Raw genomic sequence first — 72,089 nt, 5'->3', positions numbered from 1 at the left:
CAATTTTATTTATTGCAGGTTACGTGAGTCCGGTCTACTGACTCTGGGCTGTCTTGTCGAGGGTGGGCTTGTTCAGCTCGACCGATCCCTCCTGACGGCGCTCGTTGACAGATGGAGGCCGGAGACAGACACGTTCCACCTCCCATGTGGGGATATGACTCCTACGCTACAAGACGTGGCCTACCTCCTCGGCCTCCCTATCGTCGGGGAGGCTGTAGGTCCGCGTGTGGTGGCAGCCTCGTGGAAAGATGACCTGGAGGCCCGTTTTGCCCTGGTTGACCGCGTGGAAGAAGCAGGTCCGATCAACCCGCACCCACGAGTAGCAGGTCCTTCGAAAATCTGGTTCCTACAGTTTATAGTACGTATTCATTGCATATTTAAGTTTAATTGTTACAATTCACATGTTGCATTGTCAGTTGAAATCATTAATCTTAATTGTTTATGCAGCATACCCTGTTGCCTGCGGATGCCGACGAGTATAGTGTGACCAGATCGCTGGAGGCGTACCTGCTTTGGTTGTTTGGTTACATCATGTTCAACAACACTCATGGCAACTCGGTCGATAGGATTCTCCTTCCGTATGCACGGGAGATTGCGGATGGGGACGAGGACGTACCGCCCTACAGCTGGGGTGAGGCGGTACTTGCAGCCACTTACCGTGGACTCTGTGACGGCTGCAGGAAGACACATGGGAACGCTATCCTGGCGGGGTGCCCACTACTGCTGCAACTTTGGTCGTACAAGAGGCTAGCCGTTGGTCGGCCCATCGTCAGCCACGAGCCTTACCACGAGGCCATGTACGGCGACGAGGAGGACGACAGGCCTACTATGGGAACTCTCTGGATCTGGCATCAGGTACGTTCACAACAAATCTAATTTTGTTATTCATTATTACACGATGCATTAGCGCACTTTTAATTTTACTTATTTAGACTGCAGAGAGCCTGGGCGCATGCGCAGGTTAGACGCGCATATCCTGAGTTTGTTTCGGAGCTCGACATGCTGACGCCCGAGGACGTTGTCTGGGAGCCTTACAGCCTAGAGGCTGTGGCTACCCGAGCACCACCAGGCCTGTCTTCGCACTGCTCCGCGAATGCGAGCCGGTGGCTTACTACAACCGTCCTGGTTTACGACATCGCGGTTGAGGCATATTGCCCCTGGATAGTTAGGAGACAGTTTGGGCAGCGCCAGGAGTTTCTGGTGCCCACCGCGTTGGAGCGTATCAGTCGCAAGGACCACAGGTAATTATGAATGAACTTGGTTCATACATTCGTGTCGAATCTAACGATTCTTCGTGGTCCACTTTTGTAGGTTGTAAAGGAGTGGCTTGCCGTGCTCAGCTGATTGGCTCACCAAGATGCAGCCGTGGGTGGACCAATGGGAACAGTCAGACGAGCACTTGGTCCATCCAATAGGACCACACACAGACAGCTCCTTTAGGGCTTACCTCACCTGGTACTTACCCCGGACTCGGGCTCGTCTGGTTTATGTTGACACTCACCCGCAGGCACACCAGGCGAGGCCTCAGGATGGCTATGCCCGGCACCACGTGGAGGCAATAGCTGGCGCGGTGAGTCTCTTGATCATATTAGCATATATATTAATATTCATAAGATAATTCATGCATTACTAACTGTTCCTTTACTCAATGGATGCAGTTTCGCCTATGCAACATGATGGAGACGGACTGCTCGACTTACCTGACGAGGGTACGTGCCGGATCCCCAATGACCCAGTTTGAGCAGACAGAGGCACGGTCGAGGCAGCGTGACCAGTTGCGTTCAGTACTGCACAACTTGGGAAGCCGCGTGCAGTATGAAGACAGCCACGGGTCGTCCCAGGCCTCGTCGTCGTTCCCATGTCCGGCGATCGCGCACCAGCCGACGTCTCAGTACTACACAACTGCAGGTAACGTAGATATCTCTTTAAAATTAGATCAAGTGTTACTACATATTTACTAATATGACAAACATGATACAATCCAGCTACTACGTTCGGCCATACTGGAATGTTTAGAGGGGCACCACCAGTTGGCGGACCGTATCCAGGGATGGTACCGGGGCCATAGATACCGGCCTACACAAGTTTGTTTCTATTTCGTATTTCGGTTTCTACATGTCATGACGAAAAACACGAGCGTACGCTAACATCCGCATTTTATGCGTAGGATTCTACCCGATGCGGACGCCGGGCCTTCTTCCTCCTTTCGACCTGGTACAAAACACTCTCTCAATACACTCACTAATTTACCACGCAACATATGTTGGTTTACGTTTATATGTTACGCAGGGTTTGTTTCGAGTACGTTCGTTCCAGATAACGAGGGCGTCACCTTAGACGAACTCGACAGCTTGACTCCAGACTCACCTGGCACGCACGGTGACCCCGATGTCTTGGGGTATTCACAGCTAGGAGGAGCACCACTTGGGATCTCTCAGCAGCATACACCGCAGCCCCTTTTGCATCCTGAGCGATAGGTGAGGTCTCCGGATCGTCACACCTACTCCGAGGGCCATGTCCATGCCCAGCAGAGGGCTAAAAGGATCAGACGCCCTAGGGGTGGTTAGATATATCCGATGTTTGTATCTCTGATGTTTATTTGTAATGAGATAGCTATGGACCGCTTATTTGTACACTTCAACGTTCGCCTCTGATCACTCTCGTATTTTCCATTACTTACGATAGATGGTATGTTTATACTTCGATGCTCCATTAGGATTAACTACAATTCAAACTCGACATTATGTACATGTCCAGTGAATGCAAGTTAGGTACGAGACATACATACAAGCATAATACAACATTAACAATACTAAATGTGAATACATCTTAAACCGATGAACATCTTATGTTATAGATCATGGCATGAAAATATCTAGGTCGTCATCCCAGTTGACAGATGGTGGTGCTGCAGGTGGTGTAGTATGGCTCGACGAACCTCTTGCCTTTCCCTTTCTCTCTTTTCTGGATCTAGGTTCATGTACAGGGGGAGGAACATCATGTGTTGGAGGCCATGGTTTGGGGGGCATAAAGTCATCCATGTCGTCATCCCAGTTAACAGATGGTGGTGCTTGAGGTGCTGCAGCATGACTTGACGAATCTCTTCCCTTTCCCTTTCTCTCTTTCCTGGATCTAGGTTAATGTACAGGGGGGAACATCATGTGTTGGAGGCCATGGTTTGGGGGCCATGAAGTCATCCATGTCGTCATCCCAGTTAATATAACTTGGTGCTTGAGGTGCTGCAGCATGACTTGACGAACCTCTGGTCATCTGTTCTTGTGGAGGCCAAGTACTATCACCCGAAAATCTTCTCCACCTCCTTCGCCTAGTTTGCTGCATAAGTCCATCGAAAATACATACCAATTTACGGAAATTTGGTATCGATTTGTTAATCAACTCTGTGTCCTTGGGGTAATCCTAGCATATAATTCAACAACAATTTTACTATTTTATAAATATAGATTCCAAATGACGGACGGAATTAGAACTGAATGAGAGTTACCTTAATGTGCATCTCATACACCTCTGGCCGCATCCATATCTTACAAGAACTTTGTAAGAATCCAATGACATTAGGATGATTCGCTAGTTCACATACTCTCAAGTATATATTCCGACGTTCTAGCAGGTGTCCCTTTACATCTTTCGTTGTAATACCTCGAAACATTGTGAAATCTTTAAATTCTACTATTTTGGACAACACCATCTCTATCGTACCATCCACTAATGGATCCAACTTTTTACTTATTAAAAGATGTGTCATGATATCAAGTATTATACTAGATTTTTCTTCGGTCCACAAAAATCCTCCAGAATTGGAGGCAACCATAGCCTTATGCTGTAATATCAATAAGGTATTGTCATTATAAATTTACAATTCTATATTTCACTATCCAAAAATTAATTCTACCATCGAACTCATACTTAAATTGTTCTACTATAGCACTAATTATATTAAATTGCTATACAATATCAATAGATTCAAATATATTTACCTGCTGATCACAAGTGCGTAATCCGGCAGGGCTTCGCCGCTTCCCGTTTCCTCACCCCTCTCTTTTTTTCAGTATTTTTGGTGGAAGTTCCACTCTTTTTTTCTGGATTTTTGGTGGAATTTTTTGGCTCAAATGAGGAGAGAATAGGGGTGGGGGGCTTATATAGAGGGGGGACCCTGTCGCCCGAGGGGCGGCGACAGGCCCCCCGTCGCCCGTTGGGGGGGCGACCGCCCCCCCCCTCCCCCCGCCGAGCCCCCACGCGGACCCTGTCGCCCGAGGGGGGGGGGGCGACCGCCCCCCAGCGCCGCGCTGACCGATGACCGGATTGTAAAAAAAAATTTACAAAAAAAGGCCTGTCGCCCCCTGCCTGGGCGACAGGGGGCCTGTCGCCCTCCCCATGGGCGACAGGGGCCCATTTTTGAATTTTTTTGGAACGGCCATATATTTTTGAAATTTTAATTTTTTTTTAAATATAAAAATGAAAAAAAAGCCTCTGGCCGAGCCGTGGAAATGGCCGAGTTGGGCCCGGGCCACGCAGGGAATGGTCGACTGTCTCTACATTTTCGTTGGAAGGAAGGGTTTATTTTATTGTGGCGCACGCTAATTTACGGTTGTTCGTATGGAAGTCTTTTCTCTTTCTGATTTCTATTGCGGACCTAGTCCAAAATGTGGCCTTGTACGAGAGTCCCCATAAAAAACCGAAAAATCACACAGGAACGAATAAGAAACAATAGCATTTGGGAACAAAATTTAAGAAAAAAAGGAATCGGGAAACTTAAGTTAGATACAAAATTTTGACGTTAGCAAACAATTTTTCAAAAAAATCGGAACAAATTCGGGTGGGGGAATTTTTTTGAAGTAAAATAAATATGAACAAAAGTTTATTAGAAAAAATTGAAGATCTTCATAGCAAAGTTTTTTGAATTTTTGCAAAAAACAAAATTCAAACACAATCTTTTAAGAAAACTTAGGAAAAAATTTCAAAAAAAGTTATGCGCAAAAAAATGGTCACAGAAAATTTTGAAGAAAAAGTAATGTTACTTAGAAATCTCTAAAAAAGGAGAAAGAAAACTTGCTTGCCGAGCCACTAAAGGGAACCGCGCGCCGCCGGGGGCTGCTTGCCGCTGCTATCGGGGTCGTTCCCATCAGTTTCTGTGGAAGGAGAGTGCGGCCGCGGTGGCCTCTCCAGCGGAGGCAAGCCCCATTGCCGCTGCTCCTCCATGCTTGCAGGTGACGCTCGCCGGATACGGCAGAGGTCAATCGTAGCCACCATTTTCGCGCCTCATCGATGGTGGCAAGCTGCACGAACATCACTGCTTCGCGCCTTTCCCAACAAAGGGCTAGCTGCGTTGTAGCCTCGAAAATGCCAGCGGAGGTCCCTTCCAGCCATGAAGTGGGAGAGGAAGGACTCAGATTCAGTGACACCGGGTAGCAATGTCACAATGGAATATTGGGCAGATCTGAGCTCTCCAAATCCAATTGCATGGCTCCCTGTGTTGGGTCCGCATGCAGGGAAAAAATCCTACATATGGGCTAAGGCTATCCGCACCGCTCCAATGCTAAATCAACCTGTAAAGGAGGTATGGCCCATATGTCAGGTGGATGTACATATCGGTAAAGAAGGAAACGCTGCCCCCGTTGGCCTGTATATGCATCCCCAAATCAATAGCGAGCGGGGCGGCAGCTTGCAGTGGCGAGGTGCGGCCCATATGGCAGCGGGGTGCAGCGGGGATAGCGTTCCATCTGGCCGCCGCTAGGATTGGAGGTGCACTGTAGCGAACGGAGCCTTTAGGGTGCGGATACAGGTGCGTGGTGCAGCAGTTCCACCGCGGTATTTCTAGTTCAGGCGCAGATACAGGGTTGCGGTGCGGATAGCCTAACAGCGGGAGACTGGAAGGACACCAGAGGCGGAGATGGAGCGGACGGCGCCCAAATCCAATTCTCGCTCGCGTAGATGGAGCAGACGGTGCGCCCCTCACCAGGGTTGGCTCATGGTTTTCAAGGGCCCCAGGGTGACCAGACATTATTGTATTGATTTAGGCTCTCCATAATATTGTAGTGATTAGAGAAAAAAAATCATGAAGTGAGTGAATAGACACCAAACTTCCAAAGCTACAGCGTATAGATGAATGGGCATCAAGCTATCGAATATGCTTGGAACCCACATCAAATAAAATAGTATTGCTTTTAGTTGTTCTTTTCCCAGACCTGAGACAAGTTGTGAGCGGCAGTTGACGAGGAGAGTTGACAAGGACAATGAAATAATTTTTAATGGAATTGGCACTGGCACAAGTTCTTGCCCTGCTCTACATTTTCTTGGCATCACTTGAAATAACCATCACCTTCCACATTATATAGAGTAACGCCCCCAATCCTCTCTCTCTCTTTTTAGCATCATTCAAGCCTCACATTATGGAGGATCTTAGGCCAACTATTTTTCATTTAAGACCGTAATTAAAAAGAAAATAGAAATTTCTATGCAACTTGCTGCGTTTCTAGATGCCTGCTAGTATACTCCTAGTTGAGCTAAGTACTAGTACTACCTAGTACATACTAGATCTTTGGCCCCCCTACTCAGTGGCTGCCCTCCCCTCTGAGACGGCCCTGCCCCTCGTGTCACCACGCAATCCTGTGCCGGCTAGGAGGCGCTTCTTGGCCACATGGCCGCCGCCGCGCCGCCCCTACGGGAGGCCGCGATTGTAGCGCATCTAGGCCGATAGATGCTAATGGTAAGTTTCGGTGATTTATGACAACCGTATATGACTAACGTGTGTTTTAAAGGAAAGCTCAATAACTGGATTAGTCTCATATGAAATATGAAAGGAGACCCCTCATTCGAAACAATCATGCGTACCAAGGACTCAATTTCAAAAGATAAAGGACCTTTCTAGTCTCAAGTGTCATAAGGAGGTACCAAGGACTCAATTTCAAAAGATAAAGGACCTTTCTAGTCTCAAGTGTCATAAGGAGATGAAGGACATTTGATTTAGTTAGGTTTTATAGTTTCTAGTTCTTGATCGTACTATTAAGAGGGGTTCATGAGTTAGTAGCTTGATCAAACTTGAGTTGGCCTTAGAAATCTTGCACACTCACTCAAAAACAGCAAAAGATGGTCAATAGAAGTCAACACAACTCTTGGAAGAAGAAACAATCAAAGTCACATTCGAATCCAAGTCAAAACAGCTAAAAACAAAGAAAATCAACAGCACCGGTTGAACCGGTGCCCCAGCATCGGAGCATCCGATGCGTGGCGGAAGGACCGGTGCCCTGTCGGTCTATCTTCTCTGGATGAAGGCAGAAATCAAGTGTGGCACCGGTTGAACCGATGGTCAAAAGATAAGCACCGGTGAAATGGAAGTTCCTTGTTCCAGAGAGCATGTTTTGGTGGACTTCAACCTCTCTTCAGCACCGGTTGAACCGACACTTCGGAATCAAAGCACCGGTGCATCAGAAGTTCTTTGTTCCAGAGAGCATGTTTTGGTTGACTTCAACTTCTCTTCAGCACCGGTTGAACCGACGCTTCAGAATCAAAGCACCGGTGCATTGGATGTACTTTGTTCCAGAACGCTTGTTTGAGTTGATCAGTGAACCTCTTCAGCACCGGTTGATCCGATGCCCCTACGGAGCATGCACCGGTGCAATAACGCAAGCGTGGATACTGTGTCAGAACTCCAACGGCTACTTCTTTGACACAGAGAGACCGGTTGAACCGATGCCCATATTTTCTATACCGTCGGTTCTTCCGGTGGTCACGGTTTTTCTGCAGAAAACTTCCAACGGCTATGTGACCTCCTCCACTCTATATAAGGGTACCCCCTGGCTCATTTCAGTTGCCTTTGACACCTTGAAAACCTGAGGCCACCCTTGAGAAGTAGAGAAAGAGCTTTGAGCAAAAGGGAGAAGATCTAGTGCTTAGTTTTGTGCTTCAACTTTGAAGAACTCATCCTTTGCAAGTGTAGCAAGTGTGCTTGAGCTAGGGCCAACTGAGTGTAGGTCAAGTGAAGGCTTAGGAGCTTGTTACTCTTGGTGTTTGGCAGCACCTAGACGATCTTGGTGATCGAAGTGTTTCTCGCGGAGCTTGCCAAGGATTGTGGGAGCCTGGAGAAGAAGATTGTACGTGGCTTGAGCTCCACCACGCCGGGATGGTGAACGGAGACTCTTAGTGAGCGCCCAAGTCTCGGTGACATGGGAGGTGACAAGACTCTTAGTGAGTGTCACAACGTGGATTAGGGGTGTGTGCCAACACATCGACACAACGGGAAAAAATCCGGTTGTCTCTTGCACTCTCTTTCATTTCAAGCACTTACTTTCATGCATTCTTTCATGTGCTTGACCTTAGAGATCATAGCTTAGCTCTACCTTGCTTAGTTTCATTTCTTTGATAGCTTGTGTAGTTTGCTTTGTTTAGCCGGTTGGTGAATTGAGCCTTACTAGCATTGCATAGGTTAAGGTTGTTTTATCTCTCTTAGAAATTTGAAAAGGCCCAATTCACCCCCCCTCTTGGTCCATCGATCCTTACAATTGGTATCAGAGCCTCGTTGCTCATTTGGATCATTAGGCTTCACCGCCTAGAGCTATGGCCAAGATTGGAGGTTCGCCGCCTCACTTCGAGGGCAAGAACTTTGCCTATTGGAAAGTTCGTATGGCCGCATACCTTGATGCGATTGCCCCCGAAGTGTGGATGGCAACAAAGACCGGATTCACCGGAACTCCCACCTCGGAGCAATTAAAATGGAACGCTAAGGCTAGAAATGCAATTTTCGAAGCCATTAGTGAGGAAGTCTTTGCTAGAGTAAATGGCATGGACTTAGCAAGTGAGATATGGAAAGAGCTAATTGAAATTCACGAAGGCTCCACAAAAGTCCGTGAACAAAAATATCACTTGTTTAGAGCAAAGTATGATTCTTTTAAGATGCTTGCTCATGAAAATTGCAATGATATGTATTCTCGCTTGAATGTCATTGTCAAGGACATTAATGCTCTTGAAGTTTCTAAAATTGACAGTGCCTCCATCAACCGCAAGATTCTCATGCTCCTTCCGAAGCCCAAGTACAACATTATCAATGCTATGCTTGAAAAAGAGAATCTTGATGCAATGGAAGTGGGAGAGCTTGTGGGCGAAATTCGCGCTCATGAAATGGGTATCCTTGGTATGTCCGAAGAGCCAACAACAAGCAAATCAATTGCTCTCAAAACCAAGGCTAACAAATCCCGCAAGCTCAAGGTGGTCAAGCAAGAATCAAGCTCAAGCAATGAAGAAGAGGATCATCATGAGAGCTCATCCGATGAAGAAGATGATGGAGAACTTGCTCTCATGATGAGAAAGTTCACACGCTTGAATGACAAGATCAACAAGAAGGGTTTCAACTTTGACCCCAAAAGAAGAATGTTCCGGCCATGGGGAGATGTCAAGAACAAAACTTGCTATAATTGTGGAGAAAAAGGTCACATCTCTCCCGATTGCCCCAAGCCGGACAAAAGAAAGAAGGACAACAAAGGCAAACATCGCCATGATTCAAGTGATGATGAAGAAGATGAGAAGAAGAACAAGAACAAGAAGCTTGGGAAGAAGAAGAGCCATGATAAGAAGACCAAGCTCTTCCCAAAGAAGAAAGGGCACACCAAGAGAAGCTTCTTGGTGGAAAAACAAGAATGGGTGACCGATGTCTCATCAAGCGAAGATTCAAGTGATGAAGAAGACATCGTCACCATCGCCCTCACCAATGAAGAAGGACCACTACCTCCGCCCCCTATGTGCCTCATGGCAAAAGGTAACACCAAGGTATGTGAGGTAGATAGTGAAGATGAAAGTGATGAAGAGCTTGATCCTTATGAATTCACTAATCTCATTAATGAGTACACATCCGTCATCAAGAGGGAAAAGGGCAAAGTCAAGATTCTTGAGAGCACTTATGCCAAGTTAAAGCTTGCCCACTCCGACTTGCTTGGCAAGTACAATGACTTGCTCAAAAAGCACAATGAGTCACTTGTACTTGCTAAGCAAGTTGAAGAGAGCCACAAAAAGCTCAAACAAGAGCATAGGGAGTTGGCTCACAAATATCAAGAACTTGAATTTGCCTATGAAGCAATTGACCCAAGTCTTGAGAACTTTGCTCATGAAACTATTGAGAAGGTCAATGCTTCTACTTCATGTGATGACCTACTCATTAATGCAAATGCCACTAATGCTTTGCCCAAGCTTGTACCTTCTAGGGAGAAGGAATTGATGGATCAAGTGGCAAGCCTCAAGAGTAGTGTGGAGAAGCTCTCAAGAGGAGAATACATCCACAAGGAAATTCTCTTCAACAATGCACGTGACTATGGCAAGAGAGGTCTTGGTTCATTTCCGGAGCCAAATCAAGGCACTACTCCTTCTCCGGAGATCAAGATTAGCTTCATCAAGGAAGTTGGATCATATTGCCAACATTGCCAAGTCACCGGGCACCACACTAGGGAGTGCACTTTACCATCATGTCCTCTTCCTAATTTACCCAAGAATTACTCTTCAATGTTTCAAAATAACCATTTTCTCTTGAGTAAAGTGAAGGGCAAGGTGAAGGCCAAGTTCATTGGCAAACTCACTAAGGAGTCAAAGAAAAAGCTCCCCAAGTAACTTTGGGTCCCAAAAGCTCTTGTCACACATGTGCAAGGCCCAAAGCTTGTTTGGGTTCCTAAAACTCAAAAGTGAATTCTCATGTGTGTAGGTGAACTACAAAGCCGGTGGAAAACATTGGGTACTTGATAGCGGTTGCTCTCAACACATGACCAGCAATGATAGCATGTTCACCTCTCTTGAAGACCCCGGCGATCATGAACATGTCACCTATGGTGATAACTCAAGGGGGAAAGTCTTAGGTTTGGGTAGAATAGCAATCTCTAAAGATTTATCCATCTCTAATGTCTTGTTTGTAGAAGCACTTAGTTTTAATCTCATTTCTATTGCTCAATTGTGTGATCTTGGACTAACGTGTACCTTTGACAAGAATGGTGTTGTAGTAACTCTTGAAGAAGACAAGTCAATGGTATTCACGGGGTTTAGGCATGGCAACATCTATTTAGTGGACTTCTCTTCAAAGCAAACAAGCACCATGACATGCCTCTTCACCAAGTCTTCTCTTGGGTGGCTTTGGCATAGAAGAATTGCTCATATTGGCATGAGCAACCTCAAGAAAGCCCACAAGAGAGGGATGATCACCGGCTTGAAGGATGTCACGTTTGACAAGAACAAGCTATGTAAAGCATGTCAAGCCGGGAAGCAAGTCGCAACACATCATCCCATCAAGACGATGTTGTCTACTTCCAAGCCGCTCGAGCTACTTCACATGGATCTCTTTGGTCCAACTACATACAAGAGCATTGGTGGTAACCTCTATTGCCTAGTAATTGTTGATGATTTTTCACGTTACACGTGGGTTATGTTTCTAGGCGATAAGGGTGAAACTCCGGAACTCTTCAAGACATTTGCAAGAAGAGCTCAAAGGGAGTACAACTCCCCAATTGTGAAGATCCGGAGTGACAACGGCACCGAGTTCAAGAATATGAAGATTGAAGAATGGTGCGATGAAGAGGGCATCAAGCATGAGTTTTCCGCCACCTACACGCCTCAACAAAATGGAGTGGTGGAAAGAAAGAACAAGACACTCATCACCCTAGCAAGAGCAATGTTGGATGATTATGGCACGTCCGAGAAATTTTGGGCGGAAGCAATCAACACGGCGTGTCATGCATCCAACCGAGTGTATCCCCACCGACTCCTCAAGAAAACTCCATATGAGCTCATCACCGGGAGGAAACCAAATATATCATACTTTCGAGTCTTTGGTTGCAAATGCTTCATTTACAAGAAGAAAAGGCTCGGTAAGTTTGAGAGTAGATGTGATGAAGGTTTCTTTCTTGGTTATGCATCAAACTCCAAAGCATATAGAGTATTCAATCAAACCTCCGGGTTAGTTGAAGAAACATGTGATGTGGAGTTTGATGAATCTAATGGCTCCCAAGAGGAGGTTGTTGGCTATGACAATGTAGGTGATGATGAGATTGATGAAGCTTTGAAGATGTCCATTGGGGATATCAAGCAGGAAGAGGTGCATGAAGGCAATGATCAAGGGGGAGAACCTTCCTCATCTACACCAAGCACCTCAACGGCGCCCCAAGTGGATGAAGATCAAGAAAAAGATGATCCACTACCTCAAGAAGATGTGCCAACACCAACACCCCAAGTCCAAGAACAAGGAGAGCAAAGTGTTCCACAACAAGCACAAGTCACACAAGATCCACCCCAACAAGCATCCACGCAAATACCGCTAGTAAAGCATGGTCGCATCTCCAAGGATCATCCAATTGATCAAATCATTGGTAGTCCTTCAAAGGGAGTAAGAACTCGCTCTAAGCATGCTTCATTTTGTGAATATCACTTGTTTGTTTCTTGTATTGAACCCACAAGCATAGGGGAAGCGCTTGAGGACTCGGATTGGGTGATGGCCATGCAAGAAGAATTGAACAACTTCACCCGCAATGAAGTTTGGGTCCTCGAAGCTCCTCCAAAAGACAAGAACATCATCGGCACCAAGTGGGTCTTTCGAAACAAGCAAGATGAACATGGGGTGGTGATACGCAACAAAGCAAGACTTGTGGCAAAAGGGTTTTCTCAAGTCGAAGGTTTGGATTTTGGTGAAACCTTTGCTCCGGTCGCAAGACTTGAAGCTATCCGCATCCTTCTTGCTTACTCTTCACATCATAACATTAAGTTGTATCAAATGGATGTGAAAAGTGCATTCTTAAATGGTGTTATTAACGAACTAGTTTATGTTGAGCAACCTCCCGGGTTTGAAGATCCGAGGAATCCTAACCATGTTTATAGGTTGCACAAGGCACTCTATGGGCTCAAACAAGCTCCAAGGGCTTGGTATGAGAGGCTTCGTGACTTCCTAATCATGCAAGGCTTCAAGATCGGGAGGGTGGACACCACGTTGTTCACAAAAGACGTCAACGGGGATCTTTTCATTTGTCAAATTTATGTTGACGATATTATCTTTGGCTCAACTAATGATTCACTAAGCCATGAGTTTGCTACCATGATGTCTAGGGAATTTGAGATGTCCATGATTGGCGAATTGACCTTCTTCCTTGGTTTTCAAGTCAAACAAATGAAGGAAGGGACATTCATCCATCAAGAAAAATATACTAAAGATATCTTGAAGAAGTTCAAGATGGATGAGTGCAAACCAATCAAGACACCCATGGCAACCAATGGGCATCTCGACTTGGATGTGGATGGTAAATCGGTTGATCAATCCCTCTATCGTTCTATGATAGGGTCTTTGCTTTACCTTACCGCATCTAGGCCCGATATAATGTTTAGTGTGTGCTTGTGTGCCCGCTTTCAAGTAAACCCAAAGGAATCACACCTCTCGGCTGTGAATAGGATCCTTCGGTATCTCAAGCACACCCCAAGCATAGGCTTGTGGTACCCCAAAGGCGCTAGCTTAGATCTCTTGGGATACTCGGATTCGGATTTTGCCGGAAGCCGTGTCGATCGCAAGAGTACCTCCGGGGGTTGCCACTTGCTTGGGCGTTCTCTAGTTTCTTGGTCGAGTAAGAAGCAAAATTCTGTGGCTTTGTCCACCGCGGAAGCGGAATATATAGCGGCCGGTGCATGTTGTGCCCAAATCCTATATATGAAGCAAACCCTTTTGGACTTTGGTGTGAAACTAGATAGGATCCCGCTCCTTTGTGACAATGAAAGTTCCGTAAAAATTGCCAAAAATCCGGTTCAACACTCTCGCACAAAGCACATTGATATTCGCCATCACTTCTTGCGTGATCACGAAGCCAAAGGAGATATATCTCTTCAAGGTGTGAGATCCGAGGAGCAATTGGCGGATATTTTCACAAAACCTTTAGACGAGAGTACTTTTGTTAGGCTAAGGAGTGAGCTTAACGTTCTAGATGCTTCTAACATCATATAATTGCCTTGTCATATAGATGCATTTCATATGTACATGTGCTAGGGGCTTGTCTAACCTTGTTAAGATAGTGATGAACATGGGTCTTGCGTGAGCCGGTGGTCTTGGTTTCGCTCATGGCATGAAGAATGGTTCATCATGAAGAAGCTTAACGAGGGTTCAAACTTGACAAGATAGATTTAAATTTGTGCAATGCATGTGCTTGTCATATAGAATGCATCCATGCTTAATTTCTCGCTTTGCATTGGCATTGCATCTCGTTAGTAGCATCACAAGGGAGCAAATCACACTTCGAGAAAGATATTCATGCTAAATATGATATATCATCTCTACAAGGGTGATAAGATCAATGTTGTGCTTTCATGCCTATTGAGTCACGTCCTATCGAACTTAAAGTTTCTATCTCTAAGTTCATAGGCAAAGTGGCTCATACATTTGGTTTTTGTGTTTAAACCTCGCTTGGTTCTTAATTTGTCTATGTTTATATAAAAGCTTGCGAGCAATTAGTTTGAGTGTTTGAGGGGTGAGGTTGTCTCTCGAAAATGATCCAAATTGAGTGTTTATGGCTTTGGTTTTGAGGATTTGGATCAGAAGTAGAGTTTGTAGTTCAGCAGAAATTTTCCTTAACCACCGGTTAAACCGACGCCCTGTGTTTATACTTCATCGGTTCAACCGGTGCTTAAGTCTTCGTGGCATGGTTTCTGCATCGCCTCTGGAACAACCTCCGACCGTTACACCGGTGGTCACCGGTGCTTCCGATGATTGGCGGATGAACCGACGTTTAAGCATCGGTTCAACCGGTGCTACTGTGTGGAGTTCTGGCCCTTGCATAGCCTCTGGACCTTACTCCTGCCGTTGCACCGACGCCCATCGGATGTTCCGATGCACCAGTAACGGTTCTTCCGGTGCCCTTTTGACCACGGTTTTCCTCTCTTTCAGATCTGGTCAACCTTACACCGGTGTTTACACCGACGCTAGTTTCTCAGCACCATCGGATCTTCTGGTGCTTAGGGTTGGCGGGCCCGCCCGTTTTGTTTTCACTTAACCCATCCGCGGGCCCCACGCGTCAGTCTCACTGTTTTTCTTCCCTCTCGCGAAACCGCCTCCTTGCACCCGCGCCCGTACGCCGCTCCGCCGCCGCTCGCGCGCCGCCTGCTCGCCACTCCAAGCCGCCGCCGCGCCCGAGCTCTTCACTGCGCTGCCGCCCGCGCTCGCCCACACTCGCGCACGCTGCTCCTGCGCTGCTGCTCCGCAGCCATTCGCGCGCCCAAGCCGCGCCTGTGCCACCCACGCGCCGCCGCTCACCACCGCCGTCGGCCTCTCTCCAAGCGACAGCAAGCCTTCTCCACAGTACTGCTCCACTCCTTCTCCCTCGCACGAGTTTTCAAGCCCGATTTGAAGTTCTCTGCACCCTTGATTCGGTGCACACAAGGTGTTCGAGGAATTGCCACTTAGGCCGTTTTCGTCGTTTTCATCCCCGATTTGCAAGGGTATGGCCTACACACTCTTAAACATGTGATGTATCTTAGTTTTCTTATCCTTGACACACATGTTCACATATGACCCTTGCCTCTCACTCACACATTTTGGCCCTTGTCTCGTATGATCTATATTAGTTTGTTCTTTTAAAGGTTATCCACTAGATTTCTTGTCATAAGCTCAAATCGAATCCATGTTTTGGCTCTATGTCAGATGGCTGGTGACAAGAAGGGCAAGAGCAAGATGGTTGTGCAGAAGAAGAAGAAGCGCACCCGTGAGGACCGCGAGCGAGAGCAGGCTGAGGCAGTTGCAGATGCAGCAGATAGGCAGGGATCACTCAGGATCAGGGATCCTCAGGCTCAGGGGGAGCCACAGCAGCAGTTACGTCGCTCAGGACGTACTCAGACAGCTCAGGCCACACCTGAGTCCCGCTCACGTCCACGGACTCGAGGTGGTGGCACACAGAGGGGAGCAGGTCATGCACCGCAGCAGCACACCGACAGTCAGACTCAGACAGGTGGTCAGGACAGTGGTGAGGAGCTGCCCGAGGTTGAGTTGTTCGATCTCAGGGGTATTCCAGGACCTAGGGTCAAGAGACTGCGTTATGTGACCCCGGAGCAGTGGTTTCCCGAGCAGAGGGATGTCGGAGTTGATCGTCGCTTTTACACTCTGCTTCAGGAGTCTTTTTACCATACCTACTGCCAGTTGGACATCAAGATCAGTGAGCACAAGATGCTTCACTGGGTAGCTATGCGTGTAGCAGCAGGTGGGACTCCAGTGCTTCCTCTCTTTGAGAGATATGTTGGATTGCCTGCTCTACTCAGTGAGAGGTCCAGGTACATTCGAGAGTGGGTTCGAGTCTTCTACGCCACTCTATTCATTGAGGAGGACCGGCAGTTTATTGACTTCATGTTCCAAGAGAGGCACTATCGTTTGACCCGAGCACGACTGGCCACCTTTCTTGGAGTTCAGATTGCCGAGGAGCCACACTTCGTACACTATCAGGCTTATGGCAGCACGGTACCTCCTCGACGTCCTCATGAGTCTCACGTCCCGTCTGACGAGGAGATCAGTATTCTCTTTCAGCAGCCATTTCTACCTAGCACACCGAGGACTCCGGACAGGCTGACTCCCATGGCACACTCAATCCATCTAGCTTTGAGGAAGAGCTTGTTGTTTCGGATTGGATACAATGAGGGGATCACAGCTCTGCAGCAGTGGCTTCTACTTTATATCATGACAGGTCGTGACTTTGACCTAGTCAACTTCTTTATCTACGAGCTAGAGGATGTGATTCTGGATGGGATGACAGTTCACCGTCGTCATCCGTTTGCTCATTGGATCTGTTGGATTCTGGCTCAGCTAAGTCAGAATGAGCATATGGATGAGCTGGAGCACTCGAGGACACACTTCAGTTTTTACTCACCAGCTACTCCTCGAGACGGTCGTCGTGGCTCGAGAGGCCAGCGCCGAGCACAGCGGGTTCTGGATGAGCGTTTCTTGGCTGAGGGCAGAGTTGCAGATGATCCGACAGCAGCCGAGGACGCTTCACTAGCAGCAGCAGAGGCCCAGCTCCCACACTACCTAATCACAGACTCGGAGGACTCGGAGGATGACGAGGATTTCATTCCTACTGTTACCGTCCCTCGAGGAGCTCATGATGATGAGGCAGGATCTTCTGGTGCAGCACGAGCCCCCGCTCCTCCAGTCTCCACTGCTCAGGTCACTCAGCCCGATGCACTCGCTACCATTCTTACTCGGCTATCAGATCAGCAGGACAGATTTGCTGCAGCTCAGCTGAGTATGCAGGCCGAGCAGGCTCGTCAGCAGGAGGCCCAGACACTTGTTCTTGAGGGCATTAGGCAGCAGCAGGAGGCCATGAGGCTACAGCTACAGCAGCAGTCCCAGATACAGCAGCAGATGTTCACATTCTTCTCGGGATGCTTCGGTCAGCTGTATCATCACACTGGACTGCCTGAGCCTCAGCTTCCTACACCCCAGCAGCTCCAGTTCGACCCCACTGCTCCCCCTCCACCTGCTGGCGGATTTGTGCAGACACCCTTGTCGTCTTTCCCGATGTCACCACTTCTTCAGACCGGGTTGTTTGCCAGTCCTGTTCCCACTGCTGCTCCAGCTCCTGCTCCACAACCTAGTGTCTGGACAGCCGAGCAGCGTGCAGAGTTTCATAGACAGCAGCAGATCCTACACCAGCTCCAGCACCCCTCGGCTCAGTCACTCACGTTTGACTCTCCTTCTCAGCCTGAGGTGCTCCGTCCATCCGTCGTGCGCGTCACTCAGCCAGACCTGACTCCCGTCACGTCTGCTCCTCCGACGGACTCCACGGTCGTCGCAGCGCCAGCTTCTACCGCTACACCAGCTACTTCTGCTGCTCCGACGACTCCGGTCGAGCAGAAGTCCTCTTCGGTCGACGACGACTGGACGGACGACGACGTCGACGACTCTGCCGCTCAGTTCTCCACCGGACCCAGCCGGAAGACCCCACCTTCTCCTGCTCAGGATTAGATCGCCTTCCTTTTTGGTGCTTTGTTGCCAAAGGGGGAGATAGATAGGGGGAGTAGAGATAGGGGGAGCTTGGTGGTTTGTGGCGTGATTGGATCCTCATGGTTTTTGTGTATGGACATGTTATTTGGATATTGTGTTTGCTCTGTGTTGACATGTCCCTACATGTGCTTTATTTCAAGTAATGCATACTTGTTTATCGCTTTCTTTTTCTTATAGTATGTATCTCTACTTTGTGTTGTCATCAATCACCAAAAAGGGGGAGATTGTAGCGCATCTAGGCCGATAGATGCTAATGGTAAGTTTCGGTGATTTATGACAACCGTATGTGACTAACGTGTGTTTTAAAGGAAAGCTCAATAACTGGATTAGTCTCATATGAAATATGAAAGGAGACCCCTCATTCGAAACAATCATGCGTACCAAGGACTCAATTTCAAAAGATAAAGGACCTTTCTAGTCTCAAGTGTCATAAGGAGATGAAGGACATTTGATTTAGTTAGGTTTTATAGTTTCTAGTTCTTGATCGTACTATTAAGAGGGGTTCATGATTTAGTAGCTTGATCAAACTTGAGTTGGCCTTAGAAATCTTGCACACTCACTCAAAAACAGCAAAAGATGGTCAATAGAAGTCAACACAACTCTTGGAAGAAGAAACAATCAAAGTCACATTCGAATCCAAGTCAAAACAGCTGAAAACAAAGAAAATCAGCAGCACCGGTTGAACCGGTGCCCCAGCATCGGAGCATCCGATGCGTGGCGGAAGGACCGGTGCCCTGTCGGTCTATCTTCTCTGGATGAAGGCAGAAATCAAGTGTGGCACCGGTTGAACCGATGGTCAAAAGATAAGCACCGGTGAAATGGAAGTTCCTTGTTCCAGAGAGCATGTTTTGGTGGACTTCAACCTCTCTTCAGCACCGGTTGAACCGACACTTCGGAATCAAAGCACCGGTGCATCAGAAGTTCTTTGTTCCAGAGAGCATGTTTTGGTTGACTTCAACTTCTCTTCAGCACCGGTTGAACCGACGCTTCAGAATCAAAGCACCGGTGCATTGGATGTACTTTGTTCCAGAACGCTTGTTTGAGTTGATCAGTGAACCTCTTCAGCACCGGTTGATCCGATGCCCCTACGGAGCATGCACCGGTGCAATAACGCAAGCGTGGATACTGTGTCAGAACTCCAACGGCTACTTCTTTGACACAGAGAGACCGGTTGAACCGATGCCCATATTTTCTATACCGTCGGTTCTTCCGGTGGTCACGGTTTTTCTGCAGAAAACTTCCAACGCCTATGTGACCTCCTCCACTCTATATAAGGGTACCCCCTGGCTCATTTCAGTTGCCTTTGACACCTTGAAAACCTGAGGCCACCCTTGAGAAGAAGAGAAAGAGCTTTGAGCAAAAGAGAGAAGATCTAGTGCTTAGTTTTGTGCTTCAACTTTGAAGAACTCATCCTTTGCAAGTGTAGCAAGTGTGCTTGAGCTAGGGCCAACTGAGTGTAGGTCAAGTGAAGGCTTAGGAGCTTGTTACTCTTGGTGTTTGGCAGCACCTAGACGATCTTGGTGATCGAAGTGTTTCTCGCGGAGCTTGCCAAGGATTGTGGGAGCCCGGAGAAGAAGATTGTACGTGGCTTGAGCTCCACCACGCCGGGATGGTGAACGGACTCTTAGTGAGCGCCCAAGTCTCGGTGACATGGGAGGTGACAAGACTCTTAGGGAGTGTCACAACGTGGATTAGGGGTGTGTGCCAACACATCGACACCACGGGAAAAAATCCGATTGTCTCTTACACTCTCTTTCATTTCAAGCACTTACTTTCATGCATTCTTTCATGTGCTTGACCTTAGAGATCATAGCTTAGCTCTACCTTGCTTAGTTTCATTTCTTTGATAGCTTGTGTAGTTTGCTTTGTTTAGCCGGTTGGTGAATTGAGCCTTACTAGCATTGCATAGGTTAAGGTTGTTTTATCTCTCTTAGAAATTTGAAAAGGCCCAATTCACCCCCCCCTCTTGGTCCAACGATCCTTACAGCGATGCTTGGCCACTGCCGCACCAGTGTTGCGGGAAGCCCCGCCGGGATGTCAGGAGGACGCCGCCGGGTCGTGGCACCTGGCTGATGCCGGACCGCTGCTGCGGGATGTGGCCCCTGGCCGCCGAGCTGGTCCGGGAGGCCATCCGCCGCCGCGACGCGTGATTCTCCGGCATGCAAGCGCGGTTCGCCATCCGGCGCACCGACCGGAACCGCAATGGCTTCATGGAAGACTCCAAGATCGAGTGCCTCATCTAGTTCGCTGAGAGTGAGCTGGGCTTCAGGATCACCACGAACGTGGCCGTTGACGGTTGAGGCGGGCTGGCGCCACCGCTATGAAGCTGGAAGGGGGGCAAGCGAGAAAAGGACTAGAAATACAGGCGCGGCCTTGCCGCGCCCTCCGTGGAGCAGGCTAGCCCAGTTAGCCAGCTTGCTGGAGATATTTCCAGAAGTTCTTGTGTGTGTGACCTTGAAAGCGAGGTAAAGCTGAAAGTGAGCAAGCTGGACACTTGGACAGTGACTGGAAAATAAATGGAAAAACCCTACGGAGTCTTCTTATGAGGAATCCGAAAGTTTTAGGCTATAAGATTGATTGAAGAGGGAATTGTATGGCCCAGGGCACCCGTTGTTCGGTTAGGTTATAATGTTCTATTCTACATGACCACATGAATGTTCAGAAACTTCAGAGGGCATTCCGTTGGCTATGGGAAAATTGAGATGACATTTCACTGCACATTTTTCTGTAAAGTAGCACTGGTAAATGCAGCACTGCCAGCGTTTTTGTAGTTGATGGATCGACACTATGTTAGTTCATATATACATTCTGAAGAGCCAAACAAATACTGTCTGTAGAAGAGTCACAATAAATATGGCCAATACCTGAATGATCTGTGGTGCTTCAATCATCACTCTCTTGTTCTATTCTGGATTGTTGTGGCCATCCACCATTACTGTTCCATGTTTCTAAATACAAAGGTGAAAAATGCAGAAGGTGGTAACAGTCTGGTGGTATAAATCTGTAAATTGCTTGCTTCCGATTGAAATATGTAAATTCAACTTACTTGTAATCTGGTTTCTCTCAGATGCAAGATTTACTATATCCGTTTTAAAGTTGTGTTGAAATAGATTGGTCAAAATCCATTATCTATTTACACTGACCTATCATTTTGGGTTGTAAATTGACTCAAAAAGGAAAAAGGTAATTCACATTTGGATATGTTTAGCGTACACTTTCCTAATTGTTCTACAGGCTAATGCCATTGGAGTAAGCTCTGAAACTATTCATCGGTTTTATATTTCTCTGAGGATAAATACCATCAGGTTCAGGGTTTAGAAATCAGCAATTCCATCAAAATAAAGGTCCATCGGTCATCGGTGAGTGGGACCCTTGCCGGTCGTCCAAACATCACCTGTCGGTGAGAGCGAGTGGCTAAATATACTAAAAACTTGCAAAATTTTAGAGCAAGCGAGATGAGCATATACCTGTAACCTGTACAGGTCGCAGGATATGGATTCTCCTCTCTGCATACGCCAATTACTGGCAGATTGCAGCTAAGTTCCAGCATCATTGCCTGTGTGTCCGACCCCGACGGCCCCGTTCAGAAGAAGCGGTCGTGCTGCTGCCCGATCTTTGCCGCCTCTCCTGACGGTGGAGCTCGACCTTTTTTCCTGGCGGCGTGTTGGGGAGCTGGTCCCCAGGAGCTGCAACGTGCCCTCGACCTTGGCACGTGTTTCTCGAGCCGCTAGCAGGGTGCGGAGGGAGCGCGGCGGCGAGCGGCGTGGCAGGCGGAGGAAGGTGTGCGACGCTAGGTTGGGAGAGGGGCAGAATGCCCAGCTGGCCGGAGAAGATGGAGGCGGGCAGCTCAAGGACGGGGAGGCTCCAGAAAGCTCGGGAGACGGCTGCTGCTATACTCAGTTTTGGACGCTCGATTGAAATCTGACGGTGCTAGAAAAGGGGCGACGTGGCCGAATGAGATGCCAAAGCGCATGGAGCTGATTTCGTTAGGTAGAGATTTGCGCGCCGTCCGCTCCGTCTCCGCCTTTCGTGTCCCTCCTGTCTCCCATTGTTAGCCCATGTGGGGTATTTTTTCCATGCATGCGGGCTCAATATAGGGAGCCATGGGATTGGATTTTGAGGGCCGAGGTCTGACCAATGTTTTATTATAACATTACAACCTAATATCACTGAATCTGAGTTCAGAGAGGAGAGATCCCAATGTCATAGAGAGATAGGAGATGTGGGCCCCACCCATGTGGGGCTGAGAGTAAAAGCACAGTGGGAATTGACTAGAAGCATGAGAAGTCATGGTCGGCTGCAGAATTAGCATCGGTTTTAAGCCCTATCACATATGATGATGTTTATATAATATTTAGATACTAATTTGTAGTACTAAATATTGACTAACGAGAAAAATGCTTCCGTAACTCCTATGCTTTTTCTCCAGACAAATCTATTAAGTCTAATTAGTCCATGATTAATAACCCATATGATGGTACAATAAATATGTGCTAATTATAAATTAATTAGGCTTAATACATTCATCTGGTGAACAAGTCCTAGGTTTATATAGTAAGTTTTATAATTAGCTTATATTTAATTTTTCTAATTGGTATCAAAATATTTGATGTGATAGTGTTTAAAATAAATTCTAGAAAACCAAACACCTAGGATTACTCCCGGGAATGGATCATAATCCAAAGTCCATCTAATGATATCCCGTTAACATCCAATTGATATCACATTAACATCCAATCCAATCCAAATAGACAGTCCCCACCATCCAACTATCATGAACGTCCACATCCATCCAATCAATCCTACCAATTCACGCCAGGCTTCTTCATCCACCTCCATGCCAGCACGGAAGTGGAGGTAGGCCACCAGGTCCTACACCTTCCGCTCCTGGATGGCACACGGCAGTGCTCACGGCCGGCACCCGAGGCCACCCTTCGCTCTCGTCGTCCGAGACGGAGCCATTGTCGCCGCCGTAGTCTGAGCCATCTCCGTTGCCTCATGGGTCAGATGGGGAACGAACCAGTCAGGCCATGACCATGGCCATCACCAGCCATGGCCGGGCGTCCGGCTGGCACGCGGCTCCCACTGGTGGCGTGGCGAGGGCTCCAAGGGAAGGCACCACGGCTGAGGCCAGACGAGGATTGGAGGGCCTGCGTTGCGCCAGCTCCGCCCGGCCGTGCTGACTGCAGGGCCGCGCTGCTCCGACGCCGGCTGGCCTCGCGGCTTGGACCTGCTCCTCACGCTGGTGTCCCTGCCACTGCTGTGGCCCCTCGTCAGCGACGACGACCAGGGGCTCTGGGTGAGCCACCGCGAGCCCGTGACGCCCTCTTCTGCAGGCTCCGACTGCCGGAGCCCGACCCGCCGAGCACGGAGCGCGCGATGCTGTCCGTGGCCGCCTCCCGCGCGCTGTACTGCGGCTTCACGGGCTGCTTGTTCAGGTAGGCCAGGTTTGTGCCTTGGTGTGGCACCGGTGGCCATGGCGCCGCCGCTAGCGCTCAAGTGCCCACGGCTTCTCGGGCTGCTTATTCAGGTAGGCCAGGTTTGTGCCTTGGTGTGGCACCGGTGGCCATGGCGCCGCCGCTAGCGCTCAAGTGCCCACGCTAGTAGCCTGATGCCCAGTAGTGCTCCCCTCGTCCAGTCCAATAGGATTTGGATTATCTCTGGGTTTTTTATCCAATAAAATCTAATCCTAACTCATGTAAAGTGATGGATATCCAAATTCAATCAGATCCAAATCCAATAGAATCCATGGGTCAAAATCCAATTGGATTTGGATTTAATCCAATCCATTCCCAGGAGTACCTAGGATCACCGGCTCCCCGTCCAGATGTGCAGCACGATCATCGTGGATTTGCAGGACGTGCGTAAAGGAGGTTGGAGTAGGTGTCAGTTCGTCCAACAAAGGTAAAGATCGAAATGGAGCGCGAACAGAGAAATGTGGAAACCGAAGTCTTGTCATAGATGTATTGGAAGCTGCACTGAAGCTGTATGCACATATTTATTTGTTTCAAATGCTCAGAGAATGCAAACAAGCAAAATAAAAAAAATACTATGATGCACAATTGACACAGCAAAATCATAAAATCATTTATAGTTCAGGATGCACATCTGATTTGATGCCCTATGAATAATAGTAATGTAAAAATTATAAAAAAAATAGAATGGACGGGATGCACATATTTTTGTGCAAATAAAAATTATTAAATTATTGGACATATGAGATGCTATATTTGTGTGAAAAAAAATCCAACAATCGATGCATAATTTTCTCTATATACCAATAAATAAATTAACAAATAGTGTAACATACTAGGATGCACATTTTTTCACATTAAAAAGTTAAAAATGTACTACTAAAGAATGTGCATACTTTTATTATTCACCATGTTAGCTATGCATTCAAAACATATGGTGGAGACAGTACCGTTCTGGATAGTTTCAAATAAAATATCTTCATTCGTACTAGCATTTTGACAACTGTTGAGGGGGGCGGTCTTGCTAGGCCTGGACAGAAAAACCTGATCGCTCTGTCATCAAGAAACACGAATTTAGTTCGGATAATTCAGGTACGCGAAATACTCGAAATTCCTTTAGGAGGCCCAAGGTCAAAGCTCCATCAAAATTTCTAGACCCAACTAGCCAGCCCATAACTCAGACAACGGAAAATTGGTTCCACATCATTGAAAGATCATCATTTTCAAAAAATACCATTAAAAGATCGACGATACGCAAAATACCATGGAAACAATGGTTCCGTTCCCAAAATACCATTCCGTTACTTTTGCAACCAACCAGTCATTATGGTCGGTGGGCCATTTGGTTTTTGGGCTGGCGAAACATTTTAGTGCAAGTGATGGTTTTCGATTCCATCACATTCGGTGATATATAAACGCACCCGAGCAACAAGCACGTAATTATTTTCTTCTTTCCCAATCACAGCGCGCGCACACACACTAGCTCCTTTTCTGTTCCACTTCCAGCAGACTCCTCTGCCGGTGTCCATGCGGCCCGCGGCCCCAACCACGCTTAGCATAGCTGTGACACCCCGGCCCAGGGCTTAATATGATTAATATGATACTTATACCAATAAGTTGCAACTTCTTTTCCGGAAACCAGTCTCCAAAGAACTCCGAGGTTAAGCATGCTTGGCCCGGAGAAATTTGGGGATGGGTGACCGACCGGGAAGTTCTTCCCGGGTGCGCACGAGTGAGGACAAAGTGTGCAGAAAAGACTGGTGTTGGTCTGTGAGGACAGTCTATGTCCTAGAAAGCAGCCAGATGTAAGTGGGCCCGGCCTCGGTGAGGCGGGGCCTCGGTGAGGCGGGATGTTACAGAATGGTATCAGAGCCGACTCTCGCGGTTTCACGGGCACGTACGGGCGTAAGTGCGGAGGCATGAGCACGGGCGCGTGGGGGCGCAGATGCCACCGGGGCGCAGATGCCACCGGCATGTGCACGGGCGCGTGGCGGGTCAGTGCGCAGGCATCTGGGATGCGCCGTTGGCACTGGACGCACGGACGTGGCACAGGGACCGTTGGCACTGGACGCACGGACGTGGCACATGGGCTGCTGGCACTAGACGTACGGGACGTGGCCAAGAGAGGACGTTCCTGGCTTGGGATTGACCGACGAGGATGTCGGTCTCTTAAGAGGGTGAGCATGTGACACCCCGGCTCAGGGCTTAATAGGATTAATAGGATACTCATACCAACAAGTTGCAACTTCTTTTCCGAAAGCCGGTCTCCAAAGAACTCCGAGGTTAAGCGTGCTTGGCTCGGAGAAATTTGGGGATGGGTGACCGACCGGGAAGTTCTTCCCGGGTGCGCACGAGTGAGGACAAAGTGTGCAGAAAAGACTGGTGTTGGTCTGTGAGGACAGTCTATGTCCTAGAAAGCAGCCAGATGTAAGTAGGCCCGGCCTCGGGGTGGCGGGACGTTACAATAGCCAGCACCAGGGGCTCCTATGGCCTCACCACTGGCAGTCTGGCACCCTCGAGCGCTGCGGCCCCGCAAGCGCAGGGTGGGCATTGCCGATAAGGCTGTCTACACCGGGACCTCTATGTCGATACTCCAGTACACATTAGAGTAAAATTATCCTACACCAAGTACTCTATGCTGGTGAGCTATGTCCTGTGCTCCGCCAAATTCAGCGGAGTAGTGGACGCCTGCTACACGCCTCCACTGTGCGGGGCCCGCCCGCCCTCGTGCCTCCAACCGCCCGGCGCAAGGGCAGTGAGGCCGCGCGAGGGCGCCCGGTAGCGGCGAGTAGGGAGGGGAGGAGCTCCGCCGCCAAGATCCTCTGCAGATCTGCCGGCGAGCAGGGAGGAGAGGAGCTCCGTTGCTGAGATCCGCCACAGCTGCTCTCCACCGCTGGATCCAGGGGAGGCCGGCATGCCCGAGGAGGAAGGATGGAGGGAGGGAGGCCTCCGCAGCCATGGTCGGCGCGCGCGAGCAGGAGTACCGCCGCCGCGACTGTAACATCCCAGTTTTCATCACTATTGAAAGAAATGCAAGGCAACCCTCTAGAACATTCTCCACTAAGAGTGCGATATTTTCCATGGAGTACTCTAGAATTAGTAATAAGTAAAATTTTAAAAATATTAGAATATTTTGGAATTCTCTAGAAGGGGGACACTTGTCCTAATACCATGGCTCCCCTTGACCTATAAATAGAGCCCCCCTCCTTGCCATGGCATCCATCCATGAGCAAGGTAGATGAGTTGTGGTAGGGCAAGAAGGGTGAGTGCTAGGCTAGCCACTTAAAGGTGTGTGTTCCTTTGTAACTTTGTTGCTCCAATAAGGTAAGTGTCTTTATAAGTGTTAGTCTCCCGGTTAAACTTAAGTACTTAGAGTATAAGTTGTGATCCATCGAAGGTTGGCTCTGTCACCCGGGATCACAAAAGGGTCTGGGCTTCATCGAATGTTGGCTCTATCACCCGGAAGCGAGCTTCATCTGTTGGTAGGCTATGCCTCCAGGAAGCAAAAGGCGGCTCTGCCGTCAAAAGGACCCGATACACTAAGTAACTAGAAGCTGACCGACTCTGAAGTGAGTTGGTGTGTCATAGGGGTAGATCCTCAACTTAGTGGGTATTAGGGCCACCTCAATTTCCAACAATCACTAAAATAAAGTTTATGTTGCAATTAAACTAGCAACATAGAATAATACTAACGTTATATGATGTATTACATAACTACTAGGTAAACTATTTTATACTCTTGCCTTGCGTTAGTACATTCGTTCCCTTCAGTAACCAGCATACGCATGATTGCACCTACGACAAAAATCATCTCGTCTCTTTCCATAGAAGCCTCTCGAGTCACCGTACCACGCCATAATTCCCAGACAATCATGACAGCGCCTATCTCCTTCGCCATAACTTCATCATCCCCTGGAAGCCACAGAGTACCCACACCATTGACCTTGAAATGACCCATCATGGCAGCACTCACTCCATTTCCTGGAAGCCGGCAAGAGTGCTCACAATATTAAATAACCCGTCATGCAAATATGGCGGCACCCACCTCGCCATAAATCGGGGTTGTCGCGCACAGTGCCGGCCGAGATTTTTTTCTCCGTCGCGCGAACCGCCTCACCTCGTCTATAAAAGAAGCCCGACGCCCCCTCCCTACCGTCCTCACCCGCGCTCGCTCTCGCTCGCGCACGCGCGACATGCCGGCCCCACGACGGGACCGCGCACTGCCGTCGGCACCACGCCGTGCCGCCCACCTCCGCGTCCCCACCTCGCAAACGCCGCTGCAGCGTCCTCGCCGGCTTTGCTGCCTCGACGCTCGCGCCTTCAGCACTGCCACTATTTGCATTGACGACGAGCTGCCGCAGCCCACGCCGTCGCCCGTCCCTGCGCGATGCCGCTGCTGCTCTCCTCGCCTATAAAAGGAGCGAGGCCGTGACGAGCCCCATCATCAGCCCAAGCACACCGAGCCGCTTCGCTCTGCTAGCTGAACCACTTCTCACGAGCCCAGCTCACTCACGAGACGAAGCCCCAACAGCTGACCCTCTTCCTCGAGCTGTTCCGCGCCAAGGTGAGATGGCAGGCAGCTCCCCGACCATTAACTCCGCAATACTAATAAAGGCCCAAAACACCCATCAGGCCGTGAGCACTTAATCCAAATCATTCTATTTTCAAAATTGAATACCAACCAATACTGTAAACTCAATATCTCCTTCATATCAACTCCTTTTCACGTAACTCTTTTTCCTAAACTCTCCTCAAATCATATACTATCTATTCCTCCTATTTTCATCTCTATTTGAGCTTATTTTACAGCTTGCTTGTGTTTATTTGCCGGTTGTGCCGTTTTCGCCCGTAGATCACGGAGTGACCAAGGAGGAGCCTGCCAAGGAGTACGAAGGCCAGTACCGTGAGCCGGAGCCAGAAGACCCGTACCGCGAGCATGAAGCCGCCGCCACCGACGTGTACGTAAGCAAAGGCAAGATTCATCGACCCCTACGTGAGCGGTTGCATCCATGTGAGGACGTTTAGTTGTAGCCCTGGTTTAGGATCGATTACATATACTGGTACTTGAGTGATTGAATGTGCTCATACATGCATATGAGTAGTTATGCATATCCAGAGTTGAGACTAGGATATGAAGGGTTTTGGCTGAGGCTAGGGCAGCTGGGTATGCTGGAGCCGGCGCTACCGTGGTGGTAGACTGGCAGGTGAGTGCTACCGTGGTGGTAGGCTCAAGTTGACATGTTGAGGGATGGTTGCTGCCCTAGTGAACCATAAGGACTGAGTTGTTTTGACATCTCACCTAGCTTACTTTAGTATGACCACAGGTTCCGGTATGGGCCGGACTTAGCCTAATCCCACTGGTTAGCCTGACGGTCGCAGGGATGGTTTACGGGTATGGACAATTGGGGTCAGGGCCCGAGGGTTTGTGCGGCCGGGCTGGGGCGTGACCACGGCTGGGTGTCGGCTATGTCGGTTGTCCGTTTGGGCAGTCGAGCGTGTGGGTACAGTGTACGACCTCTGCAGAGTGTATAATCCATTCGAATGGTCCGTGTCCACGGTATGGACAGGCTACTGTGTGGTCCTGACAACTAGTGAGCTACCTACTGTGGGTTGTGTCGGGAAGAGTTGCATACCATGAGTTGCATTGCTAATGCATTGTGCTTAATGTGCGTCGTGCATGTCATTCCCCTCCCGTAGGGTGAGGTGGAACTTGCTGAGTACTCTTGTACTCAACCCTTGTTGATTTTTCTCCAGAGGATCCTGACTTTGTGCCAGAAGACTGCGAGTAGATTGTGTCTGCACCCAAGCTTTTCGAGTGGAGCCGTGATGGATGAAGAGCTAGTCCTGCATGTCGTTATGCTAGTTGTTATCTTATGGTTGTTCTGTGTAGCTTTGTGTTATCACTTTACTCCTCATGTACATGTTAAATAAAGCTCTGTATGACTCTGGACTCCACTTGATGTAACATGTATTGTGCCGGAGACTTAATTCGGTAAATAATACATGGTTTAGCCTTGATCTTCGGGTCGGGGCGCTTCAGGTGGTATCAGAGCCATGCTTGGCTGTAGGACATGCACTGGTAGTAACGATGACCGTAGGAGCCCGAGGATGGTCAATCCTTGAAACCCTATTACTCCTTAAAACTTTATCCTTATTATGCTAACCCTACCTTTGTAAGTCAGATGGCGGATGACTGGACTACCACCTACTGCATCAACGAAGATGGATTCCCCAGGGTGCTTTATGCTGCCACGGTGCGAATTGGTATTTCGGAACGACCGGAGTACGTGGGTCGCGAGTTCATGGAGCATGGCACCGAAAGCTGTGAGGTCACCATCCATATTGGCGCCAGTGATAAGTACTTGGAGATGCAACCCTGGAGCGTCACCGCCACTAGAGCCCGTATGCCTGACACCATTCAACTTGCAGCTCGCAAGGCACTGCGGTACCTGTGCCAGATGTTTGAATGGCACTTGGGTTCCACTCCCATGAAGTACTTTCCACCATTGGATCGTAGCCGTCCTGCTTGGGCGGCGAGGATCCGCAACCTGGAAAGCCCCGCAGGGACAGAGAAGAACCCCACAGTTGTCGCTATGTATGGCTATTTCCTTAGCCTCGATGATTTGTGCGACCAACTGCATCAGCGTGTGAGAGATTTAATCTAGCGTGCTGAGGGAGCGGAGTCCCCTTGGCGTAGGGCTAAACTGGCCGTAGCCCAGGCAGAAGCCCGAGCAGCCGAAGTTGAAAGCCGCCTTGCCGTGGCCGAAGAGAACCTTAGGGAGCAGGCAGATCGTCACAGTCAGCTCCTTAGGGGTGTCTACCTAGTGGACCGTGCCTAGCACAAGGAACGCCATCCCAGGACTGCCACGGAGCCACTAATCCTAGAGGGAATCCCATTGTGTTCCTCGTCCCAACCACGCAGGAGGATTTGTGAATCAGTGCCTCCCACGCCTCCCGCGTCTCCCCAAGATCCCGGAAACAGTGACCCCGAAGACCGTGTTGTAGGGTTCAGTAGTCGAGTCGTCACGGCCGACCCTTAAAAGTCGAGCCGCGTTATTGTAATCCGTCGTGTCATGTATCCCTGCTTGTTTGAATGAATGCTTGTGTGGTGCTTGAATGATTCGTTTGTGTTGTGTGCTATTATATATACAAATCTACCCCAGTAATAAATTAGGAGAGCCACCTAATCTTACCTTATCCCTCCTTGACCATAGATGTCCCGTCGTTCGAGCCGAGTCCAGGGACTCCATGCTCAGGAAGACGGTGACGAGGTCAGCCCGAGAAACCAGGACCCTCTGAATGTAGCCCCAGAAGCACCAGAAAATGGACACCTACCGCCACCACCTCCCCATGGCCCAGCACCCATTGATCTGGCAGCCATACTACAACAGCAGAACCAACTCCTTCCAGTTCTTGTGACCATTCTCACAGCTCAAGCTCAAGGCAATCTTGGCAACAATAGACCTGCAATGCATCATAATGGCAATGGCAGCAGAATTGCAAATTTCAACCGCTTGCAGCCACCTAAGTTTGGAGGATCTGATAACCCTACTGAGGCAGATGATTGGTTGCGAGAGATTGAAATGAAGCTCGAAGTGGTCCATGCAGATGACAGAGACAAGGTTTTGCTCGCAGTACAACAGTTAAGGGGACCAGCCCTTGCTTGGTGGCAGAGTTACCGGGAAATAAATGAAAACGCTAACGAGATGGTATGGGCTGACTTTGTCAAGATCTTCAGAGAACATCACATTCCCAGCAGTGTTATGAAGCTCAAGAGGGATGAGTTCAGAAAGCTTCGTCAAGGTGGTATGAATGTGACGGAGTATCTTCATAAGTTCACGGAGTTGTCTCGTTATGCACTAGAGGATATCAATGATGACGAAAAGAAGCAAGAAGCTTTTCTTGGTGGGCTTAACCTTGAAATCAGGACCTTGGTTGAAGTCACCACCCACAGTGACTTTAATTCCATGATCAACAGGGCTATCACCACTGAGAGAAATAAGAAGTCAGAACTCAGTGAGCGCAAACGACGGTTTGAAAGCAAGAAGCCCCAACAGATGGAGAAGTTTCAGAGGACTCAGTATCTGGCTCACTCAGGCCAGAGGAGCCAGGGTGCCTTCTCATTCAAAACGCACCCCGATTCTTTCTAGAAGCCAGCCCAGTCAGCTCCTGTTATGAAGACCCAGAATACCTTCCGCACCCAACCGACTGGTGGAAGTCAAGTGACCAATGTGAAGACATGTTTCCACTGCCGCGAAGCCGGACACTACAAGGCCAACTGTTTGTATCTCAATCAGCCCGCCCCTTCTATTTTCTCCAACTCTGTTCAAGGACCAAAACAGCCGACGGGAGCCAACCGTACAGCACCAGCTAGGAGCCAGCAGCAGTCCTTCGGCAAGGCAAAGGTGAACCATGTGTATGCTGAAGAAGCAGAGGATGCACCAGGAGTGATTTTCGGTGAGTTTCTGGTCCAATCAGCTCTAGCCTCAGTGCTCTTTGATTATGGAGCATCGCATTCCTTTATATCCTCCCACTTTGTGGAAAAGCATGATATACCTACTATAGCCCTTAAGAGGCCACTAATGACACGTTCGCCTGGAGGTCATATACCTTGCCACTTAGGTGTCTTAGATATCCCTATAAACCTAAGTGGGGTAGTATTCCTTACCAACCTAGTAGTCCTTGCTTCCAAAGGGATATATGTCATACTCGGTATGGACTGGCTCACCAAGCACCGACGAAACATAACCTGTGCTGAGAGAGCAGTGACAGTCACCAACCACCAAGGGTTAACAGTCACATGCCTAATCCAGTCTAGCCTATCAGACTCCATGGTGAACCACATTCAAGCAGAATCCCCAGAAGATGTGCCAGTAGTTCAGGAATTTACAGATGTGTTTCCAGATGAATTACCCGGTATGCCTCCAGAGAGAGATGTAGAGTTCACTATTGACTTAGTCCCTGGAACCAAGCCTATAGCAAAGAATGCCTATTGGTTAGCAGCCCCAGAGCTTGCCGAGTTGAAGAAGCAGCTTGAGGAGCTTCAACAAAAGGCATTTATTAGACCTACTGCTTCTCCGTGGGGAGCCCCAGTGCTCTTTGTGAAGAAGAGAGATGGAAGCATGAGACTTTGTGTGGACTACCGTGACCTGAATGCAGTCACCATCAAGAACAAGTACCCTCTGCCTCGGATTGATGACCTGTTTGATCAGCTGAAGGGAGCTAAGTTCTTCTCCAAGATAGATCTGAGGTCAGGTTATCATCAGCTCAAAGTGCGATAAGAGGACATCTCTAAGACAGCCTTCAGGACCTGTTACGGCCAGTATGAGTTCACAGTGATGCCTTTTGGTCTAACTAATGCCCCTGCCTTTTTCATGACCCTCATGAATAAGGTGTTTATGGAGGAGTTAGATCAGTTTGTCGTGGTATTCATAGACGACATACTAGTCTACCCTAAGAGTGCTGAGGAGCATGGACAACATCTCAGAGTTGTGCTGGGAAAGCTCAGAAAATACCAGTTGTATGCCAAGTTTAGTAAGTGTGAATTCTGGTTGTAGAGAGTCAATTTTCTGGGTCATGTATTAACAACTGAAGGTATTGAAGTGGACCCAGAAAAGGTCAAGGCAGTATCAGAATGGAAGCAACCAACCTCAGCCTCGGAGATCAGGACTTTCTTGGGATTAGCCGGCTATTACCGAAGATTCATAGAAGGTTTCTCTAAGATAGCCCGGCCTATGACCGAGTTGCTCCGGAAGGACACGAAGTTTGTCTAGTCTGAAGCTTGCGAGAGAAGTTTTCAAGAGTTGAAGAGGCGATTAACTTCTGCCCCGGTGCTAGTCTTGCCAGATAATCAGAAGAACTTTGTCGTTTATTGCGACGCATCCCGACAAGATTGGGTTGTGTGCTTATGCAAGAAGGAAGAGTTGTAGCTTACGCCTCAAGACAGTGGAGAACACATGAGCAGAACTACCCCACCCATGACTTGGAGTTAGCCGCAGTGGTGCATTCCCTGAAGATTTGGAGACATTATCTAATCGGGAACAAGTGTGAAATCTACACGGATCATAAGAGCCTGAAGTACATTTTCACCCAGTCAGATCTCAACCTTAGACAGAGAAGATGGTTGGAGTTGATCAAAGACTATGATTTAGAAATTCATTATCACCCTGGAAAAGCAAATGTGGTGGCTGATGCGCTCAGTCGTAAAGCGTATTGCCATCACCTAGTTACGCAAGCCCCAGAGCTGAGTGAAGAAATGAGGAAGTTGAGCCTAAGGGTTATACGCCGCTCCTGCAACCACAATCTTAGTGTTCATCCCATCCTGGATGACCAGATCAAGGAAGCTCAGATGGAGGATGAAAGATTGGTATGGATTAAAGATCGCAACAGTGAAGGCAAAGCCCCAGATTTTAGGATAGATAAGGATGGAGTCTTGTGGTTTAAGAAAAGATTATGTGTGCCTAAGCAAGGTCATTTTCGCAGGACCATCTTGGATGAAGCCCATAACTCCACTTATTCCATTCACCCCGGCACTACGAAAATGTACCTGGACCTTAAGGAGAAGTATTGGTGGAATGGTATGAAGCGGGATATCGCTCGATTCGTCGCTCATTGTGATGTGTGCAAAAGGGTTAAGGCAGAGCACCAGAAGCCCAGTGGATTACTTCAGCCGTTGCCAATTCCAGTATAGAAGTGGGATGAAGTTAGTATGGATTTTATCACCGGTCTACCAAGAACCCAGAGCGGCCATGACTCAGTTTGGGTAATTGTCGATCGACTCACTAAAGTGGCACACTTCATCCCAGTGCGTACCAATTATGGAGGTGATAAATTAGCCAAGTTATATATTGAGCGTATTGTGAAGTTGCATGGAGTACCTAAGAGGATTGTGTCAGATAGAGGCACCCAGTTCACTTCGAGATTCTGGAGCAGGTTACATGAAGCACTTGGTACAAAGTTGGACTTCAGCTTAGCCTATCATCCTCAGACTGATGGCCAGACCGAAAGAATTAATCAGATCCTTGAAGACATGCTAAGAGCCTGTGTTCTTACTTATGGCAAAATTTGGGAAGATAGTTTGCCATATGCGGAGTTCTCTTACAACAACAGCTACCAGTCCAGTTTGAAGATGTCGCCGTTTGAAGCCCTCTACGGGAGGAAGTGTCGCACACCTCTCATGTGGACCGAAGTCGGTGACCGCATTATTGAGGGTCCAGATTTTATTAAAGAAGCAGAAGACAAGATAGCAGAAATCAGAGAGAATCTAAAGGCAGCTCAATCCCGCCAGAAAAGTTATGCCGATAAAAGAAGACGTACTCTCAGCTTCGAAGTTGGAGACTATGTGTACCTTAAAGTTTCCCCAATTTGCGGCACACGCAGATTCCAGGTACGAGGAAAGTTGGCTCCACGTTACATTGGACCTTTCCCAATCATCAAGAAAGTGGGAGTGGTAGCCTATAAGCTTCAGTTGCCAGAAGAGATGTCAGATGTGCACGATGTATTCCATGTGTCCCAACTCAGAAAGTGTTAGCGAGTACCAGAAGAACAAGTGGCCCCAGAAACAATCGACCTACAGGATGATCTCAGATACCAAGAAGTACCAGTAAAAATTCTAGATACTGTGACGCGAAGAACCCGCAACTCAGCTGTCAAAATTTGTCGAGTCCAGTGGAGTAGACATTCGGAAGAAGAAGCAACTTGGGAGAGAGAAGACGCGCTCCGAGCCGAGTTCCTCAGTCTCTTTAGTAGTGAAGCTGAATCTCGGGGATGAGATTCAACCTAAGTGGGGTAGGTTTGTAACATCCCAGTTTTCATCACTATTGAAAGAAATGCAAGGCAACCCTCTAGAACATTCTCCACTAAGCAAGAGTGAGATATTTTCCATTGAGTACTCTAGAATTAGTAATAAGTAAAATTTTGAAAATGTTAGAATATTTTGGAATTCTCTAGAAGGGGGACACTTGTCCAAATACCATGGCTCCCCTTGACCTATAAATAGAGCCCCCCTCCTTGCCATGGCATCCATCCATGAGCAAGGTAGATGAGTTGTGGTAGGGATAGAAGGGTGAGTGCTAGGCTAGCCACTTAAAGGTGTGTGTTTCTTTGTAACTTTATTCTCCAATAAGGTAAGTGTCTTTATAAGTGGGGAGCATATGCTATGGAAACTAGCCTGTGGTGCAAACTATGCAAACTTTTGATCAAGACCTTAGGATCTCCATCCGATGACTAGGGAGAAAGGTGGGCTAATTTTACAAAAAAATGCCCGCCCGCCGCTCAGTCCATTTCGCAAACACCCTCTCGCCATCCTCCCATCACTTTTCCGTTTGATTCCCGTGCGCCTCTTTCGTCTCCCCCAAACATTCTCCACTAAGTAAGAGTGTGATATTTTCCATGGAGTACTCTAGAATTAGTAATAAGTAAAATTTTAAAAATATTAGAATATTTTGGAATTCTCTAGAAGGGGGACACTTGTCCTAATACCATGGCTCCCCTTGACCTATAAATAGAGCCCCCCTCCTTGCCATGGCATCCATCCATGAGCAAGGTAGATGAGTTGTGGTAGGGCAAGAAGGGTGAGTGCTAGGCTAGCCACTTAAAGGTGTGTGTTCCTTTGTAACTTTGTTGCTCCAATAAGGTAAGTGTCTTTATAAGTGTTAGTCTCCCGGTTAAACTTAAGTACTTAGTGTATAAGTTGTGATCCATCGAAGGTTGGCTCTGTCACCCGGAAGCTAGCTTCATCTGTTGGTAGGCTATGCCTCCCGGAAGCAAAAGGCGGCTCTGCCGTCAAAAGGACCCGGTACACTAAGTAACTAGAAGCTGACCGACTCTGAAGTGAGTTGGTATTTCATAGGGGTAGATCCTCAACTTAGTGGGTATTAGGGCCACCTCAATTTCCAACAATCACTAAAATAAAACTTATGTTGCAATTAAACTAGTAACGTAAAATAATACTAATGTTATATGAGGTATTACATAACTACTAGGCAAACTATTTTATACTCTTGCCTTGTGTTAGTATATTCGTTCCCTTCAGTAACTAGCATACGCATGATTGCACCTACGACAAAAATCATCTCGTCTCTTTCCATAGAAGTCTCTCAAATCACCGTACCATGCCATAATTCCCAGACAATCATGACAGCGCCTACCTCCTTCGCCATAACTTCATCATCCCCTGGAAGCCATAGAGTACCCACACCATTGACCTTGAAATGACCCGTCATGGCAGCACTCACTCCATTTCTTGGAAGCCGGCAAGAGTGCTCACAATATTAAATAACCCGTCATGCAAATATGGCGGCACTCACCTCGCCATAAATCGGGGTCGTCGCGCACAGTGCCGGCCGAGATTTTTTTCTCCGCCGCGCGAACCGCCTCACCTCGTCTATAAAAGAAGCCCGACGCGCCCTCCCTACCGTCCTCACCCGCGCTCGCTCTCGCTCGCGCACGCGTACCGCCATCGGCACCACGCCGTGCCGCCCACCTCCGCATCCCCACCTCGCCCACGCTGCTGCAGCGTCCTCGCCGGCTTTGCCTCCTCGACGCTTGCGCCTTCAGTGCTGCCACTGTTCGCGTTGACGATGAGCTGCCACAGCCCACGCCGTCACCCGTCCCTGCGCGACGCCGCTGCTGCTCTCCTCGCCTATAAAAGAAGCGAGGCCGTGACGAGCCCCATCATCAGCCCAAGCACACTGAGCTGCTTCGCTCCGCTAGCTGAACCACTCCTCACGAGCCCAGCTCACTCACGAGACGAAGCCCCAACAGCTGACCCTCTTCCTCAAGCTGTTCCGCGCCAAGGTGAGATGGCAGGCAGCTCCCCGACCATTAACTCCGCAATACTAATAAAGGCCCAAAACACCCATCAGGCCGTGAGCACTTAATCCAAATCATTCTATTTTCAGAATTGAATACCAACCAATACTGTAAACTCAATATCTCCTTCATATCAACTCCTTTTCACGTAACTCTTTTTCCTAACCTCTCCTCAAATCATATACTATCTATTCCTCCTATTTTCATCTCTATTTGAGCTTATTTTATAGCTTGCTTGTGTTTGTTTGCCGGTTGAGCCGTTTTCGCCCGTAGATCACGGAGTGACCGAGGAGGAGCCTGCCAAGGAGTACGAAGGCCAGTACCGCGAGCCGGAGCCAGAAGACCCGTACCGCGAGCAGGAAGCTGCCGCCGCCGACGCGTACGTAAGCGAAGGCAAGTTTCATCGACCCCTACGTGAGCGGTTGCATCCATGTGAGGACGTCTAGTTGTAGCCCTGGTTTAGGATCGATTACATATACTGGTACTTGAGTGATTGAGTGTGCTCATACATGCATATGAGTAGTTATGCATATCCAGAGTTGAGACTAGGATATGAAGGGTTTTGGCTGAGGCTAGGGCAGCTGGGTATGCTGGAGCCAGCGCTACCGTGGTGGTAGACTGGCAGGTGAGTGCTACCGTGGTGGTAGGCTCGAGTTGACATGTTGAGGGATGGTTGCTGCCCTGGTGAACCATAAGGACCGAGTTGTTTTGACATCTCACCTAGCTTACTTTAGTACGACCACAGGTTCCGGTATGGGCCGGACTTAGCCTAATCCCACTGGTTAGCCTGATGGTCGCAGGGATGGTTTACGGGTATGGACCATTGGGGTCAGGGCCCGAGGGTTTGTGCGGCCGGGCTGGGGCGTGACCACGGCTGGGTGTCGGCTATGTCGGTTGTCCGTTCGGGCAGTCGAGCGTGTAGGTACAGTGTACGACCTCTGCAGAGTGTATAACCTATTCGAATGGTCCGTGTCCACGGTATGGACAGGCTACGGTGTGGTCCTGACAACTAGTGAGCTACCTACTGTGGGTTGTGTCGGGAAGAGTTGCATACCATGAGTTGCATTGCTAATGCATTGTGCTTAATGTGCGTCGTACATGTCATTCCCCTCCCGTAGGGTGAGGTGGAACTTGCTGAGTACTCTTGTACTCAACCCTTGTTGATTTTTCTCCAGAGGATCCTGACTTTGTGCCAGAAGACTGCGAGTAGATTGTGTCTGCACCCAAGCTTTTCGAGTGGAGCCGTGATGGATGAAGAGCTAGTCCTGCATGTCGTTATGCTAGTTGTTATCTTATGGTTGTTCTATGTAGCTTTATGTTGTCACTTTACTCCTCATGTACGTGTTAAATAAAGCTCTGTATGACTCTGGACTCCACTTGATGTAACATGTATTGTGCTGGTGACTTAATTCGGTAAATAATACATGGTTTAGCCTTGATCTTCGGGTCGGGGCGCTTTAGCGACCGACACATGCACGAGCAGAGGAGGCAGAAGGGGCTGAGGGCAAACGGAGGATTGAGGGAAGCGCGGGAGCGGCAGCCGGCGTGGGCGAGAGCGGAGGGAGGAGGGAGGAGGAGCGCCGGCGAGGGAGGTGGAAGGAGGAGGGGTGCCGGCGATGGAGGGAGGTGCCAGGGAGGGATGTAGGCGCGGCACCGGGAAAGGTAGCGACTGATGCACTGGAGGTGGGGAGAGAGATAATGGGAGGGGGTAGGGCGGGGGTAAGAAAAATAAAAAAATCTAACATGTGGGTCCCGCGGCTTGTAGTTGGTATAGTGGAGAGATATAGAGGATGGATGGTTGCGGGAGAATTGGATATAGAGGAGAGAATCTCGATGGTCAGGATAGAATATTCTTTTTAGAGAATGGATATAGAGTACCATGAGCACAGACAGCCTAATGGACACGTTCGGTGCCAGCACTGATTTGTTTCTTGCCTTCACGCTAGGAGCCAAGAGCGATTCAAGTTGGAGGAGAGATCAGAGGTGCCTTTAAGAGATCAGAGGAGCAGGCAATGGATAAGATAGTCAATTCAGTGGTCCTATAGCAAATTGTCATAGATTTCTAATGTCATTTTGCAAAGACAATGTTTTAGTGGTTTGTAGCAAAATTTAGATTTCAAGACTGTTCTCAGCTAATTTGGCTCCAAGAAAATTACCGTACTAAAACGGTGGTGTCTCTAAAAAAAGATTATGATGGTGCTCATTTCTATCCTCGTCCACCATGGGGGCGGCGGAAACCGGCGCGTCGCCACCGGTGAGCCGACGTTCCCCGGCGCCTGACCCGACCTGAGTCTTGTGAGAGAGAGCGGATCTCTCCCAGTCGCCTATCACTCCCACCAGAAGTCTCTTATGGGGCAGGGAGTCAACATCGTCTCTGGATAGTTGGACACGTGTAGGGAGGAGATGGGCAGGCAGCAGATTCTCGACCGCCATTGAGGGCAGTTCCAACTCAAAGTGTCCATATGTAGTGTCTATGATGCCACGCCACAAAAAAAAACTATCTCAAAAAACTGCGCTGGAAGTTGCTAGACCACCTTTCCAGCTAGTGGGGTCCACTAAACGTGTAGGGAAGAAACTACCCTCGCCCCCGACACTGGATCTCGAGTTTCCTCATTCGTTGATGCATATGAAAACACCATTTCGTACATGAGAAACCATGTCTTTCTATTTTCTTCTCTCTCCTTATTAATTCACTTGCCATCTTATATTTTTGCTTACGTGGCGGTGCAATTAATTTTATAGACACCAGTTGAGGTGGAGAGTTGGGACTGCCCTGATGCGTCTAGATCAAGCCACACCAGGGGCCCGAGGACTACACCGACACTTGGCCTTGGTACCAATTTCCAATCGGCCAGGCATGAATGTGTGTGGCCATTGCAATCATGCCTCCATGAGTCCATGTGTCGAAACAGTGCGTCCGCAAGCAAAAGTTGGAGCCCCGACAAGGCTTGAAGCTACGGCCGGCGACACTCATCATTTGTCCTACGAAAGCTCTCCATCTGTTGTCGTAAACCATGCACGACGTGTCCACGGTGCACTTAATTTTTTAAACTAACCTGACACCAGAGTTGCCAAGTATTAAAAAAAAGATGAAGTCTAGACTAGACAATACAACAAATGGAAGAAAAACAACACGAATAGATTGAATTGGAATATCAACACATGCTAACTCAACTCAACTTTCGGACAGATTGAGACATTGACACGATTCACAATAACTCTGGCTAGTCGGATTGGGACATCGACACAAGCCGCATACGCCGGGGGAGGGGGGGGTGGTGTTGGCGAGCGGGGTGGCCGCGTAGGCCCCCGGGTCAATGGGCTCCGCTGTCATGCCGCTGCATATACACATGTAGAGCCCGAGCGAATAAACGATGCGTGCCCCTCGTCTCCGCGATCACCGTCCGTTCGTGTTGGTTTCTTGATCTGTCGCCCCTTACGCGAGTCACAAGATAGCACTTACGACGTCCGGACGGCGATGGCAAGGGTCGATCGAGCATTCGAACTCCCGAAGCACGCCCTGCCCCAGAATTGCAAAGTCTCCAATCTCCCCCCTCCCCCTGGCGTCGTCCCCGGACGGGAGGCTGAGCTTGCATGTCGCGAACAAGCTCAAGATATCCGTTTCGCTGCTGATGCGGCCTGCCGGCGCCACCGCCGACGGCTGATCGCGGCACGCAGTGATCGACATAAATACATAATGATGACCGCAAGGTCTCTGACGCCGCCGGGATAAGATTTATATATATTAATCAATAATTAACGATTTCACGATCTACACCTAGAATGGCCCCGATCTTTAGTTTCGCCCCGGGCCCCAGAAATCTGAGGACCGGGCCTAAAGCTGCACAATAACACTCCACGCTACTCAGACACAGCCACACTAGCCGGTCTCGCCACCACCACTTGCTACCTTCTTTTTTGTATTTTCACTTTATTGAGAAAGAAGGGAAAGAGAGAAGGAAAAAAAACTCCCTGTCACAGCTAAGCGACGCATGCCGAATCCACCATGCTAGAGAATGCTCAATGTCGCCTTCAGGAAGGGCACTAGACTAGAAGTGCTGTTGACATCGCCTAAGAAGGGTTGGATTTTCATCCGCATTCTCAAAGGGCGGTGAGGACTAGAGATGATGCCTCCAACGAGGAAGCAGACACCCGTAGACGTCGCCATCCAGACTTTCATCTTAACTTCAACCGGCCTATCTACGATGAAGCGGTTAGAGCATAGCCAACCCACGGACCCGGCGTTGCGAAGAAGGGGCTAATACAGTCAGCTAAGCCATCATGGCGCAGCTAATATAACCCACCTACGCTTGGCTACAGTTAGGACACCACCACAGTGCCGTTGACATGCACCCGAGCAAGCCACTGCCGGCCACGCCACCACAACGCCGCCGAAGCACCTCCGCAAAGACCTTGCCGGCCACCCGCACCTCACAGTCGGTGGCCACTGGAGCCGGGCCTGGAGCACCCTCATGCCGCAAGACGCGACGGAGGAAAAGCCGCTTGGCAGGGGGGCCTACGACCCCTCTTGCGGGAGAGGAAGCCGACCGACAACCGACGAGCTATAGCCAGGACCGGCGTCAGGCCGCCGGGACGATGATGCCACCACTATGCCGGGGGGCGAGCGTTGCCGCCAAGTCCCCGCTGACGACGAAGAAGCCATCACCAGGAATGCTCGAAGAGCACAGATCCGACCGCTATCCGAGCGGATCCGGCCAACTCCAACGTGGATCTGGCCACCGGCCGTGCCCACGGTGCACTCATGTACTCATGCTAGGTGTCCTTATTATCCATCTCATTTAGATCCAGTTTGAATTCTACCTAGCTCCGGCTCCACGAGAAGCTCTACCCAACATTTTGTATAAGGAACCGTTTATAGTAAAAAAATAAAGAAGCCCACTCCTCCGAAACTGCGAAAAATAGAGAAGTCCACTCCTCCAAAACGGCTCCAGCTCCTATGGAGGAGTCCGAAGGAGGAGCCCTGCCAAACGAGGGCTTGCTACAAACTGCCAAACGAGGGCTTACTACAAAGTTGAACTACGGACATGGTTAGGGCAATCTTTTGATTTTTGGTTAAAAAAAGAAAAACAATAGTCAGTAAAAATGGCGCTAAATCTTTTGATATATGATGAAGGTCAACGGACTCCGCAATCCGTATGGCAGTGGTAGCATCAATGGCTGTGCTCAGCTGTGCTACACCCAACCGATTTTTGGTGGGAATCAGTGAATGCAATGCAACACCCAACCGAGTACAAGCAGGACCAGGCTGCAGTGCCTTCCATTCATGATGCATGGCACGTTCCACGGCCCACATCCACAACAAACTCCGGCCGACAGCGGCCGCAGCCACCACCATTCCACACTGCACCAGCACCATCAGATTATGGTTATCCTCCGCGTGATCACTGCTCACTGAGTCACTGGTGGTGTGGTGATGCTGGACGTATAATAGAATCGCTGGTCTGGTCACAGAAACTGTAACTGCCATGCGAACGCACAAGGCCTGTCTTCAGTAGGAAAGGGACACCGAAGACCAGTAGCAGTCCCAACCAAAGAGTGAGCAGAGCATGCCAGCGGCCAGCCAGATCGCATAGCCCTTTCATGCTAGAAATGCAAGCCGGTGCCACATGGCTTTCCATGGGAAAAGGCCCATGCAAAACCTTTTGTTGGGGATCAAAAGGAAGCATATCACCTGTGGAATACCACGTTTATCCACTATCACTTTAGCTCTTTCCATAATATTCCCCCCTGACTACTGAGCAAGATTCAAACACATAACAAGCACGGCCCAAATGGTCAAGCAAGATTCATATGCCACTACAAGATGTTGTTCACTCATAACAGAGAGCAAAGATTAAAAAGAGTTAAACTAACTCGCCCCCACAATGTGACTACTGAGCAAGCACAAGGAAGTCCCATCTCAAATACAGCAAACTAGTTATCTGAGCTAGCTACTACCTAACATGTAACAGCCAGTACAATCTGTGGCACTATGGAAATGATAATGTTACATACCGGAGTACGCTAGTGCAGCTTCATGCCCTCCTCCCCTAATCTTTGTGCCACAATTGAGCTGTACAATGGTCGTATCCATCCAAAATCACCACCAGTTGTTGGTATAGCAATTTCTAGCTTGACCCATTAAGGCGCTCCAAGGTCTCCGCTACATGCCTCATCGATGGCCTCCTCTCAGGATTGGCCTGAACACAAGCGAGGGCGACTTTCAGCACTGCGATCATCTCATCCTCCCATTCCGAGTCCCGGGCAAGGAAAGGATCGAGCACGTCGGCAGATGGTTTCTTGTCCTCAATGCAGAACTGGACCCACTGGACGAGATCCATCTGCATGGTCTCCAAGAGAACCGCAGGCGATCTGCCAGTGATCATTTCAAGCAAGACCACACCGTAGGAGTAGACGTCCCATTTCTGCGATGGTTTCAGCGTCTTCAGTGCTTCGGGCGCTTGGTAGCATGACCCTTTGCTCATGAGAGGGCTCACTGAGGCATCTGATTGTTGGCTCTGGGCCTTTTCTAGACCGACTCGATCTGATTGCGTGAAAGGTGATGTTCCAGCGATGTTTGCAAGCCGCCCGAGGCCGAAGTCTGAGATGTATGGCTCCATGTTTGTTCCAAGGAGAACGTTGTTCGGCCTCAAGTCCCCATGGACATACTTTTTGGGGCTGAACTCATGCAAGAAAGACATCCCCTTGGCGACTCCCTTCACGATGTTCAATCGGGCCTCCCATGGCAATGGCGTGAATATCATCGTCCCAGGTTTACCTGAAAGCCATAGCAATTTGCCAGAGCTGGCAGTCAGCAAACACCCACGACACTAGCTCAAAACAACCACACATGTCCTACTACAAGTTCAAAACATAGTCCAGCAATCTTTATTCCAATTAGTAACACACGATCTTCAATTTCGGAGTAAAGAAAACATCTATACAGGTTATATCAGAAAGTCAACCTTTGACAGATACCAGATTCCAAACTGTACCAAACTTATACAAAAAGACAATAGCTCTTCCAAGCCTATAGAAATAAAGGAGTTGGTATGAACTGAATTCCAGAATCTTGACATACTACCATCACAAAAAACAAAACAATTGAAAATTCGGCCAAGCGCGTACCAATTTTCCATCATACTGCAGCTATTGCACTAAATTAGGAATCGGGCAATACTAGGATCCTGACAAACACAACTACGATAAGAAAGAAAATATATAACTACTTGTTCTTGAAACAGTAGAATCAATGGAAGAGGACACTGCCAAGTCATTGTTAAATCTCATCAGTGTGAGTTGCCGAACAGAATACATACCATGAATTGCTGCAGAGAGGCTGCCGTTAGGAATGTAATCATATATCAGCAGCTTCTCATCAAAAGACCAGTAGTAGGCTCTCAAGGTAACAATGTTGGGATGCCAGACCTTGCCAATAGCCTCAACCTCGGTCTGAAATTCCTTAAACCTCTGCAATCCCCCCTCCCCAAGCCGCCGGACGGCCATGGTGAGCCCGTCCTCAAGAACCACCTTATACACGATCCCAATCCCACTCTTCCCCAGCACAAAAGCTGAAGCCTTGAGCAGCTCATCCAGATCAAACCGCACTTGCTGGTCCAAGGCCACGAGATCGTACTGCTCGGCGTGCTCGGATGAAGTCCCGGACTCATCCCTACTGAAACATCCACAATCCTTTCCGCACCTGGACCCCTTAGAACCGGCAGCCGCATTGTGTTCCTTCCTGTCCTTGGATGAAACAGCCCTCCAGTAGCAGTAGAAGAAGAGGAGTGCAATGATCAAAATCCCCACCACATCACTCAGCACGATGGCCACAATGGCAATCTTCCCCAGCCCTTTGCCCTTCCCCTTGCCGCCACCGGCCGCGGACGAGTCCCCTTCGTTGGGCAGGGGCGGGTTGGACGACGGCATGGCGTCCGGCGAGCAGGGGTTCTTGAGCGGCGGCCCGCAGAGGCCTGGGTTGCCGACGAACGCCGTGGGCCCCCGGTTCTCGAGCGCCCCGTTCTGCGGGATCGGGCCGGAGAGGTTGTTGTAGGTGAGATCGATGTAAACCTTCTCGGGGAGCCTCCCGAGGCTCGGCGGGATTGGGCCGGAGAAGTGGTTGTGCGAGAGGTCGACCGTCCCCTGGAGCCTGGAGAGGTTCCCCATGTCCTCCGGGATGGCGCCGGAGAAGCCGTTGAAGGAGAGGTCGAGGCGCTCCAGCGCGGAGAGCTGGGCGCCGAAGCCGGCGGGGAGCGGGCCCGTGAGGTTGTTCCGCGCGAGCGCGAGCGCGCGGAGGTGGCGGCATTTGAGGATCGAGGGCGGGAGGGAGCCGTTGAGGGCGTTGGAGGAGAGGTCGAGGATCTGGAGGAAGGGAAGGGACCCGAGCTCGTCGGGGAGCGGGCCGTCGAGCGCGTTCCCGTAGAGGACGAGGCTCTGGAGCGCGGGCGCGGCGGAGACGAGCTCGGGCGGGACGGGGCCGAAGAGGCGGTTGCTGCGGAGGTTGAGGTGGCGCAGCGAGGAAGGGAGCGGCGCCGCCGGGAGCGCCGCAAGGAGGCGCTTCTTGGGGAGCGAGAGCGCGACGACGCGGCGGGGCTGGGTGGCGTCGGCGGGGGAGGAGGAGCAGGCGACGCCGTTCCAGGCGCAGGGGTCCGCGGCGGTGGCGTCCCAGTTGGCGAGCGCGCCCGTGGGGTCCTCGACGACGGCCGCCTTGAACGCCAGCAGCGCCTGGCCGTCCGGCGTGAGCGCGTCGGCGGCGGCGAGGAGGAGCAGGGGGAGCAGGAGGAGACGGAGCGCCATGGCGACGCGCCCGCCGCGTTGGGTGGCGAGCGGGTGGGGGACTGGGCCTCCTCTCTGCGAGGAGTGTGCAGAGCGATGGACGGAGGCGCTGCTGGTGGGGGAGGCTTCACTGATGACTGAGCTACTGGTGCGGTCGCGACTCGCGACTCGCCAGGGCCATGTTTGGTTTATATTATGAAAAAAATTTCATAAAAAGATGAATATATGTATGAGTATTAAATAAAATTTATTTGCGAAATTTTTTCGCGTATAGGTGTAACTTTTCGAGACGAATCTAATGAGTCAAGTTTTATCATGATTGGCTACAGTGATGCTATAGTAACCACGACTAATTATCCGGCAATCGTACGGTCAAAAGTCTCGTTAGATACAGTACTGTTACAGTACCATAGTTGTGGAGGTAGTTTTGTAATTAGACTTTATTTAATATCTTTAATTAGTGGTCAAATTAAAAAAAATCAAGGCAAATCAAACACGGCCTAGAATGGGGACGATTTTTTTAGCGTGCTTGGTTTGGTTTTGCTGCCGGAAATCTCCTAACAAAATTAGGTGTGACTATTCTATTCCTAGTCCGGTTTGGACCTGACCTCGAGGGCCGTGCGGCACTGCAACCGCAGTTTCCCTGTCGGCATTCTCCGTTAGGGCAGGTACAGCAAGGGGCGAAACGCTCAACACGTCAGCTGCCCGACCGAGCTGGAGGAGAGAGAGAGCGCCGAGCTTGTCGCCGCTTCCATTGCATAGCTCATCCACTGTTCATCCACTGTTAGGGCAACTCCAGTGTGCACTTTTTGAGGGTGCCTAGAGAATCTTTTTAGCCTAGCACCCTGACTATACACCGGAGAGGAAGGGTGCCATCGATTAAAGCTCGGAAGGGGTGCCTGTTTTTGCACCCGGTTCCAACAATAAACTATTATTCTTCAATAGTGACTCAACAGTGAATAATATATTTATTACATGACCGTTGGGAGCGTTGGGAGGAGGTAGCCGTTGCACAAGGGTACTGCTGCTTCTACAAATAGCAGTCGGCCGTAGCTCATTTGACCCAACCACTTCAAATAGAAGAAATTACATGAAAAAAAAACACCATGGATCATACATCTGGCTTCAATCCTTGAAACTCCTCACCTCCCGTGGAGCCAAACACAAGCAGTCAGTCCACCCCAAGGAACCCACAATCACTGTTTGCCACAAACTTTGCACCCCAACTCAACCAACAATTCCAGTCTCAATTCCCTCCAAATTTCAACCCTTATGGCTTCCCTCCAAATTTCAACCCTTACAATCTAGGTAATCCATATGAAGGCAACTTCAACCTTTCTCCCAATGGAGTGTTTGGAAGAGGAGCTGCAGTTGAAGGAGTTCGGTCTTCATCACCAGTTGAGTCAATGCCTTTTGTTCTTGGTGCTGACAGCTCAAGTCCAGCCTCCCCAATGTCTACAGCACCACAAATGAATGAAGATTTCAGCAATCAAGAGTGGAGTGACAATAGTGAAGGCGAAGAAAAGAAAGGAGGGCGTATGAATTGGACTGAAGAAGAAAATTTGAAGCTAATCAGTTCATGGCTGCATCATTCCAATGATTCAGTTAAGGGGAATTCACAGAAAGGTGAAAATTTTTGGAAGAACATAGTGGCAGAATTCAATAGCAATGTCCCAGAAGATCAAAGAAGAAAAGTTCCACAATGCAAGACCCACTGGACAAAGACCAACAAGTTGGTGGTTCATTTCAATGGGTGTTGGGTCAGAATGATGAGAGCTCGTGCTAGTGGAGAATCTGATGACCAAGTTATGGCCAACGCACATGTAGTTTACAAACGGTAATCCAAAGGTAATAAACCATTCACATTGGATTACTGGTGGAGAGCAATGAAGGATCAACAAAAATGGGCAAAAAGAAAAGAGAACCAAGACATGACCTCAAGCAAGAGACTGAAGAACAATGCATCTGGGGCTTACACATCTTCTTCCAACCAAGAGAGTGAGGAGGCAAGCCCAAGTGAGAAATCTCGGTCGGAAGGGCAGAAGCAGGCAAAAGCTAGAATGAAAAGCAAAGAGAAGAAGCTCACATCAGATTTGACTTTAGAAAGCCTCAAAACTGAGAAGATGAAATTGTATCATGAAGCAACACAAGTGAAGGCAGCAGCGGTGGCAAAAGCAGCAGATGCTACAGAAAAGAAGGCAACGGTTGATCTCTTGAATAAGTACATTGAATAATTCTGTTGTGAATAGCATTCTCTAACTAGTTGATGTGGCATAAAAAAAGTATGACCAACTAACCGTTGTAAAACTAGCCGTTGGGAAACTAGCTGTTGGAATAGGTTGCACCAGCATATAAAAGGCTGAAGGTTGAGAGCAGCAAGCAACACCCCCTTCAGCAATGTCTACATCCCAGCTCCAAAACTCAGATAGTTCTAGTAGCGAGTGTGACCTTGAGAAGCTTATGTGGGAGTTTACAAATGACCCACTCGAAGCTGAGATTGAAGCTGAGCTTGAAGCGGAAAATGAAGCTGAAATTGAAGCTGAGGCTGAAATGGATCTGTTTGGAAATTCCCATCAGTTCCATCGTAGGTATATAGACCGGAATAGAGAAGATGCAAACAGGAGACTAGAAGCTGACTACTTCTGCAACAACCCAGTATACACTGACACTCAGTTCCGGCGAAGGTACAGGATGAGAAGGCATCTGTTCGAGCATATTGTATACACCCTTGGTGAGTGGTCTCCATATTTTCGCCAAAGGAAAGATGCCTTTGGCAAGCTTGGTTTTTCACCTCTACTTAAGTGCACTGCAGCTATGAGAATGTTAGTCTATGGTAGCCCTGCTGATCTACTAGATGAAGGTCTACGGATTGTTGAAACCACCACCATAGAGTGTTTGACCGAATTTGTAAGAGGTATTAGAGAGAACTTTGGTAAAGAATATCTAAGAAGGCCCAATGAAGAAGACACTAGAAGATTACTCCGCGTTGGTGCAGTGCGTGGCTTTCCTGGAATGCTAGGCAGTCTTGATTGTATGCATTGGCATTGGGAAAATTGTCCAGTTGCTTGGAAAGGCCAATACACTAGGGGTGATTATAAAGTACCGACAATTATGCTTGAAGCTGTTGCCTCACATGACTTATGGATATGGCATGCATTTTTTGGAGTTCCTGGTTCAAATAATGACCTTAATGTCTTGAACCAGTCGCCATTATTCACAACCACATTACAAGGAAGTGCTCCAAAGGTCCTGTTTACAGTGAATGGCAACCAGTACAATATGGGATACTATTTAGCTAACGGCATTTATCCTGAATGGGCATCTTTTGTCAAGACAATATCATTGCCTTATAGTGAGAAACACAAATTATTTGCAAAAAAGCAAGAAGCAGCAAGAAAAGATGTTGAAAGGGCATTCGGGGTTCTACAAGCTCGTTTTGCAATATTGCGAGGCCCTGTACGCTTTTGGAAACAGGAAACACTTGCAGACATTATGTATGCATGTATTATACTTCACAACATGATAGTAGAAGATGAAAGGGATTCCTATGTGGTTCGGTTCAATGACACTGAGGAGTATAACGTACGTGATGAAGATGAGCACTACGAACAGGGGAGGTCTCAGCCTTTAGCGGGGTTCAATCATGGGCCAATTCATGAATTCTCCAGGGTACTGCAAGCAAATGATGCCATTCATGATAGGGAAAAGCATCATCAACTCAAGGCTGACTTGGTGGAGCACATATGGCAAGGATTTCGTGGTGAATGAGCCTATTTTAGTTTTTACTGCTAAATTAATAGTATGCCCAATGTTTAGCATTTGGAACACTTTTAGTTGTAACCTTACTTTTTAAGCCCATATATTAGCAGTAAGAAGCAATGTAAAAATCTATTTGCCTATCTACTGAAAAGCAATAAGGAATTTATTCCCCATATATGGATCACGAGAAATAACTAGATTTACTGACTAGATTTACTTTATTTTGCACAAAATTGACAAGCATGTTGCTCCGACCTCCTACGACCCCTCCATACTGCTTGTCCTAGGCCAATCAGGAAAAAAACAAAGAAAAAAGCAAGTAGTATACGTGACCATTTACCTATTCGATGGAGATGCATCTAAGATCCAGAGACGCGGGAACCGAGGCACACAACCGGATCCCTTGCAGCTGTGCGTGACCCACCATGCTGCCGCTGACGAGCCCGGCGGCGTCCACGGCAACAACCTGCCATGAAACCTCCCATCGATCTCGTGTCGTTCGGAACTCCGGATCTGCTAGAAGAGCATCGCAGTCACTCTCATCTTCTTCTCCTCACCCCCAATCACCTCTCTTCTTCTGCTTGCAAGGAGTAGCCGTTGCCCAATTTCATGGGCAGCCGAAGATGGCGAGGGAGAAGATTTGGTGGATAGATCGGAAAGGGGAAGAATAGTCCTCGCAGTCTCCGCGGGAAGGAACAGCAGGCCGGGCGGAATCCGCGGGAAGGAACGGACGGTCTGGGGAAGAGATCAGATATTTTAGTGCGGTAGGACCCACCTTAGCACGTTCACACAATTTCTTTACACTGGAGCGGAATGAGATAGTTCAAGAAAAAGTTTACGTGTCAGATCTTAGCACTACATGAGGTGCTATACACTGTGGATGCTCTTATTGGCCATAAACAGTGGAAGAGCCAAGCCGCTTGTCGCTCTTATTGGCCATGCTCTATGATGGGAAGGCACTCTTGAGTTGCGAGGGAGATGGAGATGGGAATGGGAACAAACGGGTAGGTTCTTGGAGGCCCCCGTTTCAGATGTGCTGTCACGCTCTATGATCATAGGAAATTATTTTTGAGGGCTATTTTTGGATTGATTACTCCCTGCAAATCTTTGTTGTGCAGGTACTAGAATGTTTTCTTAGTCCACTCGACAGTTATGTCTACAGAAAATTGACAAGGATACACAAAAGGGAAGAAAAAAGAAGATTACCCTTGGTTTTACTTGTCACTGATGTTTTTTTGAACAAAACTTACAAATACTGGCAGATTTTAAATTCACACATTCACCTGCACTAGCAAGAAGGGCAATCCCCGACAACAAATTGCCAAATACCAGTTGGATTAAGCGTAGCGTCGTGCATAAATTGTTGCTGGTTGCTTGGTATGCATACATCAGAAATATATTTTGTGAGCTGAAAACATGCACGGTACAATATCAGTACTATATCAACTTATCAAGGGAACCAATTTGGCCGTGGTACAAGTTTGGTGGGAAGGGAAACTGTGGGCCCGTTTGCCCGTTGTGCGCGGCCAGCGAATGTCAAATTAGCCAGCAGGCCGGTCCCTCCGTACATTGAGCCATACACCACGGTCCACGGCACGGCACGATTGAGTTGAGTTTGGCACGTTACAAATGAGTCTGTTAGCCATAATGATCGCCCGTTGCCCGCCCTACGACGGCTACGGCGTAGTTAATCGGTAAGTGGGTTCCCAACGGTGTTGTACCGCAACGACGATGACGTCCCGTCCGTGGTCGTTGTTGAGCGATCAAACTGTTAAGAAACTCGTCGTCAGCGGTTAGGACCTTCCCCTCTCCGTCTCTCATGATCACACACTATATAAAAAAGTAGAACAAGTAGACACAAGATAGGGAGACTATTCTTTATTCATCTGAATATTAGTCATTACAACATAGAGCTCCCATGTATATATAGTCCTGCCAAGGCCTAAGAGTTTCGGTAAGAGCCCACATACAAACGGACTAGGATTAGGATTCCTCCTTCTCCTTTCCTTCTAGGATAGTGTCCGTAAGTTTTATAACACTCCCCCTTGGGCGATTACCACGATATGCACAGGCCTCATCAAAAACTCCATCCGAAAACCCAGTGGGAAAAAACGGTTCTTGGAGAAAAGAGTACATCGCATTCGTTAATTGTATTGCACATGTTGCCTCATTAAAAACCTTTTGTGAGAAACCTTCAAGTAAAAACTCACATAGGGAAAAAGAGTACAACGTTTAACCTTCTTGGTCATATATTCTTCAGGATATTCTATTATTCGTGAATAGATATTGATCTTCATAATGCATGCATAAACTTCAGCATTTTAGCAAATGTGGTCTACTTGATCTTTATAATTCTAGTGGTTTACCTTCAAGGTAGATTCAATAAAATATGCTCCCCCTCATAAAGCCAAACTTTAAACTTCATTGTTCAAACCACACTTCTCATAAATGTGTGCTTATTTAATGATATGCAGTACCATAATACTTATCTTTCAAAAAGTTGGCTCATAATTCTTCTATGAATTATATGGGTATAAATAAGAGCAATATGCTTCATGCATAATTACCACTTTTAGTTGTGCAAAACAAATATATTGTTATCCTTCAGGATAATAAATCCTTTAAGAGGATTATGGGGGTAAATAAATTAATATTTAATATCTTCTAGATAGTGTACTAAACTTATACAAGTTTAAATACTTATAAACCTTCGGAATTTTGAATTACATGCTCAAATCTACGAGATTTTGTTTGTATCACTAAATAATAAATCCAGCCTTGCATTCGGCATTTAGGGTATAATTCAATTTGCCAAAACCACCATTATTCTTATACCTTCTATGGTATTTTGAGGATATCAACACTTTGTCGCTAGCTTTACAATATACACTTTCTAAGTGTTTGTACGACACCTTCATGGTGTTTAGAATTTCCTCATTTTCTTTTTCTCGGGTCTATATTCACTTCAGGGATGAATGGTGCTTATTCAAGAATCGACTGGTAAATCCTTCATGGATTAATTCCATCAAGGATATACTTTTATTCTTTAGTAAATTAATAACTCTCTTTTAGGAGATACATCTCTACTTCACAGGAGATTACTATGTGATATACATAATGATATAGCATTATTCGCTATAGAGTCATTCGATGATTGTATTCCTTCTAGGACATGCTCTTCTTGAGACATGAATATCCATTCAGGAATATATATCTTAGACTTTAATACTTATGTATGAGATTTTATTCCATATGTTGCGATTTATATTCTTCTGGAACTATATGGATCTTCATAATTCATTTATTAACTGCATATATTATATTCATTCATTTCATTTGCCAGAGATATAGCAAAACTTTTATTTCTTCTAAATAGGAGATTCAACCTCAATTGCTTTCTTCATTGACCCGATATAATCGCTACAGGCGATTTTGCCATGGACTTTGTTTTCCGGATCCGGATTCTCATAAGAGAAACATTTGCAATTATAGAGGTAGCGTTGTCGACAACTATTATTTTGTCCCAATATTCTCACAATGTGAGATTATTCTATCTATTTGTCATTTCCCAAACAAGAGATGATATGTTGTTCTGCATATCCAACACTAATGATGTGCGCACTTAGTATGTTGGATTTCATCTTCATGATGATTCTCTTCACGAGATGCTTAACATTCTTCATGAGGTGTTCTCTTCATGAGAATGGAGGAGTTTCATTTCATTTTTATTTAACAAGTATACACTAAACTAGAACCCACAGGCGTCCCCATAGATTTTAGCTAGATAGTACACGACATTTAGTTTACTACTAGTAAACATAACTTCTGTATTATAACTTCAAGTTACTCCTCTCATTTTAAAAATATCTGGCATATGCTCTGCTTCATGCTTCATAAGAGCATTAGTCAAACTATTGTATGACTTAGTGCGTGATACTTAAGATCATTTTCCTTCTATGGAAATAATATTTGGCATTCAAAATAGGCTTTCTCTCCCCCTAATGCCAATATTAGATCTTTAATAGCATACTTCAAAAAATATCCCCTATCATGGGCTTAAAATAATTCAAATTCATATATCTCCAACTACAAGTGGAGGCCCATTCATGTATGCTATGATTAAATTTTATGGGAAATATTCACGCACATATTTAAACATGGGGGTTATTATTCATTAAATGCAATGAGCTAGAATACATAAAGTGCACTTAAAAATGTTCAGCATTCCTTCTTGCAAAACTTAGGGATGTTCTCCCCCTGATCCGCACATATCATAGTTTACAAAACTATTTCATTGTCTAGCTTCTTTATTATTTAGCCAAAAAATGATCCAAGTACTCATACATAAAAAAATGGATCATATAATTCAAAAGTATAGAGTACGCAAAATTTAAATTCACATAGAATTTCTTCTAGAATTTTCTAATTGCCATTGATGCAAAATTCCCTTAATGCATTTTCTTCATAAATCCCAAATCTTCATAAATGTGTTATCCACCATCTTAATTCCACAATTATTCATCCCATCAAATGGGTTAGTATCCATTGAGCAATAACTTACTCCCCCTGATCTTAGGATGCTTGGCCCTAGACCAATCTATTACTTATGCATACGATGCATTGAAAGCAAATTAGTTCAACGAGAACCATATAGACTTAGCATGCTAGCTAGCCAATTCAATTACTAGGGAAGTACAAAAGTAGCTACTAGCTACAACTATAGCTGCTATGCTAATAATATTAATGCAAGTATGGAGATAGTTGCAGCTCAATGAGATACACATGCAGGTGTGTAATGTGAAATGTTAGTATTCAGTCTAACATAATAGATAACAACAAAATGCAAAGCTACAAGCTTACTTGCAATTAGTGCAGTAGAGAAAGTTAACTCGGCCGAAAGGGACACGAGCAGAACTTCAAGTCCTAATACATGCACTTAAAGATTGATTTAGGAAGGCTATGCCTATTAAATACATATTATCCATATTTTCTTATGCCTTTACCTAAAATTTCTCCCCTTTTCACACCATAAGTACTTCAAGTAGTAATTTGCTTCATGCATCATCTATAAATAATCACTTCTAATGCTTCATAGAATCCAATCATACTTCTAGTATTCATAGATTATGGCATGAAATTCACATATCCAATGTAGTATTCGGTGTACAACAATAGACTTGGGGGTAGGATATATAACTTCTAGTTCTGGGGCTAAAATATTAACTACTTAGGATTATACAATTTCTCGGCTAAATCGATCCTTCTAAGATCAGTTAATATGCCAGAATAGTCCTATTATTCATGTGCTTCTTGGAAATTCAACTTCCTTCAACCTACATGGTAGTATTGCACACACAACTATAACCTTCATGGTCAACTAAGGCTTCATTATGGATAAAACTAATGCAAAATTTATTTTGATAGGCAATAGGCAATTGTTTATATGTAAAACATATAAATCTAATTTATTCCATGAGAAGTTCGTACATATTACTTCAAGTAACAATTGCAACTAAGAATATTAAAGATTTTGTATTAGTCTTCAAGCTAACAAATTAACCATTAACCACTTATTTCAACGGGAATTTAAACTTAATGCACCACCATCACTACTATCAATACTTCAGGATATGATTTTCTAAGACAACAAATTTATAAGCACATGATTTAAGTTCTTCTTCAAGAGAAACTTTATATGTTCTAAACAATATACATTCTCGCATGTCTTAACTTCTATACTTCCCAAGCGGTAGCTTCATGCTTTAAATCCAAGAGTTACGATATATATTGTCACAAGCCTTCAAGGAGTGTAACATATGCACGTCATATATTCAAAGTTAATGCAACTGATAATATCCTGGTTTATAAAGCTGTCCAAAAATTCAACTCAATTTCTATTTGAGTGATGGTAAATTTAAATATTTCATATATTACATTGCTCTGTGATATTCTATACACTAGAGCTATTTCTTCGATAAAATGTATCGATAAAATCTTATTTACCATCTTGTCTTCTAGACATTAAATACGAAGCTTCAAGCTATTGTTTATAGAGCAGCATTATGCAATATGATAATCTATAATTGTAATTTGGGATTTTACTCATGCAATGATTCCCACAATGCATTTGTTATTTTTCTCGGTCATATACTCATTCTAGAGAGTAATCAGAAAACATGTTTCCTGAGTTTACTACACTTCGTAGTAGCAAAATATCCTACATGGATTTAATAATGACCATAACAAATAATATACTATTCAGAGTAATTCCAGGATCTTTCTTCTGTTAAGGTGTGCATATTAACATAACTTGGACCATATGCATATAAGTTTACTACATGTAAACAAGTAGCAAGGTGCAAAAAGGTAGTGGATGGTTATGTAAAGTATTCTCAGAAGCATCCTAGCATTTTTAGGATTATGGTATATGCAAATTTTCAGAATTAATACCAAGTATTCATTCATCCCAAAAATTCGTTATGCTAGGAGAAACAAATATGAGTCTCTTAAAGGTGATAAGTCTAAGGTCTGAAGGATTTAGAGAGCCCATATATCTTCTACCATATTTGTAGAATCATTCAAAATTTTACATGGTATATAATTCATAGTGTGTGAAAATAAATGCATTTAAAAGAGCATAAAAATCAACACATAACATATATCCAAAAACATAAAGTGAATATCCGTCCATAGTAGCATGTACCACCATGCTAGTGTGTCGCGTTCAAGCGTAGATGTGCATACCTACAGGGGTGCTGTGTGTCTGCCAATGTAGCGACGTACTATTCATACATTAATACTTGGATAGGCGTGCAGGCCAAATTCAAGATGGGCCATGGATACAGGCATATATAACGTTGGATTTGAATCCAATCTTCTTTGGTTTGGGACCCTGTGTAACTCAGAATTCTGTCCGAGTTAGATAATTGATGCCACTTATTACCTTCTGTGTAGCCGACGCCTATGCATGGCTATCGGATTCAAATCCACTACAGATACAATCGTAGCTACAGGGATGAGCAGTGATGGATTAGTGCGCGTTCAGGTTGCCAGGCCAACACTCGTAGGTATGGTTGCATGCAGAAAATTCATGTACGTATCTATGTATGCATGCTGTCTTATTTTCCTTCTTTCATGTTAATGTAAGAATAAGTAGTGACCGTTGGTCTATTGTTCTGCTGGCGCTCAAGACATGCAAACAACTCGCAGACGGTGGCATGTGCTGCATGCACAAGTAACGCAGCGTGTAAACTGTTTCATAGTTTATCATGGTCTTCGATCCGATCCGTCGTCTTGTCAACCACGATGAGTCCGCTTATGGCGTGCAAGCCATGTAGCTGGGGGCATCGGTGTGTGGCAATGGCTTCAAGCCGAGTATGACCCATATGAACCATGCTGGAGGTGGATTCGGATCACAACATGGAGCTGTGCCTGGGCATGCGGGTCCAAAACAATTTTGCTGCAAAGGATGCTATCGTTACGCACAGGCCACACGTGCGGGGACATGGACTCCTGGTCCGGTGGCATGCAAACCAATAATGACTCGTAGATTCGATTATGTACGAGTATACACACTTCATGTATAATTCTATATATGTGCACATAATATATGAACCAGCTCAATGGTCAGCAAAAACAATCTGCAAGATGTGTTTCATACCTTGTAGATGATGCCAATTTGATCTACGTCACATGCCGCGTAGGGCAGTGATTAGTAGATACATACCGCGTAGGGCGTTTGGCATTGTCGTAGATCTATCTGCTTGATGACGACGGTACATGTCGATGCAGTGTAGATCAGTAGCAGGTAGAGGTAGCAGATCTGTTCCGCTAACAACGTCGGGGATGTCGACGTCGTCGAAGTAGTTGCGGCGGGACGTCGGCACGAGCGTCGGTGCCGAATATTGGCGGTGGCTTCAACGGCGATGTCGACAAAGAGCTTGTCGTGCTGATAACGTGTTAAGAAACTCGTCGTCAGCAGTTAGGACCTTCCCCTCTCCGTCTCTCATGATCACACACTATATAAAAAAGTAGAACAAGTAGACACAAGATAGAGAGACTATTCTTTATTCATCTGAATATTAGTCATTACAACATAGAGCTCCCATGTATATATAGTCCTGCCAAGGCCTAAGAGTTTCGGTAAGAGCCCACATACAAACGGACTAGGATTAGGATTCCTCCTTCTCCTTTCCTTCTAGGATAGAGTCCGTAAGTTTTATAACACAAATGTGGTTTTAGGGGCGAGGGGCGACGAGCCAATCAGGCAAAAAGGCTCCGCGAAGGGAGGAGTGGGTGGCACGGCCACGCGGGCATCTTCTGTCATGGGTGAGAAGTTTAACGAACGGATTGCAGGAGCTCCTTTGGACGATTTCAGCTGGTCAAGAAATCGGCTAATTTCATCTAATTCAAGGTATTCTACCGTTCTACGTGAGAGGGAATAAACAAAAAAAAAGACAGGTGGTGCGTCCATCACCACGCGGGCGCGGGCGGGCCGTGGGGGTCGTGGGAGCAGCGACAACGACAATGAGCGTACCACGGGGTCCAGCGCGCCGTACTTGGAAGTAGCCGTTGTCAGCCTTTCACACGTACGAGTAGGGGCCTGCACTCGCCCTGTCGCTTAGCTCTCAATAATCCTGGAAATCAAGAGCCTCATTTGCCCACGCAGCCTGGAGGTGTCGAGGTGAGACCGTGAAACAAGAGATGCGCCAGAGCGGTTTAGCGGGCAAACCAGACCGGAGTTAACTCAAAAGTGACTCCAACTTAGGCTCTTGTTAGGTCAGGTCGTCTCGCTAATCCTTCCATTAGATGCGGACTAACCAACGAAGCTGAGCACTGCATGCTCAAGCTGCAGTTGTCTTGTTATTGGAAAAAAAGCTGCAGTTGTTGCATTCCAAGGAAGGATCTCGCCTTTGGACTGGGGCACATGTCAAATTACAAATGAGTTAAATAGCAAATGAATATTCTTCCTCCAATCGAGCAGGGAATGGCTTCTTCCCTGCTTCAAAGGTTATGTGGAGGAATTATACAGGATGCTAGCAGGCAATACCAGGCGATAATCTTCCCGTCCAAAAATCATGGGATGGACACAACTCATAAATAATAATAGCCGTTTCTTTGCAGCTTATAGAAACAATTTTATTGATGAAATTTAGAGAAGTTTGACCTAAGACAAACTAAAACATCAGACACTTTCACTAAGTACTTGTAACTTGTTAAACACATGTCAAGCCCAAGGGCCTAGAGTGATGCTTGTGTCATTAAGCATGCTTTAGTGAACTTGGATATTCAAGTTGTTTCAGGCTTTAATCTATACCTTCAAACTAAGTGATAAAGAAGATTACTTACAACAACTTTCAATCCACACTGTGGACACCCCAGAGAGCTGTAGGAACATACAGTACTTCCTTTGGTCACAGTACCTAATAATTTCCTCAAAGTTCTTTCCCCAAAAGTATTAAAACCCTGACCATCAGTAACTTATTGAAAATATTTACTTTAAAAGCACAAATACATAGAATGTTTGACCACAGATTTGAAATCTAGAACGAAATACATTTGGAGGACAAAGCATGTGCAAATCTGTATATGACCACAAATTGGAATGCAAAACGGGTCCGGCATCTCCATGTTCTTATGTTTATTTTCTTTAAATAAGCATGTTATTAAATGTTTTAACATCCTAATTAGAACACAGATTTATTGTGCGCAACTTGTTCTAGCCGAAACTAGAACCGGCGGTATCTTGTCCTTCAAAGCAAAAATGCCCAAGAAAACCAAACTCTGTGGATTTCTAGCAATTCACTGTCACTATGATTTTACAAATGTAGGCTACGTGTGTCAATATTTACAGGATGTTACACAATCTCTCACCCAATCAAATTTTCACACTACAAAACTCACAAATAAACACCCTTAAGCTTTTTATCGCTTCCCTTCTCTCCGTCTTGAATGCATTTGCTCTTAAAATTACAGCAACAAATCAAGAACACAGTCAACACCGCCGCTGGGACGAGGAGTATTTCAAGTTTTCAAAAAGACAAGATGGATCATTTCGCTTCATGATCCTTGCACTTCTATCTAGCTGCATTGTCATCGAATGATGATTCAGATGCAGAATCGTCTGAAGTTGTGATGGAGCTTGTCTCACATGAACTCCCATTTTCAGAGTCTAATGAATGTGATGTTGGCCTTTTCAAATACCAGTACATGATGCTTGCTGTCAGAGTTAGCATCATTTTCTGGTTCACCTGAGAGAAGTTAAACATTAACAATATTGCAGATCATAACCAACTTGACATCACAAGAGAAATTAGGATATTTTATTAAAGAATTGAGTTGTTTCCAGACAACACCATGAACTGAATTTGGGATAACACTGTCTGCCTGAATTGTAATAGCACTAACCAGCCTGAATTGATAAATGAAAATTAGAGTAGTTGTGAATGCAGCAAATGGATATTTTAGAGTAAGAGACACACCAACCAAAGTGAATGCGAATGGATGTTTTACAGTAACACACCAATCTAATTGCTGCTACAAACAATAATTCATCAGAAAAATCTATAAATTACAAAATAAAATGGCAGATTAAATTTACTCAATCAAATTTATTACCTCCAATATATCTTCTGGCAACAAGAAAATGGAGCAACCAAGCTTCCTAGCCACGGAAATGATGTATGAAGCATTCATTTGCTTCTCTTCGTCTATTACAGAAAAAGAAAATTAAAATTTTGAGGAACCAGGCTTTGACAAACATGAACGGTATGCATTCATTTAATCTGGTGACTTGACATGACATTGTTGTCAGGAAAACTAGCAAAAATGACAGTGAAAGGTAGCTTCTATGCCAGTAGAGTAGCTGAATGCAAGAAGTACGATAAATAGGTAGTAATTAAGATAAAAGTAGAAACCTAAGCAATGTGGGTGTGCTAACTTTGCATGAGATGGAGATTCTTAATTCCATATCATAATAAATGAACAGAAATATGGGGTTAATGAGAACATATAGAGATCCAAAAATTGCAGAAGCATAAGAGAAAGAGATGAACCTTTTTCTCCTTTCGTCACAAGGCTCCAATTCACAACTCGAGGCTCCACACCACTTAGTAAGTCAAGGAAAAAGGTGCCACTTGAAAGGCTTCTATCCTGTAGTTAGTAAATGTAATTTGATGCATGAACCATAACAATAGACAGTTGTAGTTAAAACGTTCAGCATGAAACCATCATACAATTTTTGTGCCTTGTTGGACTTGATAGTAACATCAGCTACATAAATACTGGCCCTTCAAGGCCAGCATTATAGCATTGCAATGTAACTAACCAACTAACTAACTAACAGCAACTAACTTACTAACCTATAATATGATTACATATCAAGAGTAAACAGCTAAGTAACTTAACTGCTAGTGATGCAATTATTTGAAGCTTTTCAAAATAGTTCCGGAAGTTTATCCACCTTATGACCACTTAGATAAGCGCACAAGCTATACAGTTGCATATTTCACTATCTACAATTTATAATATGATGGCATATCAAAGAATAAACAACTAAGCAACTTAACTACTACTAATGATGCAATTATCAAGAATTAGTGATGCACAATAAGAAATATATTGAATGGTATGTACCTTGAAACTTTCCATACAAGATTGGTGCTTTCCAGAATCTTTTACTTTTTTATTGGCCCATACCAATATGTCAATATCTGTGATCTCTTTTCCATTTGAGTGAAATCTAAGATTCTTCAGCAGTTGAAGAATGTTGTACCGCATCAATTGCCATAGAAAAGCTGGGATAAATGTACCATTTCATTATATGGTCAATCAAAAGTTGCAATAGAAAGGCTATATGTTCAATGGGGAACTAACTAAATCAGATGCATGCCATATAAAACCTGAACAAAAAGATTCATTGTATTCCATGCTTCCCAATGATAGGGATTGCAGAATTTCAAATGTGAATATCATAATTAAACAGTTTTGTAGTTTGGCATGCTCTATCTTCATGAGTGCAACTGAAAACTGACAGTGAACTTGTACAGGCACAGTTTATGTGACATCCATACATTGTAGTTTTATTGGCATGCTCTATCTTCATGAGTGCAACTGAAAACTGACAGTAAACTTGTACAGGCACAGTTTATGATCATTTATTCACCTACAAATTAATTGCAAAATCAAAAGCAATATAATCACTCTTTTACAGGACCCCTATGTTGCTGAGATATAATCTATGTAACTGGTAACTTACCTAATATCAGTTTCTTGTTCCCTTGGACAATATCATTTCCAGCAATATTCACCAGGGAAAACTTCAATTCTTTTCCGATCTTCAAAACTTGGTTGCAGTTTTCAACTTTCTTGAACGGTAGTTTTATTGGCGGACGATTTGCCATCTTCCAGTTAACTGAGCCAGGAGCAATCTTGTCAATCACCTCAAGGAGAACCCATCTACAATTCAAGGATGAAGTATCAGAGACAGAATCAGGTTGATCATTAAGATGGTGAAAATATGCCCTACCCATTTCTAAGGTCTTCAAATACGTTGTTGATGTAAGTGGAAATTCCAAGGCTGTTAATCCACAGCCGGAATGACCTTTCTTCCCTGGAAACTTGAGCATCATCAGAGAGTCCATCCACAAAGGAAACTTGTTTCATTTGTTTGGACAACCCATTTCTGCAATAAAAGGAGAATAGAGAGAAAGCATTTAGAAAACGAAAGTAGTTTACTGCCGATTTCAGCTCCACTGTCACTGCTACCCCAAACTTGTTTCAAGATGAAAATGGGTTGTTTACAATCAGGCTACCCCAAACCATTCAAACACTGCTAAATATAGTAAATGAAAAAACATAACTTTCTTTTTTCTACAAATGCACACACAGTTCGATCAAACGGAAACGCAACAGGAAAAAGATGCATTACGATCTTTTCAACATATTCTTATACAGTTGACATATTAACTCCCAGCCTAAAGATTTCTCAACAAGACACCATACCTTGTCGCTGAGATATGAAATTAGGAATGCTATTTAACTTCTTGTTGAGAATTATAGATAATATATATGTGTGAAGAGTTTGAGGCATATCTGTGCACGAATTACACTCAATTTAAGTCAATTATGCAAAATGACATTGCTTTTAAATCAGAATAAAATAAGTTAGAGTTGGTAATTTTCCTAGGAGATACCCAAGTAGTTATATTAGTGAATGAAAAGGTAAAAGAGAAATAATGCCATGAAAACAAAACTGGTTTGATAAATATTATTTTCATATGATTACTACAACATGATAGCCAGGGTAGTAGCAAGTATCACATGCTAACCACAGTTTTTACTTTTTAGACATCATTGCATATATTTAATGTCCCTATGTGAAAAATATCAATACAAAGATGACTCTTATAAAATTAAAAACATGATGAGATTTTTGATAATTTATATAAAATAAATCATACCTTTTCTGGAAAATATGAGCCACAAATGCAAGGTTTAGATTTGGTAAACCACCAACTATGTCTTTTGGAGTCAGGTATCTTTTGCAGCCCATCCTATCTGCATGCTCAAGGACTAATCTTGCTCTATGAAGCAGATCTTTTACTGACATTGCGGATGGTTTTGCACTGCACTCAGGTGCCAGGACATTCAATAGACAAGCATACGCTTCACTGTCCTGCATTTTTCAGGTTCCAAATGTAAAGAAAAGAGCTTCATGCTGAACTATGGTTGAAACTAGAAAAACTGATATACAGGTTTGTGCACATCTATCATTTAGCATTCTTAATATAACAGGACATAATTCAAGAAACAGGAAATATCATCAAGCAGGGAGGAATATGTTCAGTAAATACAGTTATTGACACAACTAGAAAATGTTGCAGCATTGTAGAAACTCATTCTGGGGTTTCTACTTGAAGTACAATGACTACAGTCATGCAATATTGGGGTTTTCTAATCAAACTACAGTGACAAGGACATAGGAGCCAATTATGATCCTACATAATTGGTTTCGACTTCCTTTGATGTTAGTTGAGATAGTTTGATATTTCAAATAAGTGTATCCGCTTCTGAACGAGGTATTTTTCTCTGTACTTGCTTGTATTGGGCATTTGGCAGAGGCAGGTTCTCCATCATTAAGAGGCAACGAGAAATACTATACTAGAAATTTCATCAACGGGAAATACAATACTATATTTTGTGATAATAAAAAAAGGGACTGGACTGTCTGTCAATCAAATGTGCATACTTTTATATCCGATGAAAAGTTTGTTACTGTTCTCTGGAAGCCTCCCTTCTTCAGTTGAAAGTTCATCCACCTTAATAGAATCTTTTCAGGAGACAAGCTCATAAGCTCCTCCATCTCCTGCAATAATCAATTAAAGCTTTGTGAGTGAGTTATTTTTCCCATGAAACAGACCAAATTAGTCTTCAAGCATAGTAGAATGAAGAGAAATTAAACACTACCTTGCTGTCCTCAACTAATTCAACCAACTGAGGCGTACTTTTCAGGTTAACATCTGCCAACAGTTGTATCTGGCCATTATTGAAACAAAATGTTAGCATATTCAGTTTTTTTACATCAAACAAACACCTATCGACAGAAATTATCAGGGAAATAATAACAAAAGAGAAGAGCTTGCCTTGATTATTTGAGAAATTAAGCCCAGGACAAGATGAGGCTACAAGCAAACAGAGAGAAAAAGGTTCAATAAGATCACAAAAGATAGTTATTTGAGTTTTTTAACATATAAAATAGAACAGTATGCACTGCAATGCCCTCTACAGACAGTTATCTGATCTTAAAGGATGTAAAATGAAGTGAATCATCAATGCACAGACAGATCATAGCTTACAATGAAAATCAAAAGACCAGAAAGGTACAGGCCAATTGTTACTGAACCTGCAGCAGAGTCTAATGGTGGCTTATAGGACCCTAAACCTTTAGTGTCAAACCAATTATGAAGTGCCTAGCACCAACTAGCAGGAGAATCTAATGGCAGTTTGAAGGACCCTAAAACTTTCATGTCAGACCGATTATAAAGTGGCAGAATACAGATTGATTGATTCTTTGTTACGATGGACACAAGTTTCAACAATGTTGAATTTGTAATGACTAGCATAAGAAAAAGCCACAGGAACCATCAAAGGGGCCATATGTTACTCCTCCAACTTAATATAGATGATTGAGCCATGGTGGTCAAGTGTCAACTACCAGCAAGCCCGAGGTACGGACATGAATCTAAAAAACATAAAGACTGGCAACAGGTAGGTCCCGCACATCACATGGACTTCACACTAGTATGTTCTCACATCTAGTTCTGAAAGAGAGTACACAACTAAAATGGAACGAAGCCGAACATTCATGATGTCTCTACTCTGATGAACGAAGACGAACATAGCTCATAAATATGCAACACGATGATCGCTGGCCACATAGAAACAATAAGGGGTGATTCAGATCTTACCCTCCCTTCCGCGAGATCCTGTGTGCCGATGTTGACGACAGTGCAGCCGATAGCCTTGGCGGAGTTGAGACAAAGTGTATGATTCTCGTTCTTCTCCCATAGATTGAGCACCCTCTTGGTGTTGATGGCCCTCTCGTCAATGGTGCCCGGTACGGCCAAGTTAATAAGCTTGCTGGAAGAACCATCGAAAACTAGGCAGAATCAGACTGCAGTGAAGATCACTGGATCGGAACGGCACACAAAGTGCATCAGAAACGCACCATAGGAGGACGCCATCCTTGGTGACGTGGAAGATGTGATCGGTTGCCGGATCGATGGGGAGCGCGCTCTTAAGGAATGGATCCTCAGCGAGGTATGCGTTGATGTGGCCGACGTAGGACGCCTTCTCGGACTCGCTGATGGTGTGCAGCAGCGTGGTGGTGGCCGCCGTGAGGAAGGCAACGGCGGAGGAGGACGAGGAGCGGGCGATGCCGCCGGCCGCCTTCTTCCCGCCGGCGCCGGCGCCGGCCGATTTTAGGCGAAGCTGCATCTCGGCGTAGACGCGGAGGAAGAGCTCGAAGCTGGCGTCCTGGTGCGGCCTCTCGTCGGCGCGCGCGACGGCTTTGAGCACGGAGGCCCATTCCTCATCGGTGAGGCCCGGGCCGGGGCCTGGTTCTGGCGCGTTGTTCTCCTTCTCGGCGTCGGCCTTGGCCGAGACGGTGGCGCCGCGGAGGCTGGAGATGGCGGCGGGGAGGTCCCGCATCCGCAACCTCCCGCTGGGTGACGCGTCCCATAGCGCCGCATACTGTTAGACACCAAAAGCCGCAAAATCAGTGCGGTGCCGCCGAGGTGACGGTCGGAGACCGGGCTCTGGCGACGAGATGGTGGTGTGGCGGAGGGAAATAATACCTGGGCCTGGAGCGCGCGGAGGTCGGCCTGCGTGAAGCGGCGCTGCAGGTAGGGGTCGGACACCACCACCAGCCCGTCGAACCCCATCGCGGCGGCGGCCGATCGGCGACCGGCGTTAGGTGGGCGGGCGGATCGGGACGGGCGCGGAGGCGCTTCGCCCTCCCCCCTCTCTTGACAGTGTGGAGTGGGAGCGGGGTGGTGTGGTGGGGGTGGGGGGGGGGCGGGCGGGCCTTCTCTCCCTTTGCCGGCTTGCGGCTTGCGGCAGCTCAGGGAGAGAGAGAGAGCGCCGTGTTTGGCTTGGGGTGTTAGGCCCCGTGACCACTAATTTAGAGTATTAAATAAAGTCTAATTACAAAACTACCTTCACAACTCTCGTATAAATCGCGAGACGAATCTAATGAGGTTTTTGACCACGTGAGTAGAGGATGGTGCTGTAGTATCACTGTAGTAAATAATTAATTAATTACCGTCATTAGATTTCTCTCGAAAAATTACACCCATCCCTGAAAAATTTTTGCAAATAAACTTCATTTAGTACTCAATATTTTCTTCTCGAAAAACGTGCACGAAAAATTTCATGTAGAAACCAAACACGGCAGCTCAGAGAGAGAGAGCGCGCGCGTTCGTCCGCTGGTTCAAAATAAAGGGTGGGGGATGATGATGATGCGGCAGGGTGGGTCGTAACGGAAAGCCTGCCTTTCGCGTACCCAGTTGCCGATTCAAATCCCCTGCGGGTGCGGCCTCGCGCTCGCTGGTCACTGCCCGGTGGGCCAATGGGTTGGCAGTGACTAGCCAGCACGAGCGCCAGGTGGGGACCGGGGAGAGGCCAGGCTCCGGGGCGGTGACAGCTGGTCCCGACCGTTGCTGTTAGGGAATGGAGGGAGGGGGGCGGGATCGTACGGTCCCCGGCCGCGCGGGTGGCGAGTTGGCGACTTGCGAGCAAGCGGGTGCTGGTTCGGCCTCCGTTCCGAGCCCCGTTCCAGCTGGTGCTCCACCCGTTGCAGATCAGCAGATCATCAATTCACTTGCATTACACTTCCTGTTCTTTATACGGCGCATACTACGTACCAGTACAAATGTATTATTTATTCAATCACGTATTTTGGAACAAGGGGACTGGTATCTCAACGTGTTCATCGTGCTATGTTCTCCTCATCTTGAGTTTTTTTTTTCATACGTAACCACATGTTGCCTCATTGCTACTCTACGATTTGATATACGGTTGCACCCGGAAACAACAATAACAAAAGAAAACCATCATTTTAACGTGGCAAAATGGTTGAGATCTACGAGTTATCATCGAGAACAGTGTGGTAATCATATCATGTTTAACATCATAGACACACGAGTAAATGCACTTGATGCCAAAATCAACGCATACTTTGTTTTATTCCGCTACGATTATTCGAGGAATAAAGGCTTGCTCATATTGGAAAATGGAGCATCTTATTTGATAGGATCCTACATTGAGCGTCACGTCGTCGACGGCGTGGACGGCGTCGGGGACGTAGCGCATACGCTCCTTGAGCATCCTCTCGGGGTAGCGGCGGCCTTCAGGTCGCCACCGGCACTGCTCCGGGTGTGGAACTCGCGCTTCTGAGCCTTCCAGTGCTCTGAATGATCGGTGGTGATGGAAAAAGATTAGATTAATTAACCCTGGGGTTAACCCTCTTATTTATAAGCACTGTAGGCCCAGAGCCGAGCCCAATGAGCTTAGGTTTGCCTCCCGATCAAGGCAATCGCGGATTGGTTTTGCAGAACTGATTCCTAGACTTACGGGGTTGAGTTACCCCTTTTCTCTCTCAGTTCTGTTGGTGACCAAGGTCAACCAAAACAAAACCAACATTCTCCCCCTTGACCGAATGTCAATAACTTATTTTTAACTTAAACTTAATAATTATTCGGTCACTAACTTATACTTAACTTAAACTAAAATCCATCCTCCGTAAATCAGCAAGTACCAGACCAATACATCGTCAGTAGCACAACGATATACTGGGACAATATTACCCATAGCCTTACTGAAAAACTTTATCAGGATTCTTATTCTTATCTGGAGAAATATTAATGGCCCTGAACCAGGACCTGATCAAAAGTATCAACCAAACTCATACCTAGGACATGTTTCTGAAAGAGGGATGGTAATAAATCTTTTGTGAGCGGATCCGCAATATTTGCTGTAGTACTTATATGCTCAATCTTAATTGTGCGGTCTCGGTTTCTATCTTTCACGACACGATACTTAAGGTCAATGTGCTTAGAAGCACTAGACAATTTATCGTTTGCGCAAAAGAATACTACAGATTGATTATCGCAGTGCATTGTGATAGGTCTCGAGATACTATCCACAACTCTTAATGACGAAATAAAATTCTTAAGCCACACTGCCTGTCCTGTTGCATCATAACATGCCACAAATTCAGCTTGCATCGTCGATGCAGCCGTTACACCTTGCTTACCACTTCTCCATGAAATTGCTCCCCCTGTCAGAGTGAAGATATATCCAGAAGTGGATTTTCTATCATCTTCATCACCAGCAAGATCAGCATCAGTGTAACATACAACCTCAAGATTGCCTGTCCTCTTATATGTGAGCATGTAATCTTTGGTGCCTTGGCAATATCTTAACGCCTTCTTGACACTTACCTAATGAGCCCATCCTGGATTTGACTGATATCTACTAAAAACTCCGGTTGCAAATGCCAAGTCTGGACGCGTACAGACTTGTGCATACATCAGACTTCCGACAGCTGATGCATAAGGAACATTGTTCATTATTTCTCTTTCTAAGTCATTCTTGGGGCATTGCGCTTGACTAAACTTATCGCCCTTTTGAATAGGAACATGTGAAGTGTTGCACTTATCCATGTTATATCTCTTAAGTATTTTCTCAATATAAGCTTTTTGAGATAATCCTAGTACTCCTTGGGCTCTATCTCGGTGTATCTCAATGCCAAGGACATATGAGGCATCACCAAGATCCTTCATATCAAAATTGGATGAAAGAAAATTCTTAGTCTCATGCAACATGTTCTTATCGTTACAGGCTAATAGTATGTCATCCACATACAGTACTAGAATTATTAATTTTCCACCCTTAACTTTGACATAGATACAACTATCCACATCATTCTCCTTAAATCCGAATTTCTTAATGACCTCATCGAATTTAAGGTTCCACTGCCATGACGCTTGCTTAAGTCCATAAATGGATTTCTTTAATTTGCATCACATATGTTCTTTACCCTTTATGGCAAAACCTTCTGGCTGTGCCATAAAGATTGTTTCATTTAAGTCTCCATTTAGGAATGCAGTCTTAACATCCATCTGATGTAGCTCCATATCAAAATGGGCTACTAACGCCATGACGATTCTAAATGAATCTTTGGTAGACACAGGAGAAAATGTCTCATTATAATCAATTCATTCCTTCTGTGTGAACCCTTTTGCTACGAGCCTAGTTTTGAATCGTTCGACCTTCCCTTTAGAATCGCGTTTGGTTTTGCAGACCTATTTACAGCCTACTAGTTTGACTCCATCAGAAATTTCTACTAAATCCCATACTTTATTAGTACTCATAGACCTTAGTTCATCTTCTATGGCTTCAATCCATTTAGTAGAATTCTCACTTGACACTGCCTGTCTGAATATGGCAGGGTCACTTATATTCCCGATATCATATACATCCTCACTTAAGTATGTCTCATAATAATCAGGAATAGCTGATCTCTTTGCCTGTTGCAACCTTCTTACTAGTTCAATCGCAACTGGTTGAGGAATAGGTTGAGGAATTTGATCTTGTGGTGCAGGTTGCGCCTGGTTCCCAACCATTTGCTCCATGTTCTCCTACTGAGCAACAGTAGATGGCATGGCGCCACTTACATGAACAGAAGGAATGACAGGTGGTACAAACTGCTATACCTCTGTGGGCTCTTGGACTACTGGATCAGGAAGCTCAACCCGTAGTTCTTCGAGACTCACTTCCCTCCTTGGAAAACTCCCACTAACTCCTGAGTCCTCTAGGAACACAGCCTGCCTGGTTTCTACGAACTTAGTGTGACGACCAGGACAGTAGAATATGTACCCTTAGACTTTTTTGGGTATCCAATGAAGTGGTAGCTTACCGTCTTAGAATCTAATTTCTTTTGCTGTGGATCAAATAATTTACCTTCAGCAGGACAGCCCCACACTTTTAAATAATTGAGTGATGGTTTCCTCCCATTCCACAGCTCAAAAGGTGTCTTAGGAACTGACTTAGACGGAACCCGATTAAGTATGTGAGCAGCTGTTTTTAATGCTTCCATCCACAGCTCCACAGGCAAAGTAGAATAACTGAGCATGCTCTGTACCATGTCAAGCAGTGTACGGTTGCGTCGCTCAGCGACTCCATTTTGCTGTGGTTCGTCTGGCATAGAGTATTGCGCTCTTATGCCATTTTCTTCTAAGTACTTAGCGAATGGTCCTTTAATCTGACCATATTGAGCGTGTTTCCCATAATATTCACCTCCCCGGTCTGATCTTACAATTTTAATGGAAGTATTGTGCTGTTTCTCAACTTCCGACTTATAAATCTTAAATATTTCTAAAGCGTCTGAACGCTTTTGGATGGGGTAAATATGTCCATAATGGGAATAATCATCGGTAAATGTTATAAAGGAATAATATCCGTCTACCGATGTTACTGAGAGAGGGCCACAGATATCTGTGTGAATTATTTCTAATACGCCCGTACTCCTAGTTGCTCCTTTCTTGATAGTCTTAGCATATTTTCCCTTAATGCAGTCGATGCACTGCTCTGAATCTGAAAAGTCTAACTCCTGAAGTATCTCATCTTTAATGAGACGCTCCATTCTCCCCCTCGAAATGTGGCCAAGGCGACAGTGCCACAATTTCGAAGAAGTCTCATTATCACGCTTAAGCTTATGCATCGCATCACAAACATTCATTACAGAATAATTATCATCAAGAGAGAGCAAATAAAGATTGCCTTGCAAATGACCAAGGCCAACACTAATATTATGAAATTTAATGTTGCAAACTGAGTTGCCAAACTCAAACACATGTCCAGATTTATCTAAACGTGAAATAGAAATAATGTTTCTCTTTAAACTAGGAACATAAAGGACATCATCTAAATTAAGCTCGAAGCCGCCTAGCAACTCTAAGGAGAAGCTTCTAACGCCTTCGACTTCAACCATGTTCCCATCAGCCACTCTTAGGCTTCGCTTCCCCCTTCTTATAGTTCGGATTGAACGAAATACCTGTAATGAATTAGAAATGTGCACAGTGGCACCTGAATCAATTAACCAAGTATTAGGGGATAAATGTGCTAAGAATAACTCATCAATGAAAGAAACAACATCAAACTTAATATTACCTTGTTGTTTCAGCCATTCCTTAAAGCCTAGGCAGTCCTTCTGAAGATGTTTGGGTGAAGCACAGAATGAACACAGCATCTTTCCACATTGGGACTACTTGCCTTTGAACTTGTTGTTGTTCCTTGGACCAAAGTTCTGGTTCCCTTTCTTCTTAAACTTCTTCTGGCCTTGTTTGCTGCTACCTGACTCATGCTGATTCTTAGGAGGATTGTCACTGATACTCATGTGATGGACCATGTTCACCACATTCTTCATCTTCTCAGTCTTAAGCCTCTCTTCTTCTTCAACATAGTAACTAATCAGCTCACTAATAGACCAAATAGCCTTATTGGTGTTGTAGTTGATCTTGAAAGCATTTTACTGTGAGGGCAGCGAGGTCATGATGAAGTGAACAAGAAAGCCATCTGAGATCTCCATCTGCATCTCCTTAAGCTTGTTGGCCATGTCACACATGTTGAGAATGTGCTACCTGATGCCAGTCTTCCCATCATACTGAGAGGCCACTAACTTCATGATGAGAGTGCTTGCGTAAGTC

The 72,089-nt window shown here is 46.3% G+C and overlaps 3 protein-coding genes and 1 long non-coding RNA gene across 4 annotated transcripts; 1 reads left to right on the top strand and 3 right to left on the bottom strand.

Moving 5' to 3' along the window:
• Positions 1-43,052: 43,052 nt before the first annotated feature.
• LOC120707044 (receptor protein kinase-like protein ZAR1) lies at positions 43,053-46,219 on the bottom strand. Its single transcript, XM_039991813.1, has 2 exons — positions 44,607-46,219; positions 43,053-44,065 (listed from the first exon to the last, which is right to left on the bottom strand). Exons 1-2 carry the CDS (start codon positions 46,081-46,083, stop codon positions 43,416-43,418), a joined length of 2,127 nt encoding a protein of 708 aa, XP_039847747.1. The 5' UTR covers positions 46,084-46,219; the 3' UTR covers positions 43,053-43,415.
• A 777-nt stretch (positions 46,220-46,996) lies between these two features.
• LOC120707043 lies at positions 46,997-50,661 on the bottom strand. The gene is made up of 2 exons (XR_005688757.1): positions 50,162-50,661; positions 46,997-47,517 (listed from the first exon to the last, which is right to left on the bottom strand). It is a non-coding gene; the product is annotated as an uncharacterized LOC120707043 (long non-coding RNA).
• LOC120707042 (putative nuclease HARBI1) lies at positions 48,367-49,909 on the top strand. The gene has a single exon (XM_039991812.1). The coding sequence runs from the start codon at positions 48,460-48,462 to the stop codon at positions 49,828-49,830; it is 1,371 nt and encodes a 456-aa protein (XP_039847746.1). The 5' UTR covers positions 48,367-48,459; the 3' UTR covers positions 49,831-49,909.
• An 8,843-nt stretch (positions 50,662-59,504) lies between the features above and the next one.
• LOC120707041 (fimbrin-2-like) lies at positions 59,505-66,384 on the bottom strand. The gene is made up of 13 exons (XM_039991811.1): positions 66,177-66,384; positions 65,549-66,072; positions 65,289-65,460; positions 64,464-64,502; positions 64,288-64,356; positions 64,070-64,186; positions 63,282-63,496; positions 62,348-62,503; positions 62,078-62,277; positions 61,456-61,616; positions 60,876-60,972; positions 60,439-60,530; positions 59,505-60,071 (listed from the first exon to the last, which is right to left on the bottom strand). Exons 1-13 carry the CDS (start codon positions 66,261-66,263, stop codon positions 59,898-59,900), a joined length of 2,103 nt encoding a protein of 700 aa, XP_039847745.1. The 5' UTR covers positions 66,264-66,384; the 3' UTR covers positions 59,505-59,897.
• Between the last annotated feature and the right edge of the window lie 5,705 nt (positions 66,385-72,089).

This window comes from Panicum virgatum, chromosome 5K, assembly GCF_016808335.1.
Source record: "Panicum virgatum strain AP13 chromosome 5K, P.virgatum_v5, whole genome shotgun sequence".
Taxonomy (NCBI): domain Eukaryota; kingdom Viridiplantae; phylum Streptophyta; class Magnoliopsida; order Poales; family Poaceae; genus Panicum; species Panicum virgatum.
The sequence above is the reverse complement of the archived record's forward strand: the minus strand, read 5'-3'. Positions and strand labels throughout refer to the sequence as shown.

Coding starts and splice junctions, on each gene's coding strand:
- LOC120707044 (XM_039991813.1), bottom strand. CDS start 46,083: ATGGCGCTCCGTCTCCTCCTGCTCCCCCTGCTCCTCCTCGCCGCCGCC. Junction 44,066..44,606: donor CCTCTCTGCAGCAATTCATG/GTATGTATTCTG, acceptor TATGGCTTTCAG/GTAAACCTGGGACGATGATA.
- LOC120707042 (XM_039991812.1), top strand. CDS start 48,460: ATGTCTACATCCCAGCTCCAAAACTCAGATAGTTCTAGTAGCGAGTGT.
- LOC120707041 (XM_039991811.1), bottom strand. CDS start 66,263: ATGGGGTTCGACGGGCTGGTGGTGGTGTCCGACCCCTACCTGCAGCGC. Junction 65,461..65,548: donor AAGGATGGCGTCCTCCTATG/GTGCGTTTCTGA, acceptor TGGTTCTTCCAG/CAAGCTTATTAACTTGGCCG. Junction 63,497..64,069: donor ACTTTTCATCGGATATAAAA/GTATGCACATTT, acceptor TGAAAAATGCAG/GACAGTGAAGCGTATGCTTG.